We start from the raw sequence: 60,948 nt of genomic DNA on the forward strand, positions 1-60,948 counted from the left end.
GCTCTAAGTGCTTTACATGTGTTGACTCATATGATCCCCGCAACCCTGCAACATAGTACCATTCTTTACCATTTTACAGGTAAAGAAACAGAGACACAGAGAGGGTAGATCACCTGCCCAAGGTCCACAGTTAGTTCTGATGCCGATCAACTAACCGATGAATACGGTTAGTTCAGACCCAGGCTATGTTGACCTGAGAGCCCATGACCTAACTCACTACTCTGCCCCGTACAAACAGAGGAAGCCCAGAACTGAGTAGAAATCATGGAGATGCTGAGATGGACCACAGCTGGGAATGTATGTCAGGAAAAAAATGTTGGATGAATATAATGAGATCAATTTATGAAGGGTCTTTGAAGACAGGCAGAAGAATATGAACTTGTGATCAAAGCTAAAAAAAGTAACGCCCTTCCGTTCTACCTCACTGTACTGTAACATGCAGGGGTTCTTAATGTAGAATCCATGGGTGGATCTTGGAGAATCTTGACCCCCCCTGAAATTTTAGTGTATTTGTATCAATGTACACATTTCTGGGAAGAGGGTCTAGAGCTTTCATTGGATTCTTAAAGAGGTCCATATCTTCCAAAGATTCTTAGCAAAAGTTCTTAACCTTTAGAGGGTGAATGCCAAGGGTTATACCAAGTCCCTGTTCAGCCCTAGAGTTGGTGTAACCTTGGGTAGAACTCAGTGTCTATGTTTCTTCATCTGTAAAATAGGGAAAATAATATCTACCTCTCTAGGTTAGCTGTGCAAATTAAATGATTTATTATCATTATAAATCATAATATATACAAGTCTTACTATATGAAACTCATAACATTAAATGTATAAAAAACTCTAAAATGTCATAAAACAAATAAATGTGAGTTATGATGAAACATTTCATTTTAACATTTTTTCCCAACAATACAGTGAATTGGGTACCCGAGTAACCCTCGTGATGAAAAAAATTTAAATATTGCATAGAGGGGCTTTTTAAAAATTACTTTTTAAGATGTTGCTGAGCTGCTGTGAAAGTAAGGAATATGCCAAGCCCCCAAATGAAGTGAAACCAGGAACTGTGGAGAGGGGAAAGTAAATGCCCAAATTGTCCTTAACCCTCACAGGATGCCTGTCAAGGCCTGGAGACCGTAATGTCCTCCTTTCGTGTCTGCAAAGGATATATGGGAGACAGGAGATAAATCCCAGGGCCCCTCCCAGATAGAACTCTAATAGGATATCCCAAAGGATTATAAGTACAATGCAAGAGCCAATGTCAAGTAAACCCTCACACTCAGAAAGGAGGAGATATGAAAATTTCCTATATCAACTCTGGCCCTGGGAAGAGGGGAAAATAAAATTCTCCTTTAAGAATTCATAATTTACAAGTCAGTTCCCTCATAAAATCTGAAGTCAAATCACATTACTTATATAATCCTAAAATCCTCAAACAGAGAATTTAAAGTGGTGTGGGCTGATGGCACCACCATTATTGACAGCAACAAATGCACATTGTCTCGGAAGGAACTCAATTTTAACACAGGCCTCTCACAAATTTCTAGGAAATATGAGCAGCTCATGGTAAAAAAAAAAAAAAAGTCACCAAACACACAAGGTAACAAGGCACCATAAGGGAGAACAAGTAGAACTGAAAGATGGTGAAACAGACCTTCAAAGATATTGGAATTACCAGACACACAATATAAAATAAATTTGTCTAATGTAGTTAAAGAAATAAAAGAGAAACTTGATACTATGTAGGAACTAGTACATTTGGAAAAAGAACTAAATACAATTTCTGAAAATGCAAAAATATGTTAATTGAAATAGAAAACTCAGCAGATATTAGGTTAGAATTGCTGAGGTAACCATTACAAGAGCCTACAACCTCCAAATAAACAGAGGTGAGGAGTGGGGAGATCAATCCAAAAAAAAATGTTTAAAAAAAAGAGAGAGGGGGAAAGTACAACAAATATAATGCACATTAAAGATGAGAGAAATAAATAAAAATATATCAGTCTCATTGGATGAGCTAAATTCTCCAATTCAGAGATAAAGGATATCAGACCAAATAAAACAAAATCCAGCAATGTTCTGTTTACAAAAGACAGATCTAAAACATAAGAACACAGAATGACAAAGTTTGGACAAAGAAATACTAGGCAAAAAATAAATAAAAATAAAGAGGACAAAATAACTATAGTAAGGCAAAAAGCATCACTAGAGATAAAGAGGGTCACTACATGATGATAAAGTTCAATTCACCACAGAGAGAAGGCACATTTCTAAGATGCCTAATGCACTAATACCTTAGCCTCGAAATACTACAGAGAGAAATGGACAAATCCACCATCCCAGTGGAAAATTTTAACACAAATTGTTAAATTGGTAACAGTAATTGATAGGTCAAGTAAACAAAAATTCAGTAAGGACATGGGAGATTTAAACTGTACAGTTAATAAGCTCTATATGTTCCAGTCACCTCTTTGTCTATCCCTACCTCACTGTCTTAATTACTGTAGAATTAAATAAATCAACCTTTAACCTCATCCTTGTCACACAGCAAGTGCTCACTAGATGTTAGCGCAGCAGCAGCAGTAACTTACTATGTGACTTTGGTCGAGCCACTCAACCTGTGAGCCTCAGTTACCGCTTCTAAAAGTGGCCATAATAATAAATTATTTTTCCAAGTTGCTTTGCAAGCCAGAAGAGTATGTTTGTGAAGATATTTCATAAACTATGGGGAAAAACATAAATGAAGGATCATTGCTTTTACCAGTTAACTGGTATTACAAAGCACCAAGGGTCAAGGTAAATAACCGTCAGAGTGGTCACCTGGTGGAGCAGCAACACTAAGGGTGTCCAGGGAGGGCACATTATGCCAGCCGTGGTGTGGACCCTTGGGCTATGGGGAGCTGGGAAGAGAGCCCGCAGGTGAAGGCAGATCAGGAAAGCTAGAGGGGTGAAGGCTGCCCTCTGGTGGATGAGCCTGGAATACCTTGCTCAAACACAGACTTGCACTTTCTGGGAGTCCTTAGGTAAAGCACTCCCTAGTCGGCACCTCTACATCCCCTCATTTCCACAGACTTGCTTCCTATATACGATGTACTGTAGGGTGGGGTAATTTGGAAACAAAATTTTCATTGTGGCCTGTGCCTTACAGTGGCAAGAGCTCACCTCATCTCAGAGCCTTGCTAGGGGCAGTCTCTAAAGGGTAAGTGATTGACCGTAGATCCCACAGTACATCAGTAAAGAAGACGGCCTGGGCTCCCACCTCCTGATGACCAATCTCTCTTAGACCAGAGGATGGCAAGGGCAGCCTCTCTGACTATGGTTGGAACCTCAGGAAGCCAAAGGGGAGCAGATGACTCAGGATCTAGGGCCTTTATGGCACAAAGACTTATTCTCAGTTCTCACCTGAAGGCGCTGAAACATTATCAAGGCTCTGGAACTAGTGGGTGCTTAACATTTGTTTGTAGAACAAACGTTGAAGGGAGGAAGTGGGAAAGGGTGTCCGAATTTCTAATAAAGTAGAAAGAGATGTTTGGGGGGAGCTGCTCAGAAGTCCCCTTCAGATGGCCTGGGGATCTCTGAAGGGAAGCTGGAGAGAGGCTGAACTATTCCTGGAGGCTGGAACAAGAGTATGTCCCAAGGGTAATACACTGCTGGTGTCATGGCTGGATTTTCTGAAAACAGACACTGAGATAGAATTTGGGGTGCAAGGTGTTTATTGCAGAAAAACACCTATGAAGAAAAGGAGCAGGAATGAGGCTTAGGCAGAGAAAGAAGTTAAATTACAATGCAGATTTGCAGATGACATGATATTATACATTGAGAATCCTAAAGACTCTACCAGAAAACTACTAGAGCTAACCAATGAATTTGGTAAAGTAGTACAGAATTAATGCACAGAAATCTCTTGCATTCCTATACACTAGTGAAAAATCTGAAAGAGAAATTAAGGAAACACTCCCATTTACCACTGCAACAAAAAGAATAAAATACCTAGGAATAAACCTACCTAAGGAGAAAAAAGACCCATATGCAGAAAACTGTAAGACTCTGATGAAAGAAATTAGACATGATACAAACAGATGGAGAGATATACCATGTTCTCGGACTGGAAGAATCAACATTGTGAAAATGACTATACTACCCAAAGCAATCTACAGATTCAGTGCAATCCCTATCAAACTACCAATGACATTTTTCACAGAACTAGAACACAAAATTGCACGATTTGTATGGAAATACAAACGACCCCGAATAGCCAAAGCAATATTGAGAAAGAAAAACGGACTGGAGGAATGAGACTTCCTGACTTCAGACTATACTACAAAGCTACAGTAATCAAGACAGTATGGTACTGGCACAAAAACAGAAATATAGATCAACTGAACAGGATAGAAAGCCCAGAGATAAACCCACGCACATATGGTCACCTTATTTTTGATAAAGGAGGCAAGAATATACAATGGAGAAAAGACAGCCTCTTCAATAAGTGGTGCTGTGAAAACTGGACAGCTACATGTAAAATAATGAAATTAGAACACTCCCTAACACCATACACAAAAATAAACTCCAAATGGATTAAAGACCTAAATGTAAGGCCAGACACTATAAACCTCTTAGAGGAAAACATAGGCAGAACACTATATGACATAAATCACAGCAAGATCCTTTTTGACCCACCTCCTAGAGAAATGGAAATAAAAACAAAAATAAACAAATGAGACCTAATGAAACTTAAAAGCTTTTGCACAGCAAAGGAAACCATAAACAAGACAAAAAGACAACCCTCAGAATGGGAGAAAATATTTACAAATGAAGCAACTGACAAAGGATTAATCTCCAAAATTTACAAGCAGCTCGTGCAGCTCAATATCAAAAGAACAAACAACCCAGTCCAAAAATGGCCAGAAGACCTAAATAGACATTTCTCCGAAGAAGATATAGAGTGCCAACAAACACATGAAAGAATGCTCAACATCACTAATCATTAGAGAAATGCAAATCAAAATTACAATGAGGTGTCACCTCACACGAGTCAGAATAGCCATCATCAAAAAATCTACAAACAATAAATGCTGGAGAGGGTGTGGAGAAAAGGGAACCCTCTTGCACTATTGGTAGGAATGTAAACTGATACAGCCACTATGGAGAACAGTATGGAGGTTCCTTAACAAACTAAAAATAGAACTACCATATGACCCAGCAATCCCTCTACTGGGCATATACGCTGAGAAAACCATAATTCAAAAAGAGTCATGTACCACAATGTTCATTGCAGCTCTATTTACAATAGCCAGGTCATGGAAGCAACCTAAGTGTCCATCGACAGATGAATGGTTAAAGAAGATGTGGCACATATATACAATGGAATATTACTCAGCCATAAAAAGAAACAAAATTGAGTTATTTGTAGTGAGGTGGATGGACCTAGAGACTGTCATACAGAGTGAAGTAAGTCAGAAAGAGAAAAACAAATACCGTATGCTAACACATATATATGGAATCTAAAAAAAAAAAAACGGTTATGGAGAGCCTAGGGGCAGGACAGGAATAAAGACACAGATGTAGAGAATGGACTTGAGGACACGGGTGGGGGAGGGGTAAGCTGGGACGAAGTGAGAGAGTGGCGTGGACATATATACACTACCAAATGTGAAATAGCTAGTGGGAAGCAGCCACATAGCACAGGGAGATCAGCTCGGTGCTTTGTGACCACCTAGAGGGGTGGGAGAGGGAGGGTTGGAGGGAGACAGAAGACAGAGGGGATATGGGGATATATGTATACCTATAGCTGATTCACTTTGTTATAAAGCAGAAACTAACACAACATTGTAAAGCAATTATACTCCAATAAAGATGTTTTAAAAAAAGAAATTTACAATGCAGTCCTGTCAAAGCCTTGCTCCATCAACTTGGCATGGAGCCCCTGCATCAGGCTGGAAGGGTCAGACCTCTATACCCCACCTCCTCCCATCGCTAGATACATTCTGCCCTGGGAAGGGTGCGACCTCGGGTGAGGGGCTCAGCTGCAAGTCGTGCGCTGACTGCACTCACCACAGGTGGGCACCAAGTCCTTCCTTGAAAGTTGGTGTCTACCACAAACCACCTGGAGCACTCAAATCCACTTCCCCGTACACATTCAAGGAGCAGCTCCTTCAGGTGTCCACTGGCCCTTTTCCCGAGGGAACTTGGGAAGGAATGTTACTGGGATGAGCCACAGCCTCCACCACTGCAGCTGGTCTGGTCATCTCCCTCCTCCTCTACCCATTCCACGTTCCCCTCACCCTCAGCTATCACTCAGTGGCTCACTTGGTGGCATGATCCAGACCCTCATCCTCAGGGTGCCAGAGCCCCTGGTCACCATGCCTTTCTCAAGCCAGGGTTACCTTACCTGGCCATTTACAGTTACACCTGGGCTGGGGAGCACCAAGAAGCAGCCAGGTAGAACACCTGGGATCCACACGTATTCCTCGGTGTCCCCATTGTGGAACAGCAGCCTGTTTACAATCAGGTTAAACACTCTTGCCATGTCAGTGACGTCACTTCTTGACTGCTGGTCCCTGGATACAAGGAGCTCAAAGCACCCAGGAGGCAGACTCGGCTTATAATTCAATGTAAATTTCTGGGCAAAAGTGTGCCCTCTTTGCCTCAGAGTGGCCGGGCCAGGAAGTACGAGGTCTCCAAGGGCTTATCAGAGTAAGGGTAAGTGGGGTCACTCCTGCTTCTCCCCTTGGTTACTGTATTCCTACATTCTTCCTTATGGAGACATAGCACCATAAAGTTCTTCGATTCAACCAATGCTCTGTAGCAAGTACTGCCCATCAGTGTCCCATTTGGGCCAGAACTTTATACTCTCACCTCCTTCAATCACTAGATGTGGGCCGCCTCAAAGAGGATGTGACCTTGGGGAAAGGGACTCTCAGCAGCTGAGGCAGAGGTGACAGCCACAGGCAGTTAGTAGCTAACTGTACTGCCCACAGAGGGGGGCAGCGAGCCCTTCCCTGAGGGTGCATTCTGAGTGAAAGGACCCAGATTAACCTCGTGCCCCTCCTTCCCCCTCCCCCACCAACCCACACACCTTTTTCCTTAAACTTGCTGTCCTCATGGTCCCAAGATGATAACATGGTTCTAAGAATCACATCTAGAGAAAGAAAGGGGCTATTTCCTCCAGTGTCCCCTTGAGAGCAAGGAACCCTTTCCTAGGACACTGCAGCAGACTTCCTCTCTTGTTTCACTGGCCAGAAAGGGAAACTGCATGGTTTTGGAAGGCCTTCTGGGGCCCCAAATTTTTATCACCTGGTCCCAAGACCCACCCTCTCAAGAGACTCCCTCTGGGCCCGTCCACAGTCCCTCCAGGATCTCTTCAAAATTCATTCATGAATACAGCGGAATATTACTCAGCCATAAAAGGGAATGAAATTGGGTCATTTGTAGAGACGTGGATGAATCTAGAGACTGTCATATAGAGTGAAGTAAGTCAGAAAGAGAAAAACAAATATATATTAACGCGTATATGTGGAACCTAGAAAAATGGTACAGATGAACCAGTTTGCAGGGCAGAAATTGAGACACAGATGCAGAGAACAAACGTATGGTCACCAAGGCGGGAGAGCGGTGGGGGGTGTGGTGTGCTGAATTGGGCAATTGGGATTGACATGTGTATACTGATGTGTATAAAATTGATGACTAATAAGGACCCGCTGTATAAAAAGATTAATTAAATTTTTTAAAAAATTCATTCATGAAACAAATGTATTGAGCATCCACTGGGCCCCAGGCACTGTTCCAGGCACTTGGGGTATATCAGTGAACCAAACAGAGATCCTTGCCTTCATTGAACTTACATTCTAGTTGGGGGCGGGGAGATATTTATGAGCACAAACAAGTAAATTAGTATGTTACAATGTGATAAGTTGAAACAAATAAAGAAGAAGCAAAGAAAAAGTAGAACAGAGTAAAAAGGATTGGGAATGCTGCAGAAAGGGACTGGCTGACTTAATAAACAAGGTCAGGGTAGGTCCCACTGGGTGAGATAGTAACAAAGTCCTAAGGAAGTAAAAGAGGTATCAAAGCGGAGAACTAGAGGAAAGGCATTCCAGATGGAGGGTCAAAGACCGTAAGGCGGACATAGTCGGCGTGTTCAAGGAACAGGCCAGGAGGCGAAAGGTACCTGGAGTAAAGTGGGTGAGAGGGAGGATAGTAGGAGATCGGGTCAGAGAGCTAGCAGGGCCGGGTCATGTAAAGCCTTGCAAGCCAGTGAAGACTTTAGCTTTCCCTCAAGCGAAACGAGGAGGCTTTTCTGGGATTTGAGCAGAGAATTGACATGATTGACTTTTTTTTTTTTTTTTTTTTGCGGTACGCGCGCCTCTCACTGCTGCGGCCTGTCCCGTTGCAGAGCACAGGCTCCGGACGCGCAGGCTCAGCGGCCATGGCTCACGGGCCCAGCCGCTCCGTGACAAGTGGGATCCTCCCGGACCGGGGCACGAACCCGCGTTCCCTGCATCGGCAGGCGGACTCTCAACCACTGCGCCACCAGGGAAGCCCTGACTTATATTTTTAAAGGATTGATCGAGCTGTTATGCTGAGAGTAGACTATTAGGGATGAGGTTAGAAGAAGGGAGACTTAGAGACTATTGCAGTAATCCAGGCAAGAGATGGTGATGGCTTGGACCAGGGTGGTAGGAGTGGAGGAGGATAGAAGTGATTAAATCTGGATGTCTTCTGGAGATGGAGCCAACAGATGCTGCTGATGGATGAGACATGGAACGTGAGAGAGATGTGTCCAAGACTCCTCCAATTGGAAGGATGCTGAGATAGAGAGGGATCAACTGAGATGGGGAAGGCAGGAGTGGGAGAGATTTGGGGGAACAGGAGATAGATCAGTAGTTGAGCTTTGGACACATTGATTCTTGGGTTCCCAGCGATTAGCATCAACTCAAAGCTAATGTCTAGTATTTCCTAAAAGGTCTGAATTTCCCCTTCCCCCTTACAGATTTACAGCATATGCTTGTGGCATTGCTACAAGGTCCTCCCTGAAGGGACCTGGCCTCCTATTCAATCAGGACTTCAGGTCTGTGAACTGGCTTCGATGTGGAAAGGTTGAGATGAAAGGTTGAGATGCTCCCTTGTGACAACAATTTAAGTTAGGCTTCTGCCATAAGACATGGAGGTTTTTCTGTTACATAACTCAATCATATTTAGTAAGTTGCTCATCTGTTTCATTCCTAGAGACACTGATCAAAGATCCCTGCAAGCCAAGGGAATTTCCTGGCAGTCCAGTGGTTAGGAATCCACGCTTCCACTGCTGGGGGCCCGGGTTCGATCCCTGGTCAGAGAACAAACATCCTGCAAGCTCTGCGGTGCTGCCAAAAAAAAAAAAAAAAAAAATTCCCTGCAAGCCGACACATCCTGATTCTTACTTCATCCTGCCTCATGTTACAGTAAAGGCCCCCGCCTTGCCTCAGGCAGTTCAGCTGCTTGGCCTCTTCTCCTCTAGGACCCCATCATCCCCAGTGAAGTCAGGGAGCCCATCTCAACAGTGCCTCCTTCAATATCCAAACCACAGAGGACACCCACCATAAAATTTTTCAAGGATACTGATGCTGCTGTCACTAATGCTTATCTCAACACCTAGGTGAAGAATTATTCTCTGAGCCCTCTTGGGAATGTACTTGTTGGGAATAGGGAGTATATGCAATTTCATGTGCTAAATCTTCTCCAACATTCCTATCTTTTTAGACATCAGATACATTCACCAGGAGAATGCTGGTATCTCCACCTCACAGAATACAGGTCACGTTGAGTACTAGGTTCAGTCAATCGAACAAGCCAACTATGAGAGCTACTTTCAGCTGCAAAAGATAACATATTAAATCTAGACTCTCTTGTAAGGGCGCTCGTAACAATAAAATCAGTCTGATCCAGTGTTGTAGTCTTTCCTCCTTGACTCCACCCCAGCTCTACTCAATTAGATTCTCCAAGGAGGGAGGCCTGGCATCTGTCTTGTTAACAAGCATCCCAGGGAATTCCCTGATGGTCCAATGGTTAGGACTCAGAGCTTTCACTGCCAGGGAACTAAGGTTCCGCAAGTCGCCCAGCACAGCCAGAAAAAAAACATCCCAGGTAAACTTCATGTAGCCAACTGGAATCCACCCAAGGACCAGCTTTGGGGAACCACTGGTCTGATCCACTTTCCTCCTCTTAACAGATCAGAATCTGAGGGTGGAGAGAGAAAGTGACTTGCTCCAGACCAAAAGTGAGTTCATGTCCAAGTCAGGACCATAACTTTGGTCTCTTGACTCCTTATGGGAACTTCTGCTGCTCTTCCAGGCCAGCTTTACCACAAACCTGGAAATATCTGGTCAGCATACCTGAGAAATTAGTGTGGAGATGGGTTGGACTGGTGGGCAAACCAAGGCTGCACATGTTCAATGCTACAGGCACTGGGATGAAGGTGACCTAGTTTGGGAGAGAATGATGTGTTTCCTTCTGGTTGATCTTGGTTGTAAGGGACTAAAAAAATCAACCCAACAGGGTTAAGCCAAAAAGAAATGTACTGGCTTACCCGGTGTCAAGACCACGTGTAGGTTTTCTTCACACGTGATGAGATATGGAGGCTCCACTCATCCAGGTTGGTTTTCACTGTCTGTTCTCTGCTGACTCTGTCCTCGGGCAGGCTGTCCTCTCAGGGCTCTGTCTTCCCAGTTTCTTGCATAGCAGAGAACAGAGGGAAGCTTTGTCTCAGTCGTCACAGCAAAAGTCTCATCGGCTGTAATCAAGTTACATGTCCAGCTTTAAATGACGTACTGTAGCCAAAGAAATGTGATAGGCTTTTTGACCCACACTTAGGTCAAGTGCCCCACTGAGTCATGTTACCCCACTCTGGGAGCACAGGGACTGAGAGTGGGAGAAAAGTGGCCAAGATCAGGGTAAGAGTGCCAGGAGAAAGATGAGTAATTGCTGAAAGGTCAAAACTGCAGATGTTCCCAGTCCTAGGAACGATGGGGAACCTGACAACGGCCCTAGAGAAGGTGGCGGTTACAATCCGGTGGTGATGTTAAGGTGTTGGTTATAATGCTATGGTGGTGTGAGAGACGGTGGTTATAATGCCCACCTCTTGGGGTGTCCGCCTAGTCCTCAACCTCCACTTTCTCTGGGAATTGCCCTATTCACATATAAAAGGGTAGGTCCTCACCTTCGGGTATGTTCAGTGTGACACAACACCTCCGTGGCCATAGCTCAGTGCTACATTTACAAGTGACCAGAGAGGCTCCCACCCACAAAGGGCCCTTGATATAAAAAGTACCCCAAAAGTCATTTATTAAGGACCACATGGGCACCTGCCACTCAGGACACAGTGCTCAGCGCTGCACAGTATAAACTCAAACCCTCAGCATCTACTCAGCCCTGACACCATTCGGCCCCAGGGAAACAGACGCTTCTCCACACCTCTCGCCTCATCCTCCAAACAAAAGACGATTGCATCGCTCTGCCGGAAGGTTTCCACTGCTGCTGAAATTGCAGACAGCCACTGTTTGGAGTGTGGGGGAGACTGGGGAAAGCCCTTAGGTAAGAGAAAATGCAGATTAATTAACTGGTCAAATCTTTCCTCTCAGAGAGCATGAATGTGTAGATTCCTTCATAAGGGAGTATTGTTTCCCAGAAAATGCTAGCATCCATTTTCTTGCTTCACTTCGTGTTCCAGTGGGTAGCGTGGTATTTGCAATAGTAGCGTATGATGGCTGAGGAAGGTTCTGCAACATTAAACAATGCATTTTACACTTAAATTTGTAAATGAAGGTGAAGCATAATATGGAAGAAGTCTTCTTGCCAATCCTTTACTGTTATGAATCTAGACATTGCTTAATGAGATGGTAAAAGTCGTGATATAAGATATAGGGATTTATATGATGTCATTAAGATACATTGTAATATGTTCTGTGCCGATGATAATTTATCATATACACACCATTTAAATATTTGAACATGTTATGTAACACTTATAATTCATCTCTAAATTTAAGTATTGAAAATTTATTTTCAATTCTAACTGCTACTACCTCAGCAGAACAAAGTTTCCTCAAATTGAAATTTTAAAAACCTGAAAGAAAAATAACCAGACTAAGGAAAGGTGGTCTAATTAGACATTGCTATCAGCAGAATACAAATTATGTGAAAATTTAATTATAGCAACACAATTGGTAATTTTGCTGAAATCAAAGCAAGAAAACTAGGTTTTATGGAATGAAGATATAATAATTTATTAATTATTCACATCTTTGTTTTTTCACTCATCTACCATTGCTGACCCTCGTCTAACAAAACACCCCTGTATGCTCAATGATAATTAAATTCAATCATCTTTGGTACTTTGATGACTTTCTCTGTATAAAAAAACCAAAACATATTTTTCAGTGTGTCCTTATGAAAGTGTATTTGTCAAGGTAGGAGGATAGATTTCTTGCCATTGCTTTCTGTGAGAAGCCCCTGATTCCCTTCCACGTGTTCCTCTACGTTCCTTAGTGTAGACTGGATGCTTTTTGTTCCTTGTGCTCTATCTAAAGGCCACTCGGTGAAGACAGTGGTGGAAGGTGGAATGCTGGAGATGTTGTTGATAAAGATGGGATGATGCAAGTGTACGTGATAAGGCCTGGAGCACAATGCAGTTGGGGCTGACCTCCTTCCCATCCTTGCTTGGGTCCAGAAGACTTGAAGTCCTGCCCAGCCAACAGAAAAGCAAGGCAGGAGGGCCAGCGGGCAGGGAGAGCAGACTTGCTTGAGCCCCGCCTGAGGGGTAGAATCGAGGCAGGCTGTGCTGCTCAGTGGGTAAGAGCCGGCTCTGGAGTCCCAGCTCTACCATCTGCAAGCTGTGTGACCCTAGGTGAGTTACTTTGCCTCTCTCTGCCTCTGTTTACTCACCACGTCACGTGGGGTTTTGTGAGGAGTAAGAGAGGTACTGAGAGTCAAGCACTTAGCAGAGCGCCTAGCACAGAGTAAACCCTCAGTAAATGCAGTTGGTTTTGTTCTAACTCTAGGTTGTAAGCCCCTGAGAGCAGAAATCCTATCTGTTTTATTTCCGTTGTTCGTTAGCATCTAGTAGGTGTTCCGGGGGAAAAATGTTTAAGGACACCCTCCTCCCCTCTTCGGCCGCCCCCGCGGCGAGTAGCGGGCAGCAGGCGGCGCCGGCTCTGCCCAGAAGCCACACCCCTCGGAGGGAGAGGGCGCGGGAGCCAGGCTATTGTTGTGGTCGAGATTCCTTCCGAAACGGAAAGCCCGGAATTAGGGGATAGCGGCTCTAATCTGTGCGGGGCTCACCCACGGCCGGCGCAGGGGGGGCTCCTCCTGTGGTGCCGGGCGTTACAGACTCCACCCTGAGCCCCTCCCTCTCTCTGAACTCTCCACCTCCCACTGAACCCCAGTCCCCTGCCCTGAGGCCCCACCTCTCCTCTAAGCCCCCTTCTCTCACTGAGCCTGCCTTTGCTCCGTGTCCCCGTCGCCTCCCTGCACCCATCTCCTCACAGAAACCCCTCTCTTCCCTGCACCCCCTCTTCTCTCTCAGCCCTCTTGAGCACCGGCCCCCCTTCCCTCTCAGCAGCCGCCTTCCCTAGCCTCTTGCCCTCACTGAGACCCGGGCTCCTGCCGTCCCCTTAGCCTATTGCTCTCACCATCCCTTCCTCAACGACCCCCCACCCCCGGACCCTGCCCTCTACAGCCTCCCCTCCCTCCCATCCCACCCCCATCAGAAATCCCCCCCAGACCCAGATCTGATACCCCCTTCTCTTTGAAAGCTTCCCACCCCAGCCCAGGCAGAACAGATGCCCCCCATGTGCCCTGCTTTGTTCAGCTTTGTAACAGCAGCGCTGCTCACACTTGAGCTGTGATCAGTCCTTCACACTTCTGTTTCCCCCACCCCTGCAGCAGGGTGAGCTCCCTGAGAGCAAAAGCCAGGTCTGACCCATCTGCTTGCACAGGGCAGTGTTCAAAACGACTTGGTGATGTGGCTGAGAGTGAGACTGTGGGATTAGAAAAAAAGACTTAGGCCGTCAGTGTCGGGGAAGGCGCTGGAAGGCGGGACCTGAGAAGCCAAGACTCCTGAAATTTACAAGCACCTGAGGCACCAGGTGCTTTCTCAGGCACCGCTTCTTTGTGCCACACAAAAGCTGGTCTTACTCTCATTTTACACAGAAGGAAACTCAGAGAGGTTAAGTTCTTGCCTGAGGCCACAGAGCCAGTGACTGACTGACCAGGATTAGAATCAGAGGCACCAAGGTGTGGTTGCCTGTGGTGAGGGGGCAGTAGCTGGCTGGTGAGGGAAGTGACACATTTCTCCTCTGCGACAGTGTGGATCTGGCGCCTGAGGCTGGAGCTGAAGGGTCTCCTGACCTGTCCTCATCACTCCTGACACTGACCAGAGATGTGTCCCCATCCTCCCACCACCCTCTCCTGGAAGGAGCCAGTTCTGACTCAGCCATTCCCATCTACCCTCATCTTCAAGGTGATCCGGGAATGAGCTCGGAAATAGGAAGGAAACATCCCTCGGATTTGGCCTCCCCCCTCAACAAAGGTCCTGGCTCTAGGGCCAGAAGGAGTCACTTTAAGGCTCTCCCTGGGGACCCATGACCAGAAAGACAGATGATCCGATTCAAGTCAAGTGTGACCAAGAGACAGGCAGGGCAGGCAGCTGGATCTCTCATGATCTCCTCCACCTCCCACCTCTTTCAGGGCTGACTCCTTCAGGGCTCTCTCAGCCGAAAGCCAATCCATTCAAACCTCGCCCCCACGACTCTGCTCTCCAGGATGGTAGTATGTGTCTATTGACATCTTGGGATAGGGTACCGTCACCCCTCAGACTGGGAGCTCCTGAAAGCAGGGCTCTTTGACCAGTCCCCACCCCCAGACTCCTGAGGGCATGGCTGTGTCTGGCCCTTCTGACTGGGGACTCCCAGGGCTGGGGCTGTGTCTCCCTACTCTGAGCACTCCTGAGGGGAGGTGGGCTCACTTTTAGTCACCCTCATCGGACTGGGGGCTACCCCAGGGCAGCACCTGCATTGTACTCTGGATCCCCCTCTTTCTGTAGCCCAGTATCTGTCCGGAGCTGAGAAGGAGGCCCCTGCCTGCCCTGCCACCCAACCCGGATGCTCCTTTAAGACCAAAGGGATGGGGGTTGTATAAGAGTCAGACACAACAGCCCCATCCTCCCCCTCCTTCACAGGCCAGGTTTCCTGCCATTGACAGCATCCCAGCTGGGCCCTGCCCGGCCTCATGCTTAACCCCTTCATGACCAGATCTCAGGGCTACTGGCCTGCACCTGCAACCTTCATTTATAAAATTAGGAAAATAATTGGGTTGTTTTGAGGATTAAATGTGTTAATCATTGTGTGAAGTACTCAGAACAGTGCCCTAGGATATATTAGTCTCTCAATAAAAATTAGTTCTTCCTAACTGTGTGAGCTTGGGTGAGTCATTTCACATATCTGAGCCTCAGTCTCTTTAGCAGTCAAATGGAGGAAATAACAAACCTACTTCCGAAACATAGTCCTGGGGATGAATTGTGATAATGTATATGGGAGCATTTTGTAGAGTGCTGTAACAACACAATATGGAACTATCTATCGTGAACAACAAAAAAAATACTCCCTCTAACTAGGTAATAAAAATCTCTTACCAGGAGATGGGCCTTCTGGTTTTCAGACTTACTACCTTACTTGACAGGCAGAGGGTGCATTGGAAAGAGTGGATTTGGGGTTGGAATTAAGTACCCCCCTTTAATCCTGTTTCCTTACCCATAAAGTGGGGTGGTCACTCCTGCTGGGTCCTCTGTTTAGGGTCCTTGGGAGGGACAAAGGAGATCAGAGAGCACAGGTGTGAATGTGCTTTGCAAACATTAAAAAGTGCTAGAAGGGAGGGAAAGGGATTTGTGAAAAGTGGCCATGGGGTGGTGGTGCAGGAACCCCTTGGCCAGGACATTGGTCTTTGAGCTCTGGGTACTGCAAAGTTTACCCACTGGGGAGAGAAGAGGGGCTCTCTTGGAACCAGCATTGTGGAGCCAGGGCTCCCCCTGAAGACATGAGGTGTCAAATAAGAAGCTGTGCTAGCTCTAGAATTTCCCAATGGGGGCAGAGAAGGAAGGAGGTCCTTTACCCAGCCTTGGCCCCAGAATCATCCCTTCTTCATCCTCTTCCCAGACAATCCCATTTGCCATCAGAGGACCTTGAGCAGAGGCAGCTCCAATGGGCTCCCTTGTGACCTTCATGACAAGACTTGCTGGGAGGGGCTCACCCGGCACATCTGCAGCACCACTGCCCCCCGCCTTTAGGTTGCAGATTCCTGGCCTCACCCCTCGGGAGAGCAAGCTTGACACCATCCACACACCTGGACCAGGACAGGTCTAAAGCTGCTACAGAGGGAAAAAGCTGGTTAACTAGAACCCTGCGCCTTCTCATCTGATTGAGGATGATCTGCCAAGGCCCAGCAGAGGGGGCTGACCCCACGTGAATCGCATGTCCCCACCCCAGGCCTCTGGAGGAAGCTTGGGAATCAGGAGACCTTGTTTGGGGTGCTGGTTGTGCCCCAAGCTCACTGTGCCTCTGTGCAAATCACTTAACCTGTCAGGGACCGTATGACCATCCCTAAAGTAAAGGAGCTGGACGTGGTCCAAAGGTCCTCTCCAGCACTGAGACTGTGACCAGGAAGGAGTTAACAGAGGCCAGGCTCCAGGTCAGGAAGGCAAGGGTTAACCTGGGGGGGTGGAGGCTCTCTTGGCTTTTCCTGTGTAGAGTGAGGTTTGGCTGCCACCAAAGTTACTTCCAGTCCCTGCTGTCCCTCCTGCCTTCAGTCTGGACCTGCCTGGGGACGCTGGCATTCAGCCCCACCATGCAGAGGTGAGTCCATCCTGAGCCCAGGGCTGGGGTGGGAGGGCACCCAGGGACCCAAGGGCAAGGAGGCTGGCACCAAGCCAGTGAGCACAGTCCCCTAGCCTGCATCGCTATCCAAAGCCAAATGCTTGGGCAAAGTTCGGACCCACCGACCCCAGTACCGTGAGAGGGTGGGCAAAGGGGTGGCGGGCGCAAAGATGTCTGCCAGGCTTCTAGGGTGGAACATCTGTGGTTGGGCACCAAGGCAGCGCGGAAGGCAGGGAAGAGGCAGTGGACAGCAAACTATTTTGGTCCCTGTGTTTAGGAACTTTTTATAGCCGCCTGCTCAGGGCTCGGAAGAGTAGGAGGGGACGGGAGGGTACCCTTGAGGTCAGACAAGCACAGTGCCCTCCTGGGACCTTGGAATCTGACCTATCGCCAAGTTTAGTCCTTGGGAGGCAGGAAGGAGGGCACTGCCAGGCTTTCCTTGTTGCCTGGTTTCCCAGTCACCAACTACCTACGGACTGACTTGCTAGACCCTAGATGGGTGTGTGTGTGTGTGTGTGTGTGTATACACACAGGCTGCCCTGGGGTGGGTAGGGTTGGCAGTCTCTGCCCCAAGGCCCCTTACCAAGGCTCCCCTTCCCCCATCCCTGGCAAGTTCTGTTCCTTTGTTGCCTGCAGACCTGAGGTCTCCTCAGCCCCCAGAACTGATGTGTCCCTCTCAGCTGAATGGAGGATGGGGGGAGCAGGGAAACAGGGATGGGGTAGAGTGTACTGAGCCGTGTGGGTGGCCCATTCTGTTACTGCCAGGGGAACTGTCAACTCTTGATTTACAACCCCTCCGGCCCCCCTTCCCCAGCAGAAGGGAGCTGGATGAGAAGGGTCACGGGATTTTAGGACGAGGGACCCTGAGGGCAGGTTTCTGGGAGCGCAGGTTATTGGGAAGAATTAGTGGAAGGAAATTTTTAGTGAGATAAGGGGCCAATCTCTAGCAGAAAGTGCTTGGTTTTATAGCAGCAGGAATGGAAGCAAAACATAGAGGAAAGTTTTGATAGGCAAGTGAGATACTCATTTGGAACTAGTTCTGGACTGTAAAGCAAAGAGATCTGGGTTCCAGTTCTGGGCCCAAACTCTCAGTAAGACCTGAACAAGCCTCCTCCTCTCTGGGCCAGTTTTCTCTTCTATGAAATGGAAATGCAGAGGTAAACAAGGTGATGTATGCAGTTGGGCATTGTGGAATTCCCTTCGCAGGGGCACAGAGCAGGTGGCAGGTAGCTGGCTGAAGTGACCTGGTGACCACCTCCCTCTCTTTCCCTGATGGCCCTGCTGGGCCTGGGCAGGGCAGTTGGCTGCAATTACTGGAGGCTCCTACCCTGTGGTTATATCCCTGACCTCTGTGTTTGGGGGCGGGATGGGTGGGTCCTGCTGGAGCCAGCATGTGGCTGGGAAGCCTCCTTGTCTTGGACTCAGAGTTGCTAGGTTGGGAAGAGGTATTTTTTCCGGTTGAGGCTACTGTCGGGAATTGGGCAGGGACCAGCCCCATTTCCTTTTCCAAGTGTCCTGCTTGCCGATGCCTGCTTGGCATGGCCCTGTGGCCAGAATGGGGCACCCTCAAAGGGGCATATGTTTCTGGGTGGCCAGGGAGCCCCTGCCCATTGTCTCTGAGGGATGGGCGTGGGAGGGATACCTGAGCCTCTGCCCCCTGGGCATGGCACCTGGCTGACTTGGATGGGGGAGGGGTGGCTGGCTGAGCCTATTCCCAGGAATGCCTGCAGGAGAGGGGCAGGGACATTTCCTATTCTCCCCCGACCATTCCTCTTTCTCCGCAGGTCCCAGGAGGCCCCAGCCAATTGCTCTCAGCTCCTCAACTATCTGCCTACCTCCAGTGGCTTATGGGGCACTGTCCTGCCCAGTTCTGCTAAGATGCTCCTGGCCTCTCCCTCCACCCCATCCAGGGGACGGACCCCCAGCGCTGTGGAGAGGCTGGAGGCCGACAAAGCCAAGTATGTCAAGACGCACCAGGTGATAGCGCGACGCCAGGAGCCAGCTCTGCGTGGGGGTCCCGGGCCGCTCACCCCGCACCCCTGCAACGAGCTGGGGCCCCCTCCATCGCCCAGGACGCCCAGACCTGCCCGCCGGGGCAGTGGCAGGCGGCTGCCAAGGCCTGATTCCCTCATATTCTACCGCCAGAAGCGCGAATGCAAGGCTTCAGTGAACAAAGAGAACGCCAAGGGCCAGGGGCTCGTGCGTCGCCTCTTCCTGGGCGCCCCCCGAGACGTCGCTTCAAGCAGCCCAGGCTCAACGGAGCGACCCGCGGCTCCTGGGGGTTGGGCCGCGCCCCAAGATGCCCCAGACGCAGCGGGAAAGCGGGCATTGTGCCCCACGTGCTCGCTGCCCCTGTCGGAGAAGGAGCGCTTCTTCAACTACTGCGGTCTGGAGCGCGCGCTGGTGGAGGTGCTGGGCGCCGAGCGCTTCTCTCCGCAGAGCTGGGGCGCCGACGCCAGCCCCCAGCCCGGAACGTCGCCGCCGCCCGGCTCTGGGGACGCCAGCGACTGGACGTCCAGCGACGGCGGCGCAGAACGCCGGGACCGTGCTGAGTGCGGCGGCTCGGAAGCGGCGGGCTCGGCGCGGGACGGGCGCCCCCAGGTGTCGGTGGTGGAGCGCAACGCGCGCGTCATCCAGTGGCTGTACGGCTGCCAGCGCGCCCGCGGCCCGCCGCGCGAGTCCGAGGTGTGACCGCCGCCGCTCGTGAGCAGGCTCTGGTGGAGTCCGGGGTCCGGGGAAGGGCAAGGGGTGAGCGCGGGGTTGGACCCAGGCACGGGCGGGGACACCCTGCCTCTCACGCGCCGGGTGCTTTTGGGCAAACCCTTCCCTTTGGATCTCGGTTTCCCCTCGTGAACCTTGGGAGGATGGGACAAAAAGATCCCGAAGGCCCTTCCCAGCGCAGGCGGCGGACGGGGAGGGGGCGGCCTCGTGGCCCCTGTGGAGGCCGGGAGGCTAGTGAAGACTGGACGAGTGAAGACTGGGGTGGGAGATCAGAGAACCTGCTGAATAAAGTCAAAAAGTTATTTAAAGGAGGTCGAGAGGCTGGATTAGAGAGCAGACGCGCGAGGGTTTTGGAGTGTGGGTTCCAGGCAGAATGTGCCTCTCGGGACCGCAGACACACCCCTCGGTGATCAAAGTATATTTGAAATGGTCACAAAGCGCTTGGCAAAGTTCCCGGCATATAGGAAGTGCTCAATAAACGAAGCCGCTATGACCACCACCGAATTAGCACTAACACTATTATGATCGTCTCCGCCACCGACCCCCCCCCCCCCAGGAGGGTCCAAATTAGAGCTGGGAGCCAGGAATCGCGCGTTTGGGGAGTTTTGTGGAGGGGTCTGCTCCAGAAATCTGGGGTTCACCAGCCCCTGAAGGCTCCCATTCCTGGAGCTTTGCTACTCATTTTGTTTACTAGATATGAAGGGCTGAGATGTGGAGGTTCCAGAATCGAGGACAATAAAGGACTCTTCAAACCAGGACTTTGCCAACCCGCAGCCTCACATCTTGTCACCGTCTTCCTTTCCCTCAAAGACAAACAAGGTCACCTGTTTCCTCACACGTTCACACCTGTAAGTCTTTGTTCACGCCCTTCTCCCTTTGCCTGGGTTACCTTCCCCTTTCTCTCCACTCATTCTTCTAAGATTACATATACGCATTCTCTCTCAGGAACTCCTGAATTTCCCAGCCGGGGTCATCTCCCCTGAGCTCCCAACTACAGCCTTATTTTTGTGCCTCAACTTATCACCTTGTGCGGGACCCGCTGGTAGTCTGGTTTCTCTTGTTAGTCACTGACCTTCCCCTAGTACAGGGACAGCCCACGTAGCAAGGCCACAAGAAACGTTTGTCGAACTAAAAGGGGCTGGACAGGGCGGCGGCACTTGTCCTTTAGGGTACCCCAGATTCCTGGAAAGTTGTACCCTAAATCGAACACAATCTACCCTGATACCTAAGAGGTCTCTGGTCATTTTATCCTTGTACGTTTGTGGGGGGAGAAGGCGAGGACCACTCCAGCTGGACCCTGCCCTGAGGTTGCCCACCCAAAAGCAGCCTTCCCCGCCGTATGGACAAAAGCACGCGGTCACACGGAGTGTCGGGCCAGGGTTTTTTTTTATCGTGGGAGGGGAGGAGCGGTCGCCCAGTTAGGCCGGCAGACTAGTCGCCCTTGGGCGCAGCTTTCATCCTCATCTCGGCCAGTTTGTGGGTGAGAAAGCCCCACTTGAAGCCGGCTGCGGGATCGGCTTCCCGCGGCTCGGGGCGCTCGGCGGCCTCGTCCCCGGCTTCAGGGTCCCGATCCGGAGTGGGTTCCGCGCCGCTAAGCATGGACGCTGCCGCCGCCTGCTGCTGCTGCTGCTGCTGCTGCTGCTGCTGCTGCTGCTGCTGCTGCTGCTGCTGCTGCTGCTGCTGCTGCTGCTGCTGCTGCTGCTGCTGCTGCTGCTGCTGCCATCTGCTGGCGAACGCGTCCCAGAACCCGGTCCCGCGCGTCTCCGCCGCCGCCGCCTGAGAGGAGGGCTGCGCCGCCAGCGGGCTGCAGGAGAGAGGCGGGGTCAGGGGCTGGCCGAGAGGCCCCGGAGAGGACAAAGGACCGGAGGCGGGGTCAAGGGACCAGTAGTGGGGCCCATGGGGCCCGGGTGAGGTCAAGGGCTGGAGGGGCCCGGGAGACTGGCTGCAGGGCCTGGAGGCAAGGGGAGGGCTCAGAGGCACTGGGAGAGGGGGCTGGGGTGGGACAGGGTCAGGGGATTAGGTGAGGGGTCTGGGAAGAGGTGACCAGGATCAGGATCCCTGGGGAGAGAGCTGGGGTCAGGGGTTTAGGGTAGAGGAGAGGGGCGAGGCCAGAGGAGGGGAGCCAGAGGCGCAGGGTCTGGGAAGGTGGAGGAGGAGGAGCCCTGAGAGAGGGGCGGGCGGAAGGATGCGAAGAGACTGTGGGACCCGAATGGGAACTTTAGATCCGGGGAGGGGGCGGGGTCAGACTCTGGGGGCGGTCGTTCCGGAACCCGAGGGCAGAGCCCTGGGGAAGGAGACGGGGCGGGGACAGGGTTCTGGGGCGGGGACAGGGTTCTGGCTCTGGGATGGAGGAAAAGAGGGTCCAGAAAAATGAGGGTCGCTGGGTAGAAGGATGGGTGGAGCGACCCCGAGGGAAGGAGAAAGGCCTAGATCAAAGGCTTACGGGAGAGGGGAACTAGGGAGGTAGCAAGTAGATGTGGGGGGAAGGGCAATCAAGGAGCAGCGATGAGGCTTGAGGTAGGGAGAGGGGGTGAGCGGGAGGGAGAAAAGGAACCCTGGGGCAGGAGAGATGGGTGGGTCAGGGGGAACCTAGGGAAGAAAGGAATAGGGGAATGCCAAAAGGGAAGTGTGACTGGGCTGGAGGAAAGGGCAGAGATGGAGTGTGTGCCAGAATAGAGCTAGGAGGAAGACAAGGCCCTGGGTCTGACCCTCTACGCCCCCAGCATCAAAGACCTGCTAAGACAGTGGTTCCTAAACTATTGTCCTCAAGTCTTCAGGGAGCTCGCTGAAAATATAGATACCAGGCCTCAGCCAACACCGGCTGAATCAAAATCTTTGAGGGAGGGTCTGGGAATTTGTGTTTGTCTCAAGTTCCCTGGGAGGATGAGGGTTTAGACCAATACTTGGGAACCACTGATCTGAACCACTCTCTGTTCCAAACACCTAAAACTTCTCTCCTGGGTTCCCTTCTTCTAGGGAGATGACCCCTCCCCCATGGATGGGGAGAGAGAGCCCATAATACCTTTTAGCATCTCAATCCCAACAGCTGGTAAATTCCTCCTGAGATCTAACCTAATCTCCCAGATATGCTGATTGGGCCTCTTTCCTGCTGAGAGAAACAGAAACAGCCAGGGGCTGGCCCTCCCCAGTCTTCCGTAGTCAGAAAGAGGAAAGGACACGGGAGAAGGGGATCCCCGGGCCCATCCCAGACCCCCTCAACACACACACGTACTGGTCAGCACAGGGCTCTGGTGGCAGCAGCTTGTCCTCGTCTTCTTTGTTAAACAGAGACGACATTGTCAGCCAGCCTCTCACCCCAACCCCCTGAACCTGGGAGAGAGGGGCTGGGAGTCAAGGAGGGCCCCCAGCACTACCTCCCAGGACTCCACAGCAGCTTCTGCCAGGCTCCCCAGGGTTGGGGTGGAAGAAGGGAGAACTCACCCGGCGGGCCAGCTGTGACATGGGATTGAAGGCCTCTTCAGCTGGTTCTGCTGCCTCAGACTCCACTAACGCTGGGTTCTCCTTCTGGGACACAAGACCCCTACCCAGCATGAGAGAGGCCCCAGAGGAATATGACCTCCCTCCCCCACTGCTAGCCTGGTACACATAGACCTGGCACCTCCAAACCCCATGGAACAAGACGCACACCTAGGCCCCTGACACCCTCCAAAAATACACGCAGCTGTACCTCTACGCAAATCTACCTGTCACACATTTCCTGTACACTCAATCCCCGCAGACACCTTTGAGCTCACATACTGCCCACCCACAGACACATGCAAAACATGTGGACAAGGGCTTGCACGCCAGTGTAGACACACACCTGTACAGGAGCGTGCCTCCGCATGGCTACAACTCTTGCCCTGTACGTACACAGATATATGTGCTGTGAGGTACCTACACAAGGACACTTACACAGTTATACCATTCACACCTGTGCACTTCCACAACTGAAGACAGCTGCATGGAGGCCCACTCACAGCACACAAAACCTCTCCACTCATCCACAGACACCAAGACACAGATGTTCACACACACCCAAACACACATGCCATACAAACATAGTACCTGAGAATGCCTGCATGCCTCTATAGACTTCTGCCCCCAAAAAACACACCTGAAAACACCTGTAACCAGTTCACACCTGCACACACACCTTAAATGGGGATTCCACATGGATGCCAATCCCAATACTGACCCACAGATACTTCTACACAGGGCCAGCCCTAGACACCAACCTGTGTAGACAGACACGTGTTCACACTGACATACACACACCCCAGCACTAGTTCCTGCCTCTGCCATATCTGTTTGTGCAATTGCCATTTATCGCAGCCTCCAGAGGTAAGGCTGCTTTGGAGCCTTTTCAGTTTTTCTTTTTAAATGTCAGAATAAACATGGTCCAAGTATGGCTCTGTCCTGTTGCTGCTACAGTAACCCTCAGTGTACAAGTGCCACTTCCCCTACTTCCCGGGGGCTTGCTTCCTCTCAAGGTGAGTCATCCTGCTTTTGAATCAGCTCTGTCCATTAGAAAGTTGTGTCAAGCTGAGTGTATCTGTATGGGTACTGCGCATTGGTCCTAAAAGGATCCCTTCCGTGTGGCAGCCCTTGAGATCTTTGGAGACAGTGACCACTCTTCCAGTGCCCCCCAAGTCTTTTCTTCCTTGGTTTTCTGGAACGTCCTGACTTCCTGACACTGCACCGTGCCATTGGTCATCCATGAATTACCAGTTGCTTCTGCACAAATCTCTCTTTCTCTCTCTCTCATAGCCAGTCCCTTGCCCTTCTTAGTATCTTTCACTCCTGCTGCCCCTCTGCCCATGCCCCATCCAGCAAGCAGGATATTACCCACCTCCTCTGCCAGGTCCTCCTCAGATTCCCCACTCAGGGTCTGTAGCACTTTGGACTTGTAGGTTTTCCAGAAGGTTTGGTTCATGGCTGCAGGGGAAATGGGCCTGGCACCCAGGCACGGGAAGCACCCAGTGTGTCTGGCTCCAGGAACTTGGTGAGGCTGAGCGCCTGTCCCAGGGATCAGGTGACCTCATTAAAGATGCACCAGCCTCCCCAGATGGCACAGTGCCCAGCAGGTGAACCCGATCCAAAGGAGTCTGTGGTGAGAGCCAGCTTCTGCCACTTCAGCCCCTCGTCTTGACCCATATTCGCCAAGAATAATGAAGACTCCCTCCACAGAAGCCTCCTTCCTGGGCCTAGGAGTTCTTGAATTTGATCATTTGGAATGGCTCCAGAAATATTCTCTTCCATTCACGAATTCCATTTACAAAGTCCTTGGGCTCAGGACCCACAGTGGTTCCCCCTGTGACTGTAGCCATACCAGCTGTGCCCTCAACAGGGCTCTGCCCTATGTCTGCACTCAGCCTCTGTGAACTGGAGTGGGAAGGTCCCAAGGCTCCCAGTCGGTGCCCTGGGCTTACATTTCACCGCTTTGTCTGGGCTGGAAACTGATTCCTCTCCCCAGGGATGCACGTGCTGGTCTCCTTGTTTCCTGGCAACAGGTTCCAAAGAACCAGAGCCCCTGAATTATTGCTGAGTTCCTCTGGTCAGCCTGGAAGGCACCAGGCTCTGGTGCATGGGAAAAGGCTCTCTGGCCCTCTCCCCACTCTGAGCACACAGCACCTGGGCTGTATCTCTCCCTTTGATGCCAGCCCACGCCTGGGAGTCCAGGGCTCAGAGAAGGGGCTCAAAGATGGAAGGTCCTTCTGTGAGCATCTCCTTTTCTTGTGAGAGGAGCCGACTCCTCTTGAGTCTGACAGTACGCCTAAGCACTGTGATCTCTGGGGAGGAATAACTGGGGAGGGGTGAGAAGTGGCGAGGGCTTTCTCAGGGACTAGAGGTATTTCTGTGGGGGCCGGGATCCCAAACTTATTCACTCTCGTTCATTTATTAATTTATTAACATCACAGACATTTTTCAGTGCCTCCCAAAGATGCAGCATCCCCCCCGACACGCGCAACGTGGAGTCTAAGATCTGGGAACCAGGAAGGGGTGATAAGGCCAGAGGACGGTGCTGTGGGCCAGGCGGGGCGGGCAGGGCAGCGGACGGGCCGGCATCCCCCCCAGGGCACGCACCACCCAGCCCTTCCAGCGACGGAGGAGGACGCTTCTTGGGGCCCGGCCCCGAGCTCCGTCACTGACATCGACGGCCGCCTGGGGGCGCTCGAGGCGCGGCCCGCGCGAGTGACGTCATCAGAGGCGGTCTGGCAGAGCCTGATCATTCCCAGGGCGTCACAAGGCGTCATTGAGCAGTCCGGAAGCGCCCACGCGTGTTCTCCCAGCTCGGCTCTGGGACCCCTAGGCCTGCTGTCACACGCCATGGGTCGCTCCCGCCGGACGGGCGCGCACCGAGCGCACTCCCTGGCCCGCCAGATGAAGACGAAGCGGCGGCGGCCGGACCTGGATGAGATTCACCGCGATTTGCGGCTCCAGGTTGCCGCACGGCCCCGGCCAGACCCAAGCGCGGAACCCGATCCCGACCTGCCAGGGGGCGGCCTGCATCGCTGTCTGGCCTGCGCGTGAGTTACGGCCGGGCCCAGCCTGAGGAGGAGAAGGGTCCGCGGGACGGGACGGGGGTGTGAGATCCGGGTCCCGGGACGCGCAGGGTCTCTTCTCCTGGGACCAGTGGGTCTGCCGGCCTCCCATCCCTTCAAGCCCGGAGCCTAGCATCAGGGAATGAGCTAGGGTCAGGGAAATAGGCGTACCTGAGAGGCATCACCTTCTAACTATCCTCCTTACCCCCCCCCCACCCCTACAGGAGGTACTTCATCGATTCTGCCAACCTGAAGACCCACTTCCGATCCAAAGACCACAAGAAAAGGTATGAAGTAGTAAGGAGAGGATTGATGGATGTGTCCCGGGCAGACAGGGCTTGCATCTGGTCAGCTCTCAACTCCTATTCTTTTTCCCAGGCTGAAGCAGCTGAGTGTGGAGCCCTACAGTCAGGAAGAAGCAGAGAGGGCAGCGGGTATGGGTTCCTATGTTCCTCCCCAAAGGCTGGCAGTGCCCACAGAAGTATCCACCGCGGTCCCTGAGATGGACACGTCTACCTGACATGGCCTGAGGATGCAAGGCAGAGGAGCTGCCCATGGACAGTGATGCAAGGGCCAGGCTGGGAGAGACTATGCCAGTCTCTTTTGGTTTGGGAAGTAGATGGCCTCTGCCGGGTGCCCTCCCTCCCAATAAAAGAACTGGATAAAGAGAGCTTGCCTCTGACTCACTAACCTCCAGGCCACTCCTCCAAATTCAAGCCCTGTAAGGGTTTCTCTCTACTCCTGTGTACAGGGCCCAGGGTGTTTGCTCCCTACTTGATTCAGCTTCAGAACCTGCATCCTTTCCTTCCCTCAGGGGTCCTAGCATCTGAGCTGAAGCCCCCCATTGCAGCCCAGGTGTGTGTGGGGGATGGGTAGGATCAGGTTTATACTACCTTGCTTCCAATGAGGGCAGGGAGTGACCCCCCCCTCAGAAAAGAAGTAGGCTTCTGAGATTGTAGCCCCCGTGAGTCACCTACCCCCCAGGGCCCAGGTTAGAGGCTGCCTACTTCATCATGGAGCCTGTGGCGGCCGCCGCTGCCCCACCATCTTCCAGACAGCATAGCAGGAGCCGCCCAGCCCGAGGATAGCCAGCAGTGCAGCCACGATCCCCACCAGCGGACTCCGGGGCTCTGCCCTCAGGTCCCCGGCTATCTGCATCTGGAGGTGCACAGAGGGTCCACCTGAGGGGTCAGCTGAGACTTCTGGGAAGGTGGGGGGTGGAAAGGGGCTGAGAAGCTACAGCTGCGGCAAGGGAAAGGGGCTGAGAAGCTACAGCTGCGGCAAGGAGATATGGATACCATTGCTGCCCCAGGGAGATTCCACCCCAATCTCTCTCGCTTCACTGCCTATGTGGGCTATGTGGGCCCTGGCTGCTCAGGCGGCAGGGAACGTGACAGCCTGGCTGCTGGGTATCATCCCAGCCATGGTAGGGGGAGGAAGGGGTCGGTCCCAGAAGCCGCCATTTGGGGTGCTTACCTGTAGCACTCGGAAGTAGCCAGGTGTCAGGCGTCGAAATCGCATGGTGGGTGCCGCTAGTCTTCCTGATGTCCTGTGGGATGGAAGCGGGAATGAGGACCAGTGGCGTTCATGGTACCAAGAAGCAGAAATCAGGACAGAGAGGATGCTCACCAGCGTCTGCCTTCCCAGATCTGGCCGGGGGCGGGGCAGCTAGACCTTTAAATCTGTCCCTTCCCCCTCCTGCCTGCCCTGCCAGCCTTAGGAGCAGCTGTCAGGAGAGATCAGCATCAGGCCTGAGCAGCACCTCCCCCACCCACCAGGGAGTCCAGGCCGGGTAGGCAGGAGAGGCCTTGCCTGGCAGTGTTGAGAAGTCTCAGGCCTGGACCAGGTATGGGAGGGCCTCCCAGCCCTGGTCGTGGCCCTAACCCTACCTCAGATGATTGGATGTCACCAGTCAGCTCTCAGCAAAGGAGGGGTTGGGTGCCTTATTAGCACCCCCTCCAAACAGGAATAGGCCTTTTTCACTTGGTTTCTGTTGGATCAACCACACCTACCTTGGGGGAAGGCACATTCCACCCCTTTCCCCAAGATGGAGTTCCTGTAGGGACTTCCTTACCTCAGCTTGGGGACAATAATAAAAGATCTGCATCTTAAGAAAGCTGTCTGAGGGCTTCCCTGGTGGTGCAGTGGTTAAGAATCCGCCTGCCAATGCAGGAGACACGTGTTTGAGCCCTGGTCCGGGAAGATCCCACACGCCTCAGAGCAACTAAGCCTGTGCACCACGTCTACTGAGCCTGCGCTCTAGAGCCCGCGAGCCACAACTACTGAGCCCATGTGACACAACTACTGAAGCCCGCATGCCTAGAACCTGTGCTCCGCAACAAGAGAAGCCACCACAATGAGAAGCCTGCGAACCGCAACGAAGAGTAGCCCCCGATCGCCGCAACTAGAGAAAGCCTGTGCACAGCAGCAAAGACCCAATGCAGCCAAAAATAAATAAATAAAAATAAATAATAATAACATTAAAAAAAAAGAAAGCTGTCTGAGGTGTGCTAAAAAATAGTAGCTGACTGGGAGTTCCCTGGTGGCCTAGTGGTTAGGATTCCAGGCTTTCACTGCCATGGCTTGGGTTCAATACCTGGATCCTGCAAGCCACGTGGTGTGGCCAAAAAAAAAATAGTAGTTGACTGTGCTGGGCATTATTCGTATGATTTCATTTGGTATTGATTAACTCATAAAAATGGGGGGATAAGCATATTTCCAAAATAGCATGTAGAGTATCTGCATATAGAGAGAATGGAGAACACCCAGAAAACTTAACAGTGGCCCAACCTGGGCAACAGGATGGGGACATGCTGGGGAAAGGGCACGTCCTCCTTCCACTTAATGACCTACTGTTATCGCTGAAATTTTTACAGCAAATAGATCCAAAGACCTTTCATAAACTCACAAAACTACCTTCAAAATAGAAGCTGCCATTTACTGTGCCCCTAACTGCCTAGCCCTGCCACGTGTTGGGGACCCAGAGTAAAGGCACTGGTGTGGTTGTTAGGACCCCAGTCCTTTACAGGGAGTATCTGAGTACACGTGGTGAGTTCTTGTTGGTTTCTCCCCTACAGGATTGTGAGTTCAGGGAGGGCAGAGGCTGGCTGGCTTCTCCCCTCTATCTTGTGCCGGCTCAGGGTAGGTGTTTGATGAAATCAGGATGGTGGAGATAGGTCTGTGTTTATTGGATTTCCCCAGAGTGCCACAGGGAGGCCAGTGTAAGAAGAGGCAAAATCATTAAAGGGAAAAGCACCGAGGAGTGTTAAAGGGACACACACAGTGCAGCATATGAGGACATGAGGCCAAGGACAAAGCCAGAGAGTTGAGGGCCAAATTGCAGATTGGGAGCCTACTGGTTCACAAATGAGGGAGCATGTCCTATGCAGACCTGGTGAACTGCAGTCCCCTTGAAAGGAAGCAGCCGACGACGTGCACTCATGTTTGATGCCACGTGTGATGGTGGGATGGGGTGAACAGAGCTGGCCAAGTTTCAGAGAACTCAATTTGTATGTGAAATTGTTAAATGATGACAAAACACACACACCACATGGACGTCTGTGGGCCACATTCAGACTTCAGGTCTCTGGGTGACAATCAAGATCATGACAGGCTTTTGAGGCCAGGTATTGGGGCACTGGTAGAGATTCCAAGTTAGGTGACACAAAGGGGGCAGGCCTCCCAGGCCCCTCCCCACGGAATTAAAGCAATAATAACTCATATCTACCTCATATTACAGATTTCAAAATATTTAAAAGACATCCTCACAGAGCTAAGGTCTAGTCACACCCGCCCCCCAGCCCCTGGGTTTTAGAGAGGAAGAAACAGATTCAGAGAGATGTAAGGGGTGGGCTCAGTCACATAGCAAGTGGAACTGATTTTTTTTTTTTTTTTTTTGGCTGCCCTGCGTCGTAGTTGAGGCACGCGGGATCTTTTTTAGTTGCAGCATGCGGACTCTTAGTTGCGGCGTGTGGAATCTAGTTCCCGGACCAGGGATCCAACCCAGGCCCCCTGAACTGGGAGCATGGAGTCTTACCCACTGGACCACCAGAAAAGTCCCGGAACTGATTTTTTTTTTAAATTGAGATGTAGTTAATTTACAAATGTTAGTTTCAGGTGTACAGCAAAGTGATTCAGTGACATATATATATATATATATATATATATATATATATATATATAAATACATATTATATATTTTTTATTTTTTTATTTTTTATTTTTTTGGCTGCACCACACGGCATGCAAAACTTCCCTGACCAGGGATCAAACCCGTGCCCCCTGCAGTGTAAGCGCAGCGTCTTAACCACTGGACCACCAGGGAAGTCCAAGAATATATATATATTCTCGCATATATATTCAAATTCTTTTTCCTTATAGATTAGCACAAAATATTGAGCATAGTTCCCTGTGCTATATAGTAGGTCCTCGCTGGTTATCTATTTTATACATAACAGTGTGTATGTTCATCTCAAACAAGTGGAACTGATTCTGCCTGATTCCAAAGTCCTGGGAGTCCCCTGGCCTGGGATGATGATGATGGTAACTGCAGTTACGTAGTCTGTGTCAGACATTGCTCTAGAGGAAACTCTTAACCTGGGCTTCCCAACTCAGGGGGCCTATAAACTTGCATGGCAAAAAAAATTGTGTATTTATTTTCACTAACCTCTAACTAAAATTTACCATTTCCTTCTTTATGGATTGAAATATTAGCAGTATCTGTGGCTTTGTCACCAGTAGAAATCACAGATACTTTCATATCAAATTGTAGTTCTCACAAGTATCCCAAAGTATCACTTACGCTCATAACGATCTCAAAATGGTGACAGTTATTAACCCACTGCTAAATCACACTGTTCCAGACATACCTGCAGCATAGCTGCCATTGATGGTGCCCAGTAGAGGGTCAGTGACCAAATGGTGAATCCATCTGCTCTCACATTGGTCACCCAGCTTATTTGTTACTCTCTTGCATCCCCTATCTGTAGGTGTTTGCTGATCAATAAGTGCAAGGCGGTGCGTCAGAGACCACCTCCACAGTTCGGTGTTATTCACGCTGAGTAACACCATGCCGATCATTAGAAAGGGAATTTAATTTGCCAGTCTTGTTATTTAATGCTGATAAATGCATGTTACTATATCATAAATTTGTGGTTCTTAATATATTTTGATAATAACTGTCCTCCTTGTAATCTTCAGCATTTTGCTTTATGCTTTCAAAAGCCTCATTCTAAGGGCTTCCCTGGTGGCGCAGTGGTTGAGAGTCCGCCTGCCGATGCAGAGGACATGGGTTCGTGCCCCGGTCGGGGAAGATCCCACATGCCGCAGAGTGGCTGGGCCCGTGAGCCATGGCCGCTGAGCCTGCGCGTCCGGAGCCTGTGCTCCGCAACGGGAGAGGCCACAACAGTGAGAGGCCCGCGTACCGCAAAAAAAAAAAAAAAAAAAAAGTAGATTCAAAAGCCTCATTCTAAGAAACTGTCCAGGGTTTCCACCAGATTGCCAAAAGGGTCCACGGTGCAAAAAAAGAGGGGGCTAAAAACCACTTCTAAAGGTTGTAGAGCTGTTAACACAGGTACTCTGCATAGCAGCCCTCTGAAGTAGGAACTATTATATCCATTTTACAGACAGGGAAAGTGATGCCTGGTGGGTAAGCTTAGCCCTTGGTCACACAGCTAACAAGCTGCCAAGTCAAGATTTGCACCCAGGCTCTGGCTTCCTAACCTCTGCGCTTTGCTGCCATGCTCACTGCTCACTTTTTGGCCCCTTTTTGAGGAGCCTTGAAGGTCAGGGTCGCACCCTGCCATTTGAGGCCAGTTTTGGGCGGAGATCCCAGGCCAGCTCTGAGGTCCCCTGGGTCACACATCAGTGGCACCACCCCCAGGTCTGGCAGCCCAGCTGCCCTAGGATGCCTGAAGGGCAGGGCAGGAGGTGGACAGGCAGTAGGCCAATGGCTGTCACAACACCTCACCTAGCCAGCTTTGTGGGCCCAGGTATGCTAGTGGCTCCGCCCCCAGCCCAGCCCAGCCTCTCCCCAGGTCAGAGCTCTGGGAGCGGAAATTCCTGCGCGGGCGAGACGGAGCACGGAGCGGGTGCGGATCCGAGAAGCCGAACTTGGCCATGGAGCCAGTAGCGACCTGGACCCCCGGGAAGGTGGCGGCTTGGCTGAGAGGTGGGTGGGGCTGGAGCAGTGTCGGGCTTGAGAGGTACTGGGACGGGGAGAGGAAAAGGACAAAGGACCTGCCGAGTTTGTCAGTTGGTTAGTCAGTCAACAAGTATTTACAGAGTGTCTGCCGTGAACCTGGCAGAAGGATTATGGACGTGACCCCGGGGGGGGCCCCCCCGAGGACCCAGAGGGGGTCTCCCATCCCCCCAGAAGCCCAAGAAGCCTCCAGGGTGGCAATGGGGAGGCAGTGGTTGTGTAAGGAACACAGACGGTGTCTCCCCAGCTGCCCACCCCCACTGTATCTCCTTCATCTTCCCTCTGCCCCAGGGCGCAGTGGGCTCTTATTAAACGTATTTTTCAGAAGCCGAAAACTACACACTGAGCCAGGAAGTGATTTGCTGAGGCTTTGGAATAGGGCCGGTGGGGTGTCTTTTCCCTTCCCCCCACCCCGAAGCTCGCAGTGAGAGCAGAAGCCCCGGCCTGACTGGAGGGGTCGGCACAGCCCCTCCCTAGGCCTCCAGTGGGGATGAGCCCAGTTGGGTGGGAAAGGTCCCAGACTGTCAGCCGACTCAGAGAAGTGAAGACCTTCTGACCTGCAGCTGGGAGCCGGGAGGTGAGTCAGGACACTCCTCCTACAGGGAGGAGCCAGAGTGGAGGGGGCTGCCGGAGTCCACTGAGGGCAGGCTCAGGGTGACCAGCCCCGGTGAAAGCAGGGATGCAGGGCTGGCATCAGACTCCTAGACTGAGTTCCAGGCCCAGCCCCTCCGCTCACCGGTTCTGTGACCACAAGTCTCAGTTTCCCTATCCATAAAATGGGAAAGGCAACTCTGATCTCATGAAGTGAACCAAATAAGACAATCAGGTTGAGGGCCTGGCACATGCAGTTCCACATCAGGGTCTGTTGGGAGGGAGGCAGCACAGCACATTTGCTGTGTGCACAGGAAGGGAGGTGCTCGAGGCCCCAGAGCCACGGAGCCACAGGTTCACGAACTCCTAGTCAAGTGCTCTTAATGTCACACAGGGAATGAGGGAGAGCTATTGATTACAAAAGACCCTGGCATGGAATGGCAGGGGTTCCTTCAAAGAGTGAGAAAGCTAACTGTTAACCTCTATTTGTATGTTTTCCCACCTGTAAAATGAGGGTAACAGTATCTCTGCTTTCTAGATTCGGTGAGGATTAAATGTGTTAATATGTATAAAGCCCTTAAATTTTTCCTAACACATAGTAAGCATTCACTAGATATTTTTCTTACTTGTGAGTGTCTACCTTGTAAGAGGCCTGGGCTGGAATTACAGATGAACACTTGTTTAAGGTCCAGTCCTTGAAGAGCTCGTGATCAAGTAGGAGAGGTTAGTGCTTTGATGCAGGGGTTTGTGGAGGTGCAAGGGGCAGTGAGAGCAGCAGAGGCCCCCAACCCAGCCTGGGGAGTTGTGGAAGGCTTTCTGGAAGGAGTAAGATGATGAAAAAGGACGTGAAGGAGCTGGAAGAGCACTCCAGGCAGAAGGAAGAGCACATCTGAGGACCCTGAGGCAAGACAGCATTCCAAGAGATTCAGGGAGTTAGTGCTCTGGATCTGAAGTGTTGAGTTTGAGGGGCTGTGCGCCAAGAGATGACTGTAGAGGCAGGTGGTGGCCGGATCATACGGGGCCTTGGGGATCACGGTAAAGAGTCTGGCGATAATAATACGGAGGCTGTTACTGTCTACCATGAACCAAGGCAGCTGGCCAAGTGCTTGACATGTGTCATGTCATTTACTACACATGATTAGAAGGTAGGCGTTTTTATTTTCCCCATTTTATAGGTGAGGAAACTGAGGCACGGAGTAATTAAGTAATTAAGCTCAGTCGCTGTCACTCAGGTCTCCCTGACTCCAAAGCCCCATCAAGCATGACTTCGGCAGCATGAGAACACCCGGAGGATTTGTTAGAATGCAAATTGCTGGGCCCTGCCCCTGAGTTCTGATTCAGCAGATGTGAGAATTCGTTTGTTTTTGTTTTTTTGGCCATGCCGTGTGGCTTGCGGGATCTTCGTTCCCGGACCAGGGATTGAGCCTTGAGCCGGGGCCATGGCAGTGAAAGCCCAGAATCCTAACCATAGTCACCATGCTGTACATTACATCCCCCAAACTGACTTATAAATAGAAGTTTGTACCTTTGGACCACCTTCACCCATTTCCCCTACCCCCTCCTACCCTGCCTCTGGCAATCATCAGTCTGTTCTCTGTGTCTATGAATTTGGGTGTTTGGGATTCCACATGTAAGTGAGATAATACAGTATTCGTCTTTCTCTGATTTATTTCTCTTAGCATAATGCCCTCAAGGTCCATCCATGTTGCTGCAAATGGCAAGATTTCCTTCTTTATGCCTGAATAATATTCCTGTGTGTGTGTGTGTGTGTGTGTGTGGCATTTTCTTTATCCATTCATCTGTCAGTGGGCACTTAGGTTGTTTCCATGTTTTGGCTATTTCTCTTTTTTTTTCTTTTTGGCCATGCCACACGGCTTGTGGGATCTTAGTTCCCCAACCAGGAATTGAACCCGGGCCACAGCTGTGAAAACACTGAGTCCTAACCACTGGACCACCAGGGATTTCCCAGAATTTGTATTTCTAACAAGTTTTCCAGTGAGGCTGCGGCTGCTGGTCTGGGGACCATCCTTTGAGAACCACTGCCCTATATGCCTACTTCTCAACTCAGTAGGCTTATTTGTGAAATGGGCAGGGCAGAACACTGCCTGGGTCTCAGGGTCATTAGGAGAAGGACTTTTGCACTGACCAGAAAGGCCTTGACACCCCCTGGCTCCCCCACGCTGACCCTCGTTCTTCCACCAGGCCTCGATGATTCCCTGGAGGACTATCACTTTGAGGACTGGGAGCTGCCTGGCAAGTACCTGCTCCAGCTCTGCCCCCGAAGCCTGGAAGCTCTAACTGTGTGGCCTCTGGGCCACCAGGAGCTCATCCTGGAAGGGGTGGAACAGCTCCGGGCCTTGGTGAGTGAATGGCGGCCACACTGGCTGCAGCTTCCGCCCACCTTGGGGTGCTGATGGGGGGCTGGCCGCTGCCAGGAATTAACCTGCCCTTCTGTGGTACAGAGCTCCGGGCTACAGTCAGAGAACCTGCAGAGCCTGACAGAGGGGCTGCTGGAGGGTATCCGGGCATTCCAGAGCTTAGTCCAAGGTCGCTTGGGGGGCTGTGCTGAGCCTCCTGCAGATGTCCTCAGCGCGGCCATGGAGCTGGTGCATGAGGCCCGTTCCCTCCTCTTCTGGCTCAACAGGTACTTCGGTCTCCTCCTAGGGTCTGAGTAACTGGTGAGGGGACCCTTCTCATCCTTGGCTTCCTCTGGGACCTGGGAGAGAAAAATAGAGCTTTGCTCTTGTTCAGATATAATGGAACTGGGCAAAGAGGTTAATTGGTCTGTGTAGGGGCACTGGGTTGCCTGGGTTCCCACCCCACCTCCTGCTTGTAATCATGACAGTCACATCAACAGCATTATATATAAAGAGCTCTCTACCCCCTTCACTGGCCGCTGCTTGTCCCATAGGTCCCAGCTCTAATGTCACCTCCTCAGGGAAGCCTTTCCTGTTACACACTCTCAGAGCTCCCTACACTTCACAGCAGTAGAAGTTAAATCATTATTGATGTAATTAGATGTTTAATGTTGTCTCCCCAGTGCCTAGAACAGGGCCTGGCATTTATTAGGCACTTGACTAAGGTCTTTAGATGTATCAGTCATCTCCTTTACCCCAAATCAAAACCCATCAGAGTCTCAGATGTGTAGCTGGCGCAGGGTGGTTCAGTGGCTTGACTGTTAAGCTCAGTTCCCTAACCACTGCTCCATCCTTCCCTCTGCCAGGTACCTCTTCTCCCACTTAAATGACTTCTCATCCTGCCAGGAGATTGGGGAATTGTGCGGGGAGCTGGGCCAGGCCTTGCAGGAGGTAGGAGAACCAGAGGCCAGGCTTGGCCCAGGCTGTAGAGACCAAGTCAGGCTAGAGCTTTTTATAACTTGTGAATCAGCACAGGATCAGGTGTGAGAGCCGGAAGAGGCAAGGGCAGAAAGAGAGGAGGCCCGGCCACTGGGTTGGGGGTGATGGGGGCGTGGGAGCTCCTAACTGGCGAGGGCAGCACAGGAAGTCTGATTCTCAGGAGGGGGTGGAGCGGGGGAGGGCATGTGTGGTGACTTCTGGGGGCCTGACATCAGGGGGATGAGACCTTGGGGCGAAAGCTCTAAGGCCATGTAGTTCTGGGCAGGGGGCCAGGGTACGGGACGCCGGGAGGGACTGCAGGGAATCCCCCTGCCCTCAGGCGAAGGCAGTGCGCCCTGCTCAGAGCAGGCCCCTGCTCTCTCACTCTGCTTCCAGGACTGTCCAGCGGCTGAGAAGGAGAGCAAAGTCCTGAGGATTGTGAGTCTGGGGAGTGAGTGGGGTGTGGGGATGGGGTGGGACGGGGCTCAGGCTAGCCGTCCTGCTCTCCATCCGCCAGAGCAGCCACGTGGCCGGGATCTGCCACAACATCCTGAGCTGCAGCCCAGAGGAGCTGCTGGAGCAGAAGGCCGTGCTACAGCACGTCCCGCTGGACGATCCTTCGGTGAGCCCTCACCTCTCAACTCTCACCCCTGACCCCTCAGCAGCCTTGTCTGGGCCCTGAAATCTGGTTCTAGGATCCCACAGAATCCTGTACTGTCACAGCTGGAAGGCCCCATTTTTTTCTTTTTTTGGCCAAACCGCGTGGCATGTGGGATCTTAGTTCCCCCACCAGGGATCAAACTTGCGCCCCCTGCAGTGCAAGCGTGGAATCTTAACCACTGGACTTCCAGGGAATTTTTGTACAGATGTTAAAGGCCCAGGGGACTTCCCTGGGGTCTCACCGTCGTTCAGCCCCTTCTCCGGTCCTGAGGGGCTGCAGCTGGTGTGGTCTCAGGTGACACATCCCAGCCCTGGGACACGGACCTAGGGGAGAGGGAAGAGGACATGAACTTTTTTGCTTTAATCTTTGACCAGTTGGGAAAACCAGAGGCCCCAGCCCTGCCCTGTCCCGCTCCTGTCCCTGAGGTATGAGATTCTTCAGGAAAGTTGCTGAGAATCTCATACCTCAGAAGTCTGCAACCTGCTCCCCTCAGCCCTTAGGGGAGGAGGAGGCAGAGCCCAGAGAGGTGCAGCGGTGAGCCCAAAGTCACATGGCAAGTCGAGCGGTGCCAAGCTGAGGCCAGCTCTCTCCCCCATTCCACTCACCTGTGAGTCCTGGTGCCTAGCAAGCGTCCTGGTCCAGCGGTCCCCACACCCTTAGTGACTGCAGCCTCTGCCCTGCAGGGCCTGGAGATCTACACCACCAGCAACTGCCTGCACTTTGTGTCTCGAGTGGGCACCCAGGTGAGGCTCCTACACCCTTCTCAGCCGCCCACCCCCGTGGCCCTCCAACCTGCCAGCCAGGCCCGCTTCCGGCCCCATGAGGGTGCACCCTCTGAATCCCACCGCCCACCAGGTCCCCACTGATTCCCGGCTGCAGATCCTGCCTGGAGACGAGATTGTCCAGATCAATGAGCAAGTGGTGGTGAGTGGGGGGAGGAGCGCGGTGGGAGGAAGGGGGTCCTGAGTAGAACTCAGGTCGGTGGGTGGGGAGGTTCCCCTAGGGAGACCAGGGCTGTGGGAGCTGCCTTCTGTGAGGCCAGCCAGCTCACACCGGTCAGAGAGGCTCGTGGAGGCTTCCTGGAGGAGGACGAGGTGAGGCTGAGCGGGAGGCTGAGGGAGTGCTCTGAGACCAAGGGCTGTCGGGTTGCCTCAGAGCCTCCTGCCCAGTTCAGTCCCGCCCAGCATCCCTGCCCTGCCCTCTGCCCTGTCCCCCAGGTGGGCTGGCCCCATAAAAACGTGGTGAGGGAGCTGCTCCGGGAGCCAGACGGGGTCAGCTTAGTGCTGAAGAAGGTCCCAGTGCCGGAGACACCCTCACAGGTACCTGCCGCCCACCCCTGCCCCCAGTCTGCTTTCAGACCCCTGTCTGTTGCCAGCTCCATCACCTGTTTCTAATTATTCCTCAGACCCCTCCTCAGGCCCCAGGCCCCCCACGCCCAGTGAGCCCATCGCTGGCTTCGGCCCTGCCGTCTCCCAGGTGACAGGCTCGGGCCCGGGTAGGTCTTGGCCCCGGGTAGGTCTTGGCAGGTGGGCCATGGCTCACCTCATCTCTCCCTGATCTCTCCAGGGCCCCATCGGAAGATGTCTTCGCCTCCGACCTGACTTCAAACCCAAGTCCGGGACCCAGCCCTGCTGCCTGGACAGGTAATTTCAAAGCCCCACCAGTCGGCAGATACCCTGGACAAGGCATGTGGGCTGCCTGACCCTGGACTCTTACACCCCCACCCTACCACTGGGCCCGGGTCTGAGCTCAGGGACCCTCCCTCTCTCTCCTCTCTCCCTGACAGCCTCGACCTCCCTTGACCCGGAGCCCCTGCCCAGTCCCCATGCACCCTCAGCCACACTCCTTGCTGGGGTAGCAGACGCTCCAGAGCCCCCAGAACACCCTGACAAGGTAAGCTCTGGGGCTTAGCAAGGAGGGGTGTGTGGCTTTGTACCCATATGCTTCTCTAACCTTCTGTGGTCCTTTCAGAGTCCTGTCCCTGGTCGCAAGAAATCAAAAGGTATGAAATGCACCTGACGGGGGAGGGGGGTGATGCCCTGATATGAGGAGCTCTTAGAAGTCTTTACAGTGCTGGGCCAGACGCCCCCCACCCCTACCAACACACACTTCACACACAGCCTCTCCTGGAAACAGCTCTGTTTCTGGGGTCAGACAGACCTATGCTCCCAGCCTGGGCCTCTCGCCAGCTCTGTGACTTCGGACAAACAGCTCGTCCTCTGATCTTCAGATTCCCTGTCTCTGAAATGGGAAGAGTCATCCCCACGTCAGAAGTGACACGTATCACATTCTGAGCCCAGAGCACGGGTTCAGAAATACCAGCTGGGGGTGCTCGTGGGGGGCAAGGGAGCAGGTTGGGGCTCCGGGACGCCCCGCCAGCCCCTCACTGACCAGCCGCGCTGTGCTGCTGCAGGCGTGGCGACACAGCTGAGCCGCCGGCGGGTGTCCTGCCGGGAGCTGGGCCAGCCTGACTGTGACGGCTGGCTCCTGCTACGCAAGGTGCCCGGGGGCTTCATGGGCCCGCGCTGGCGCCGCTGCTGGTTTGTGCTCAAGGGACACACGCTCTACTGGTACCGCCAGCCCCAGGTGAGACCCCATACACACACAGGTAAGCAAGTGAGTCACCTCAGGGCCTCGGCTCTTGTCCCTCCTCCACGGTCCACTCCCACCTGTGGTCGCAGGTGTGCCCCAGTGTTCCTATGTGTAAAACGGGGACAGTCTTCAGAGAGAACTGAGCAGATGTGTGTATAAAAGCGGTCTGGAAAATGTATCATAGGCCGGGTAGAATCTCTTTGATTCCACCCGCCTTTCCTTCCTCTTCTGTTAATCTGTTCATCCTAGTTATGGGCCGTTCGGGCAATTGTTTATTCATTCAACTAACATTCAAGGTGCCTGCTGTACACCCAGCTCTGGCCTGGGCCCTGGGACACAGGGAAGAATTGGGCCGTTTCCGTTACTCAGGCCGGTGGGGAGAGGGATGAATACACACTCAGGGACAATATGGGAACACATACTATGATGGCAGAAGAGCCAGGGGTGGGTGGGAACCCAGCAAAGGTGGCCAGTCCACCTGAAGAGTGGTGAAGGCTTCCTGAAAAATCAATGCCTGAGGGTTAGTCAGATGGGAAGGAGAAAGAAAACCAGGCAAGGAAAGGAGCAAAGCAGCTTTGTCTGTGTCTGTGATGGAGCAAATGCAGGAGGGGGCTCCTCTTCCTTGGCTGTTTCTCTGGATATCTTTGGCTCCCCTTGCCAGGTTCAGAGGCACCCCTTGGTCACACCTCCTGACCCCACCCCAGCTTCCTGCCCTGAGCTCTGGGCACTGAGAGATGAGCGGTTAGAGAGCCCAGGAAATGCCCTCTCCCCTCCCCCACCCTCAGGAGCCTGACTGGGCCTTGAGGTTATTGGGGCTTCAAGCTGACCCTCACACTATGATCTCCCCAGGATGAGAAGGCTGAGGGCCTCATCAATGTCTCCAACTACAGTCTGGAAAGTGGACAAGATCAGAAGAAAAAATAGTTAAGTCCTGAGGTGTGACAGGCTGGGGGTGGGGAGAGAAAGGGAGAGGTAGGTGACAGGAGGGGTGGGTGGGGGCGGCAGGTAGCTGGGATGCCCCGTCCAGCCTCTCTGTGTTCTGGATGGGCACCCCCAGGTGAGTGAGGCCCCTCTGCTCCCTGGCAGTGTGTTCCAGCTCACCCATAACGTGTACAAACCCTTCATCTTCGCTGCTGACACCCTGACGGACCTAAGCATGTGAGTGCCACCCCCTTCACCTCCACAGCTTGCATGGGCGTGCCCGGGGGCCTGGGCTCAGGAGCCTGGATTCAGAGCCCAGCTCTCTGATAGGGCTCATCAAGACACTCACTCCTCTAAGCCTCAGTTTCATCTTCTCTAAAACGGACTAGTAGGAATTCCTATCTCTCAGAGTTGCTCTGAGGATTAAATTAGAAGATGATATAGGCGAAAGCCTCTGGCATACAGTACGTGGAAACTCCCTGAGACCCATTTGCCCCTCCACAGGTGGGTGCGCCATCTCATTACCTGCATTTCCAAGTACCGGTCTCCAGGCCGTGCCCCCTTGCCCCGAGAGGAAGGTGGGTGCCTCACAGGGCTGGGTCTCTCCCTGAGCCTCTGCCTTCCCTGGGATGGGGGCTGGGAGCTCAATTCCCCTGAGCCCACCTCCTGGCCTGCCCAAACCCTGTGAAGCTGAGTGGGTTCCCCGGCCACTCTTGTCCACCCCAGACTGCTACAGTGAGACGGAAGCGGAAGATCCCGACGATGAGGCTGGATCCTGCTCAGCCTCGGTGAGTGGGAGCTGACGCGGGGTGAAGAGCAGGGCATGGAACTCAGACTGATACCCTCCTCTCCTTCCACCCTGCCCCCAGCCCAGCCCGGCCCAAGCTGGGAGTTCCCTCCACGGAGACACATCACCTGTGGCCGCCCTCACGCAGGGCAGCCCACGGACCTCCTTCGGCTCTCCGACAGGTGCCAAGCCAAGCCGGGGGCGCGGGGGTGCTGGGAGCCGAGATGGAGGGCCGGGGCCGGGGGCAGGCACACGCTCACCCTGCTTCCCCTCCCACAGACAGCAGCGAAGGGGCCCTGGAAGGAATGGTACGGGGGCTGAGGCTGGGTGGCGTGTCCTTCCTGGGCAGGCCGCAGCTCCTCACTCAAGAGCAATGGCGGAGCTCTTTCATGCGGCGCAACCGAGACCCCCAGCTGAATGAGCGAGTGCACCGCGTGCGGGCGCTGCAGAGCACGCTCAAGGTCGGCGGGCGCAGGACACCATTAAGGGCTGGGCTCGGGGCTTTCGGCTCGGTTCCTGGCCCTCAGCCCTGGGCTCTGCTGTGGACTGGGCCGAGTTCTAGGTTCCTGGAACCAGGCTCTCGATTTGAGGATGGGGGCGGGGCCGGACCGGGCCAGGTGCTGGGTTCTAGGCCACTGGACTCCAGAGCTAGCTCTGGACCCAGGCTCTGCTCGCTCCCCGGGTGATCATGGCCCTAACCCCTACACCTATTCCAGGCAAAGCTGCAGGAGCTGCAGGCCCTGGAGGAGGTGCTAGGCGACCCCGAGCTCACTGGGGAGAAATTCCGCAGGTGGAAGGAGCAGAACCAGGAGCTCTACTCAGAGGGCCTGGGGGCCTGCGGAGTGGAGCGGGCCGAGGGCAGCTCCCAAGTCCCGAACTCTGACTCCAGGGAACCGTCTTCCCACCCCCCACTCTCTCAGCCTGGGGAGCCCTCCTGCCCCTGCCCCCTGACCCCAGAGAGTGACCTCTGACCTCCTGACTTCTAACTGGCCAGTACCCTAGTTCCTGACCTCTGGCCTTGAGGACCACCTCTGACACATCTAGGACAGAGCATCCCTGCATTCTGTTCCAGTTTGGAAGTAGTGCTTGTCCATGGTTCTGTCCCAAGCTGACTGCCTCTGCCTGAGCTGCTGCCATTTCTGCTCCTCCCTCCCCTGGAGTGGGGTGAAGTGAAGTGAGCTTTGTGCCAAGGAAGGAGCAAGAGGCGGGGCCGAAAGAACTCTCTCCTACCCTGTGCTCTGTGGGGTCACAGACCTGCCCCCTCGGCCCCGCGGCACTTCTGTTCGCCAAGCCAGTCTGTATGGGCGTTCTTCACTTTACCCAGGAGATGCTTTTCAACTAAATAAAGTCAATTTCTTTAACAGAAATCTCCATGTGCCTTTGACTTCTGTATTAGGATCTGGAATCTGTTTCCCGGAGGGGACTGGGATGAAAAGCTGTCAGAGGTGGGGTGAGCGCTTTTGGTAACTAACCCACTGTGTGGCCCACCAGCCTGGGCTCTGTACCTGAAGCCCCATGCCTTCCAGGGTGGTGGGGACTTCTACCCATGCCCGTCTCTCCCCAGCCCTTCAGAGACCGGAGTGCTCTCCTGCCCCATCTCCAGGGGCGAAAGGTGAAAAATAAGAGACCAGCCTTTCACTCTACAGCTGGGGAAACGTACCTTCCCTGGAAAGGCGGCCAGGGGGGCAGCCCTGGAGACTGGAGTGGCGGGATGGGGTAGCTGGTGGGCAGGGTTGCAGGCTGAGGTCTGCTAGGAGGAGGACCACAGAACGAAACACCTTTCTCCTCTTCTCTCCTTAGCCCAGTCCCACCTCCAGCTCCTAGATACAGAGCAGGGACTCTCCCCTGTGTCTCCATCCAGGCTGCACAGGAGACCTGACCTGCTCTTATCAGCCTCTGACCTCTGACCCTCAGAGTTGGTGAGGGTGTCCGTGCCTCCTCGGTGTCCGTGGCCTCTTGGTGTCCGTGGCCTCCTCTGTGGCATACTGAGGGGAGTCAGTGGGAAGAGCTTCTCTTGGTGTGAGAATTCCTTGGTGGAATGCGGACAGGTGGAGGTCACAGAGGCCTCTATGATATCACCACGAAGGGGGGCAGGACAGCTTGGAATGAAGTTTCTTTGAGGAGTGGGAGGGACACTGAACAACTATGGCGCATACCCAGAGGACCTGGTGGCAGCACTGGACCGACACCACCTATATCAAGCCTTTGAACCGCATGGTAGGTGGTACCTGCCTGACTGCACTGCCCAAGCTGGGCATCCTGGGGCGAGACGGGGCACTGAAGGACCATACTGAGTCCGGAGGGGCAGTGGCTGCACTGATGGGCCCTCTCCTCACCCTTGCCGAAGGCCGCTCACGAGCCCTACCTCCGGCCAGAGGAGCAAGTGCTCATCAACCGCCGAGATATCACTAGCAGTAAGGTAAGGCCGAGGCCGGGCCTGCAGCCTGCTGGGGGGCCTGCAGCAATCCTCACCCCCACAGTGACCCTTGTGCAGCTGTGTCTATGGGGCAACCGGCCCTCAGGATACCTCTGCCCCTTCTGCCTTCTAAATGTCCCAGCTGTGATACCTGCAGTGACCACCCCCGCCATGGTATGTTAGTAACCACCCGGCTGTGCCCCTACAGGAGCCCCTATATAATGACAGCCACTCCCCAGCAGAGACCCCAAAAGAGTCTCCCTTACAATGACCCCTACAAAGACCACCCAGCAGTGACCCGCTTTTAGTGGCCATTTCGGTAGTGACCTCTACATTGAGGCCCCCGTTCCATGATCCCTTCTCAGGCAACTTCTTTCCCAAGAGTGGCCCCCAAGGGTCCCTATTCACTGAGAGCAAACTTCCAGGCAGAGGCCTCCTACGGTGACACCTGCCTGAAGGAAGGTCCCCCGCCCTCTCCCAGGATGCCTGGGACATGCAGGAGTTCATCACTCGCATGTATGTCAAGAAGCTGCTCCGACACCCGGCCTTCCAGCTGCTGCTGGCCATGCTGCTGGTGGTCAACGCCATCACCATTGCTCTCCGCACCAACTCCGTTCTTGGCCAGGTGGGACTCCAGCCTGACCTCTGACCCCACTGATCTAACAGGGGCCTGGGCAAGTCACTTCCCTCTCGGGGCCTCAGGCTCCTCATCTGTTCATGATGGTTGGATTGGATGCTCTTCAAGGGCCTGTCAGTGCTGACTTTCTTAAAGATCAAGGAAGACTTCCTGGTGGGGGGGACCCAGCTTTGAGAAAGGCATTGGATTTGCAGAGGAAGGACAAGAGAAAAATGGTGTGAGCAGAGGCAGGCAAATGGGTGCCTTGTGGGGAAGGGTATCCCATTTTAATCAATAGCCACTAAGTGAGAATCACTCTGTACCAGATACTGCACTCAGTGCCAGGTATGGACACAACAGACCCAGTTCTGTCTCGGATGGACAGACATATCATTCCAAATGCCTGGGTGTCACAGAGTATGTGGAAGCTCAAAGGAGGCATTGACCCTAATCTGGGGGCCAGGGAAGGCTTCCTGGAGAAAAGGACATTTAAGCAGGGAGCAAAGAATGAATAGGAGTTGGCCAGGCAGAGAGAGGTGGAGAAGAGTGTCTTGGGCAGAACAAACAGCATGGAAGTGAGTTCTGTGTGTCCAACTTGAAGTTTGCTATGGCTTGGGTCTTACCCTTGACGTTTTCATTTCTTACAAGGAGTCTACCACATACATGAATTGTGCTATTGAAAATCAGTATTTTTAAAATGTCCAGTGTGGTGACTGATGAGTTCAGAGGGGTGGTCAGCAGCCAGATCACACAGGGTCTTGTTAAAGAGGATGGGTTTTATCCTATGTCATTGGAAAGCCAATGTTTATTTTACTTTACTTTTATTTTTTTAATTGAAGTATAGTTGATTAACAACGTTGAGTTAATTTCTGCTGTACAGCAAAGTGATTCAGTTATACATATATATATACATTCTTTTTTTTTGTTTGCGGTACGCGGGCGTCTCACTGCTGTGGCCTCTCCCGCTGCGGAGCACAGGCTTCGGACGCGCAGGCCCAGCGGCCATGGCTCACGGACCCAGCCGCTCCGCGGCATGTGGGATCTTCCCGGACCGGGGCACGAACCCGCATCCCCTGCATCGGCAGGCGGACTCCCAACCACTGCGCCACCAGGGAAGCCCTATACATTCTTTTTTAATATTCTTTTCCATTGTGGTTTATCATAGGATATTGACTGTGGTTTATCATAGGATATTGTATAGTTCCCTGTGCTATACAGTAGGACTTGTTGTTTATCCAGGAAAGCCAGGTTTTAAAGTATGGCAACATGAGAGACTGGCATCTAGGTGGATGGTTGCCGAAGCTCAAGGAATGGATGAGGTTGCCTGGAGAGAGTGCTGAGTGAGAAGAGGACCAAGACAGAGCTCTCAGGAGAGCCTCCAAGTAGAGGGCAGAAAATAGAGGAGGAGATGCCAAAGGATGCTGAGGAGGAGTGGCCAGAGGAGTGGGAGAAACCCCAGGAGAGCGCATTACCAAGGGAGCAGGCACAGGGTTAGATGTGGCTGGGAGACAAGGCAAGGAAAGGACTCTGAAGCATCCCTTGTTTAGCTCTTGTGACCTTGACACAAGCTGCCTGTGATGTGGTGGAGGCAGAAACCCAATTGCCAAGGTTTGCAGAATGCATAGACTACAGGGCAGATCAAAACCCATCAATGGCTCATGAAATGAGTTCAGAGTGTAGATAGCAGCATTTTGAAGTAGAATGAAATAAAATTAAAAAGAATGAAGTAGAAATTGTAGTGGGGGAGAGGGAGGGAGGGGAGGAGGGAGAGGGAGAGAAAGCATTATGGTGTAAAATGTAAAATATATTTCTTTGAGTCCCAGTCAAAAATGCTAAAATCCCTGATATAGGATATGTGCCCATGAAGGTCAAATCCTAGAGACTTGTGAATGCCAGACTGGTTTTGAACCTCACCCTGCAGGCCATAGGGGGCCATGGAAGCTTTGTGGGTGGAGAAGGCAACTCTGATTTAGCCACAGATGTGCATGACTTGGAGAAGGCAGGGGGACTGTTTAGGAAGCTCTTTGAATAAATAGTAAGGAGAGCCTATTGCCACCAGTGGCCAGCGGGGTAGAGCTGAAGGGAAAGATGAAGGGAAAGAAAGCCCTTCCTTTTTGTAGGCAGATGTCCCTGGCCCATGATGCCCTTTGGGAATTTGGAACAGGCTGGAAGCCCATAAACTTTAGCTCCCATCTGAGTTTCAGAAGCTCTGCCCAGAGAATTCCCTGGTGGTCCAGTGGTTAGGACTCCACGCTTCCACTGCAGGGGGCCTGGGTTCGATCCCTGGTCAGGGAACTAAGATCCCGCATGCTGCGTGGTGTGGCCAAAAAAAAAAAAAAAGAAGAAACTCTGCCCAGCCTCGCATTGGCTGGTGGATGGAGTTGGTGGCAAGGTGTGGGGAGCAAGAGGCTTGAAGCACTGAGTCTGTGGGTCATGGAGGTGAGGAAAGGGAAGAGTCCAGGTGACTTTGGTAACTGCCAGGGTGGAGTTGGGGGCTGGGAGCTGTTCATGTCCCAAACTATAGCAGAGTCACAGCTTAACAGGAGATTGCGTGAACATGAGTTGGGTTTTAAACAGAACTCAAAGTCATGGATCCATCCATCAATCCATCCACCCAGGAACATGTCTTGGACCCGTGAGTAGGGGGATACCCAGGAGTTTGGTCAGGCCTGGCTGGGGGGATTTGGGAGCTGGAGCAGCAGGAGTGGTTGGGACAATCAGAGAAGCAAGGATGGGGCTTGGTGTCCTCCATCTCAAGGGCCAGGTCTTTTCCTCCCAATCCTGGAGTCTGTTCTGCCTTTCTCCACCTCCCTTTTCCTACTCTAGAGGTTAAGAACAAGGGTTTGTAGTCAGACAACAGTCTTTATCATTAACTGTCTGACCTTGGGCACCTCTCTGAGGTTCCCATCAAGTGCAAGATGGAAATTAAACCTATTTCATAGGACGATGGTGATGGTAACATAAAATAATACATTTGTGGTCTTAGCAGGGTGCCTAGCACGTACATGGAAGGGGTGCTCTAAAGGGAGCTAAAAAGATGCTGAGGATGAAGAGCAGTAAGAATCTGGGCTTCCCCTCCCCTGAAGACATGCTCTCTCCCTGCTCTTGCCACCCCCTACTCACCTCTCTGCCCTTCCTTTTCTCTATCTTCCATGTAGAAACACTATGAGTTGTTCTGTACCATAGATGACATTGTGCTGACTATCCTTATCTGTGAACTTCTCCTCGGCTGGTTAAATGGCTTCTGGATTTTCTGGAAGGTGAGATCCTGGGCCCTCCCTGCCATCACATCTATTCCTCCTTAGGGACAGCACCCCACCCCATCCCCATCCCCATCCCCATCCCTGTGCACCTGGCCCTGCAAGGTGCACAGGGTGAGGGGTGTGTGTGCATGTGTGTGCATGTGTGCTCATGCAGAAGGAGAAACTAACTACTTCTGAGATGTCTGTGATGTGGCAGAAAGTAACTTGTACTAGAAGTGCAGCCTCCCGGGGTTCCAGTTCCTGACCCAGCCTTCCCTAGTTCTGCAATCTTGGGCAAACCTTGGTTTCCTTATCAGAGAAATACAGTTGAGAGTATCCACCTTAATTTACAGGATTCAAGAACAGGGGTCAGTAAAGATTTTCTGTAAAGGGTATTGACCTTAAAAATAAAAGTTATTTTACCAGCAAAAAAGGGTTTATCTGGGAATAGCAGAGGAATCGCAAATCAGGACTAGCAAACTACAGCAAAAGCCATAGACTAGTCCAACAAACAATGGAGAGGAACGTTATTTTACAGAGAAAAAGGAGGAAGTTGGGAAGGGTTGTTTTGAACCAAAATCTACTGGTGAAAAGTGAGAGTTCAGGGTGATGATGGTCTCTCATTGGCTGAGTTGCTGGAATAGTTGATTTCTTGCAGGAGATGCAATGTACATCTTTTCCTGTTGGGGCCTGTAATTGATGATTCTTTCTTCCCCTTTGGGATTTTTCTGTTCAAGTCTGTAATTGACAATTCTTCCTGTAATTGACATCTAGTCAATTACATCTCTGCGTGAGAGCTCCCCCTTTTGGCCTCCCAATTCTGTTGTAGTGAGGTTTCCCTTTATTAATTTTCACAAGGGCCAGATAAATATTTTAAGATTTGTGGACCATACAGTCTCTGTTGCAAACACTCACTTCTGCTGTGAGAGCACAAAAGCAGCCATAGACAGTACATAGACAAATGAGCATGGCTATGTTCCAAACCAGTTTTATTTGTGAATACGAAAATTTGAACTTTATGTAATTTTCACATGTCACAAAACATAAAACCAAAAAAAAAAATATATATATATATATATATATATATATAAACCATTCTAAACCTGAGGGTCTTTAAAAAGAGGGGCTGCTGGTCAATTTGGCCCTTGGGCTATAGTTTGCCTACCCCTCTTCTGGAGGGTATCAAAAAGCTGTCTGGGTGGGAACAGATCTTAACATTACTTAAAATGAGACAAAGACTCAATAATTTGTTTCAATAGGACTTATAGAGTTAAGGGATTTATGGAGTCAAGGGATTTATCTTGCCTTTGGGCATGTGCAAGAAGAGGCTTTAAAAAGAAACACCTATCAGATTTTTATACCTTTCATAAAAAGGAATCATCATTTAAATACCTTTACCAGGAAAACCAATTAGAATTACAAGCTTTCCAGGGGTTAGAGGTGTCACTTCATAGAACACAGAATGTAGAACCTAGAACAATATTTCTGAAGTCCAGATCTTTTTTCTTTTTTAATACATTTATTTATTTATTTATTGGCTGTGTTGGGTCTTCGTTGCTGCACACGGGCTTTCTCTAGTTGCTGCGAGCAGGGGCTACTCTTCGTTGCGGTGCACAGGCTTCTCATTGCGGTGGCTCCTCTTGTTGCAGAGCACGGGCTCTAGAGCACAGGCTCAGTAGTTGTGGTGAACAGGCTTCATTGCTCTGCGGCATGTGGGATCTTCCCGGACCAGGGCTCGAACCCGTGTCCCCTGCATTGGCAGGCGGATTCTTAACCACTGTGCCACCAGGGAAGCCCCAGATGTCTTAAAGAATGCTTTGTGAAAACAACAATTGGGAGGATGTTTATTAACAGAAAATAGAATAGGATGGTGCATATTTACATGTCTCCACACTGGAGAGGAGAATAGGTACCATGCTTTTTGTGAACATTTCAATGCACCACTTTTTCAGAACTAGCTCTAGGTTACAGGCAGACATCTGTTGCATGAGAGAGAACATTTCTTCCTTCCTGTAGATGTGAGATTTCTTTTGCTACTGGCCAGGGTTCTTGGCCTCCTTAATTAATAGAAACTGATCAGAGGCCAGACACAAAATTGAGGCAAGGCTTTATTGGGGCCCCTGCTGTAGCAGGTGGGAGAAAGAACAAGTAACAAGTTCCCTTGCCCACTCTCTTCAGAGGGGGGGATGAGCTTGTGGTTTGGGTGGTTTGCCCACCTCTTTGGTGATGTGTGCAAGGGGCATGCACAGTACCCTGCTTTTGATTCCAACCCCCTGCCTTTGCTCCCTGCTCTTCAGAAGTGGCATTTGGACCTTTTGTATCTTTTTGTCCATAATTTGCCCCAGCTGCTCATGCCTGCAGTTATTTTTAGTCCCTTATAGTTTCTTTGTATTTTGTTGCTCCAGGAGTCTTGTATCAGGTGCAGGCACTGCAGCCAAGGGTCCCAGGTCCCAGCCTGTCTCACTTTTAGCAGCAGTTAGGAAGGCCTGCACTTTCAAGGGGCCTGCACTTTCAAAGCTAAGCTCCGTTTCATTAGCACAAGAGAACTGGAGCAAGCCTGAGAATCTTCTGTTCTTCCAAGCCACTCTGCTTGTCCTCTCAAGGGCAAGATTTCTCAGCCTCGGCACAGTTGACATGTTGGCCTGGATAATTCTTTGTTGTCGGGGGACTGTCCTGTGCATTGTTTAGCAGCATTCCTGGCCTCTACCCATTAGATGCCATTAGCACCCTCCTACCTATGACAATTAAGGATGTCCCCAGACATTGCCAGATGTCCTCTGGAAGGCAAAACCACCCTCCAGAACTAATGGCTGAGAACTAATGTCCCAAACCCTAACCTTCATCTGGGGCTAGCCTCCCAGGGCCAAAAGCCAGGGCTTGTTAGAGGCCCTCTGCTGTCTCCTTCCCTACCCCCAGCCCCTCCCCTGGTCCCAGTGTACAAGGACTGCTCCCTGTTGAATGGGTAGATGGAAAGGGAGAATGCAGAGGAGGGAGGAAAGTCTGCAAGTTAATATCTCAAATATTACCCAGGCACGTGGGGATCCCCAGAGTTTTGACCCTAGTGCCCCCTTTTCTGTGGCCCTTGTGTGGCTCCTCCCTCTCCTTACCTCCATAGCCTATTAATTACTATTTCACCACCTAAATATTTCTCAGATTTCTTGCTGCCTCTGCACCTCTGCTATCCCTGTTCTAGCTCTTACCTTGTCTTCTCTCACCAGGATGTTGCTATGGCTTCCTGTGTACCCCACCTGCCATCAAAGTAATTTTCTGAAGGCCCAAGACAAAGTACCCTTAAACTACTCCAGTGGCTCCCTGTTGTTTATAGGATCAGGGCTAAATGCCTCACTGTGCTTAAGGCCTTCCGTGATGTGGCTCCTGCTTGCTTTTGCAGCCTCATCACTCCTGGCTTTACCCTTGGGTATTCCAGCTACATCAAGCTGCTTGTAGTGGCATTCCCCAACACACACTTTCAAGTGCATGCACACACACACACACACACACATACACACTGCTGTTTCTCACCTCATGCCCATGCTGACCCCTAGTCTATAAAATCTCTTTGCCACTTACTCACTTGCTTTCCTCCTACTTACAGCTCAAGACTCTTGCAGATGTTTTCTCTTCCAGGATGTCTTCCTGTCTCTCCCAGGCTAGGTTAGTTGTTGCTCTGTCTCCCTAATGCTTTGTACTCACCTCTCACCTGGAGTTAAAACTTACTGTTTGGGGCTTCCCTGGTGGCGCAGTGGTTGAGAGTCCACCTGCCGATGCAGGGGACAGGGGTTTGTGCCCCGGTCCGGGAAGATCCCACATGCCGCGGAGCGGCTGGGCCCGTGAGCCATGGCGGCTGGGCCTGCGTGTCCAGAGCCTGTGCTCCGCAACGGGAGGCGCCACAACAGTGAGAGGCCCGCGTACCGCAAAAAAAAAAATTACTGTCTATTCACCTCCCTCAAAATAGTCTGTGAGCCAAGCAGGGCGAAATCCTGTATCTTCAGGATATGATTTGAGGTGTGGCATATAGTAGGAGCTTAATACTGAATGGATAGAGGGATGGATCTGTAGACAGGCAGACTTGTGTCTCCTTGTGTATGTTTAGGCACCGACACTTTGAATGTGAAACACAAGGAGGGCTTGTGTTTATTGGACTACCTAATAAATTTAAGAACTTTTTCTCCATTAAAAATCATTTTCTTTTTGAATATTTAATGCAGCTACATAGGGCTTCCCTGGTGGCGCAGTGGTTGAGAGTCTGCCTGCCAATGCAGGGGACATGGGTTCGAGCCCTGGTCTGGGAAGATCCCACATGCCGCGGAGCAACTAGGCCCGTGAGCCACAACTACTGAGCCTGCGCGTCTGGAGCTTGTGCTCCACAACAAAAGAGGCCGCGATAGAGGCCCGCGCACCGCGATGAAGAGTGGCCCCCGCTTGCCACAACTAGAGAAAGCCCTCGCACAGAAACAAAGACCCAACACAGCCATAAATAAATAAATAAATAAAATTAAAAACAAAAAAAAGTTCTCTTAATGCAGCTACATATTGGTCAAAACTGTATTGAGAGACTGTCATATAGAATGAAGTAAGTCAGAAAGAAAAAAACAAATATCATATATTAACACATATATGTGGAATCTAGAAAAATGGTATAAATGAACTTATTTGCAAAGCAGAAATAGAGACACGGACGTAGAGAACGAATGGATACCAAGGGGGGAAGGGGGGTGGTGGGATGGATTGGGAGATTGGGATTGACATATATATATACTACTATGTATAAAACAGATAACTAATGAGAACAGACTGTATGGCACAGGGAACTCTACTCGGTGCTCTGTGGTGACCTAAATGTGAAGGAAATCCGAGGAAGAGGGGATATATGTGTACGTGTGGCTGATTCACTTTGCTGTACAGCAGAAACCAACACAATACTGTAAAGCTACTATACTACAATTAAAAAAAAAAAAAAAAGACTGTACTGAAAGGCACACACAGAATTCTTGTTCCCACTCCTGACCCTTCTTCCCTTTCCCTCACCCCCACCCTCTTCAGATAATCTTCGTTATTTATAATCTCTTGTTTATCCTCCTAGTGTTTATTTTGCAATCATAAGCAAATATGTACATATTTTTAGTCTTCCCTTTCCTAACAGTAGCATACTGTAAACACTGCTCTGCACTTTCCTTTTTGTCGCTTAGTGGATCTTTCTGTATCAGTACATGGAGACCTTTCTCATTATCCTATACTCCACTGAATGTGCAGTAGTTTATTCAACCAGTGTCCCAATTGCTGAACACTTTGGTTATTTTCAGCCTTCTACGAATGCCATTTTGTACTTGTACTAGAGTTTGTGTGGGTCGGATTTCGAGAAGTGGGATCACTGGTCAAAGGTAAATGCGGATTGTTTATTAGAGCAAATTCTCCTCTGTAGTGGTTGTGCTCAAATCTATCATACACACGAGCTTCCTTCCTCCATCCCCATTCTAAAAGAGTTTGTGCCATATTGGACAAAGGGCTTGCAAAATGTGCCTTTCTTCTGCAGTGAGAGTTAGTTCACCTCTGACCTGGCTATTGAAGCACTGTTCCTTAATGTTTTAATCAGTACTTATTTTCATTTTATTATTAATTGTAGTGTGTGTCATACAAAGCTGGAGCATCCAAACACTCTCAGGTCACCTAACTGCAGGGCAAGGCCATTGTCAGCAGCGCAGTAGCCAAGGTGGGCGCTCAGCTTAGGAACTGGCTGTGTATATATGAGAGACTCCACTGTGTGCTTCAGACACTGCACTTGGCTATTGACACATGTATGAGACAGCGAGTGCATGCATGTTTTGTGGCGTGTTTGGGGCGACAGCAGGATGAGTAACAGCAGTGGATGGCAGATGACTGGCCCTGCTTTGAGAGGACCACTGAGTCCCCCATCCTTGGGGTGTACGGAGGGCAGACCCAGGATGAACCCATGGGCTGGGCCTGACAGACCCTGCTGGGGCTGGCCCACCCCCCAGGACGGCTGGAACATCCTCAACTTCCTTATCGTCTTTATCTTGCTCCTGGGGTTCTTCGTTAATGAACTCAGTGCCATCTCTATCACCTACACCCTCAGGTAAGCTGGGAACTCTGAGAAAAGGAGGGACCTGTCTGGACCCTGGGAAAGAGAGGAAGGGGTTGTTACCAGGTGGGGATCAGCTCTGCCTTTCTGGGCTGGTGGGGGGATGGTGAGGAGGAGGGGTCTGGGAAGGGCCGAGGGGCACCCCTGAGAGGCTCTGCCACAGGGCACTTCGTCTGGTGCACCTGTGCATGGCAGTGGAGCCCCTGGCCCGGATCATCCGTGTCATCCTGCAGTCAGTGCCCGACATGGCCAACATCATGGCGCTCATCCTCTTCTTCATGCTGGTCAGTGCCCTCCCCTGCCCCCGGCTACTCCCCTTCCCTGAACAGGCCCCTAGGTCCCTGGGGATACAGGGTGTCTGGAGAAGAGGAGAGGCTATGGGCCTGAAGCCCTGTGACTCCCCTGGCAGCTCATCTGCATGGCCTGTCCCTAAGGCCCTCTGATGAAGTCCGGGCGGGTCTCTGGTCTCTCTGGCAGGTGTTCTCAGTATTCGGGGTCACTCTCTTCGGTGCATTTGTGCCCATGCATTTCCAGAACATGCAGGTTGCCCTGTATACCCTCTTCATCTGCATCACCCAGGATGGCTGGGTGGACATCTACAGTAACTTTCAGTGAGTGCCCATGGGGCTTCCAGGGGAGGTGGGTGGGGCCCAGTCCAGGCAAGCTAGGCAGGGAGGGGCTGGGCTCCCAGGGGCAAAAAACTGACTGGGGAGGGAGACAGGCTCTTGGGTGGGAGTGCGGCTCCAGGGCTTGGGATGAGGATGGCTCAGCAGGAGGGGGATGCCTGGGGCTTTAAACTGGAGAAAAGCAGACTCCCTGGAGCTGAGGGCTGTGGGTTTGTAGTCTACTTGAAGAGTCGTCCCAATGAAACTCCACCCATTCAGGGTCCCACTGCAGGCTATTCAGGGAGATTTCTCCCATTATGCTCAGCAGCTGGGCAGCTAGGCCTTGGGCAAGGGAGCAGGTCTGTGGTTGCATCTAGCGTTCCAAGGCAGCCTCCCAGCCCACACTGGAGCCCACCAAACTGCCTGGACTCCTGAGAACTTAGGGTCTCATTTATTCATTCTGACACCCACTGCCCAGGGTCATTATTGGCCACAGATGGCTGCCTGGGTTCTGTTCTTTACCTCTTTCCCATTACGCCTAAACTCTATTTGTTTCCAGTCCCCTCCAGGGAATGGGTCCCCCTGCCTGATTTTCTTTTTATCTCCTTTGTGTGAGAACAGAAGCCCAGTTGGTAAAGGGGCTTCTGCACTCATTACCCATTATGATGTAGGCAGTAGAAAAATCATGGAGTGTGCATTAAAGGTGGCCTGGGGTTCTGAGTCTGCTCCACCGCACTAGCCACGCAGCCGTCTGAGCCTCCGTTTCCTCATCTGTCAACTGGGGATTATAATACATTATCAACCATGTCATGGATTGCTGTGAGAATTAGTAGAGACTGGCACTGTGTGCACACACACGCATAGCAAGAGAGAGAAAACTATTATTTGGGAAAATATTTTATGGGAGATTTATAATAGGTATTAACAGTGGGTGGGATTTTTTTTCCTGTATATTTTCCTTCTGATCTTTCTATAATGAGCTTGAATGACTTTTTATAATAAGAACGACACGACTAGAGAATATAACCAATAGATTAAACTCGATAATGCTGACGTACAAATCCCCACCTTACAGGGCTGGCTTGGGGACCGCCCACTGTCTGGCAGTACAGCTGGCGCTCAGTAAAGAGCAGCTGCGGGAACAATTAGGAGTAAGGCATTAGAGCTCCACAGCAGCAGTGAGGCAGCGGAAGTCCCAGTGGGCCTTGAGATAATTTCCCCATCTCATAGATGAGGAAACTGAGGCCCAAAGGGCCAGGGAGGTGATAGGGCCCCTGACTGCCATCTCCAGGATGGAGACAAGGGAGTACGCAGTGGAGATTGGGGGCGCCATCTACTTTGCCATCTTCATCACCGTCAGTGCCTTCATTGGCATCAACCTGTTGGTCGTCGTGGTCACCACCAATCTGGAGCAAATGATAAAGGCAGGCGAACAGGGGCAACAGCATCAAATAGCCTTCAGTGAGGTGAGTGAGATGGGGAGGGCAGAGGGGGGTGAGGCAGAGTGTACATGAGTGCCGAATTGAGCATGTGTGTTTGTGCGCGCGCACACTCGAGGGCCTGAAGAAAGCCAAGCCTGAGGTGCGGAGGCAGCATTGCCCACGGCCAACTCACCAACGGGGGCTTCTGAGGAGTGTGGAGTTCCTAGGTGTCTTGTTCTATGGCAACTAAAACCTAAGCAGCTGAGGACCTTAGGGCGTTTAACCAATCTAAGCCTCAATTTCTTCTCCTGTAAAATGAAAATAATTATAGTACTTCATAGGGCTATTATGATAATTTCATGGGTAAACGAACAATACTTGGCACATACTAAGAACTCAATAAATATTAGCTATAGTGTTATTCATTCAGGGGTAGAGCTTCCGAAAGGCTGGAGAGTGTAGGGTGGAGTATTGCTTAAAGTGTTGAGGGGCTGTGGGCTGTGTGACTTGAGAGTAGATAGGGTTTCAGAAGTTTGCTGGGTAGGATTTATCAGGAGTGAAATGGTGGGGGAAGCACTAGGTTTTGAAAAGGGGTGAGAATTTCCAAAAAGGTGAGGGATGGGCTCGCGCATTTCAAGTTAAGCTCCCACAGCAAAGGAGAGAGCCTAAGATTGGTTAGAGCTGAAACAAGGGGCATTAGAACTCTGGTGTCCTGAGACTCATCCTCCCTGAAGCCAAGCAGGAAGGGGCAAGGGGAGGGGGTGCCGGCTGAGCTGTCCTTCCCTCTCCATTTCCCCCTCCCCAGACAGGCAGCGAGGAGGGAAATGGGAATAACGAGCTGCCGCTGGTGCACTGTGTGGTCGCCCGTTTGGAGACATCTGGCGTCCCCCAGGAGCCGTTTATGGGGGGCCTCCCGACGAACCTCTCAGAAAACACATTCGACAACTTCTGCTTGGTGCTCGAGGCAATACAGGAGAACCTGATGCAGTACAAGGAGATCCGAGATGAGCTCAACACGTAGGGCGGGTACTGGGGGTACCCTCGAGTCTCGTGAGTCAGGGCTGAGTGGAGCCTCAGATTCTTCTGGCCTCACGCCCTCACCATTTTTTTCCTTTGCGGTACGCGGGCCTCTCACTGTTGCGGCCTCCCGTTGCGGAGCACAGGCTCCGAACGCGCAGGTTCAGCGGCATGGCTCATGGGCCCAGCCGCTCCGCGGCATGTGGGATCTTCCCGGACCGGGGCACGAACCCGCGTCCCCTGCATCGGCAGGCGGACTCTCAACCACTGCGCCACCAGGGAAGCCCACGCCCTCACCATTTTATCATGCGGACCCTGGGGCCCAGAGAGGTTAAGTGAATTGTCCAGGTTTCCCCAGCCTGTCGGTGAGGGAACTGGAATCCAGACCTCCCGGTTCCTCGCATCTCACAAGAGCCTTAAGCCTCGGCCTGGGTCTCTCTCAGAGTAAAGGGAGAGGGCGAAGGGGGCTGGACACCAGGGAAAAGATGGGAGGGCAGCCTTCCAACCCTCTCCCTCGGAACGCACTCACCTCTCCGCCCTCAGGATAGTGGACGAAGTACGCTCCATCCGCTTCAACCAGGAACAGGAGGAGGAGCTGATGCACAGGCACTTGTCGTGGAGCCCGTCGAGGGCGAGCGGGTTCTCCATAGCCACCCGTGAGATGACTTGCCAGCAAGACTTGATCACTGCGCTCGTCAACAGGGAAAAGGTGCAGCTTCCCTCTCCCACCCAATGGGTACTCAGCTCGCCACGCCACCCAGCTCAGCCTCAACCCCATTAGTCAAGGTCTCTGTCTATTCCAAGATCTGGTCCGCCCCCAAGACTCCCAAGCACCCCAGCAGTCACCGCCAATCTGGTTAGGTTCCAACTTTTCCTTCTTCGGGAGGCCCCGCCCCTCCCCTAGGGCTCCAACCACTGAGCCATCTTGGTCTTCAGCACCGTCAAACCTACCCTTTCTTAGTAAGACTTGAGCGGTTCAGTTCCTGCTTAATGGCAGATACTCAGGCCCACTGGGGGCATAGGACCCCCAGGTCCTGTCTAGGGTGCATAAGAGGAGCAGCCTCTTGAGGGAGGAAGATTCTATGGAGAAAAAGTCACACTTCCACATTATTTAGTTTCTTTCTGCTTCCCACACTATCAGACTGGGAACCTTGTGAAGGTCCACGGCCTGAGCTCCCACAGTCGGAGAGCAGACTCGGCAGGCTAGAGTTAGACGTGAAGGACTTCCTGCCAGGCCTGGATGAACAGCTCTTGAGCTGAAGGAGGGGAGTAAGGGGGCATCTGCCATGTCAGGGTGGGGGCATTGACAAGAAGACCTCTTGGTTTGCAGGTTCAGGAATCCAACACAAATGTACTCCTTAACAAACACAAGTCCAGCCGCTGAGAGGGCAGGACGGGAGCCAATGGGCATGAGCACATACACCCAGCCACTGCATCTTTGGCATCACTAGCATGACTTGGCACGTCCTGGCCTGAACCCATCCTCTCCCTTACCCCTCGGACAGATGCCTGGGGATGGAAGGGGGCAGCATCTCTAGGGCTTGTGCCTGTGAGCCCCAGGTCCAGAGGAGCCGGGATGGAGAAGGATGCTGGATGAGAGTGGGAGCCCTACCACAAGGATGAGCACAGAAGGGGGTGCTGGTCAAGGCAGCCAGGATTTGCCCTAAGGATGGGCATCCCTGGTATCCTGCTAGACCAGAACTAGATGGAGTCTAAGTGGGCCCAAGCACCAAGAGAAGAAAGGTGAGGCCAGTGGGGCCAGGTATCTGTATCAGCAATAAACTTTTGTGTTGGGACCAATGTGTCTGACTGGTGGATCTCCAAACCCTTGAGGCAGCCTTGCCCCTCAAAAGCCTGTTTGTCCAATGGGAGAGTCACTGACTGTCCTCCAGAGCTTCCAGTCTAATGGGAGAGAAAATCCACACCCTGAAAAATTTTGACTTAATGGTAGAGATATAATCCCTGCCCTTAGGGTCCTAAATTCTGGGGGTGAAAATCTGGTCCTCACAGTTCCTCACAGTTGGGAGTGCCTCTCTTATGAAGGAGACTCCCTACCCTCTCTCTGTGTCTGAAGGTGTAGGAGACTGGTCCTCATTCTGGGGAGTTCTAGTCTGATGGGGTCACCATCGACCAAGTCATGCAGGTACAGGAAGCTCTATCCTGGATCAATGGAGAATGGCTGGGCAAAGTGTGGGTCCTGGCAGGCTCTCTGGGGAAGAAGAGCACTGAAGCTTCCTGGAAGGCATCAGGAGGAATTTGAGGGTCAGGCGAATGAAGTCCGGTGGAGAACTTGGGACCTGTGAGACCTCTTTGGGAGCTTCATACCAAAGACCATCGAGAGCCACAGCAGGTCCTGAGCTAGGCAATGCAGAGTCTGAGAAAGCTGTGGCAGTCGTGGGCACTATGAAGAGCTGCCTCGGGGGATTCTCATCCTTGGGCAAATCACTGGGCCTCATCTTCCCCATCTGTGCAATCGGGAGAGGATAAGATTGAGCACCAGCTCTAAAATCAAACGGCCAGCACTCAGCCCCAGAGCTGGGAGGCTGATGAGATCAGCTGTACGGCTGAGACTCAGGTTCCCTGATGTTGTGTGAAGGGAAGGCTGGAAGAGATGCTGTGTGAGAGTTCTGCCCAGCTGTTCAGCAAAGACTGACAACTAGGGGCCTTGGGGATATTCACCAGTTGGAATGGGAATCCCCAGAGGCCCACTGATTGCAGGTGATGGGAAACTCTACCCTTCATCCCCTCCCACTGGCATTGCTTCCAGCCCTGAAAAGCCCCCTGGGGCCTGCTGGGAAGGAGTCTGGACAACTGGGGCAGGGGTGGTGCGCTCAGCAGGCAGGTGAGAGGTGGCACCCCAGCAGTGCTTCACTGTCTTGGAGTGCTATCTGCTCCCCTGTTTGGGCCAAGACTCCAGGACCATCAACCAGCAGAACGATAGGCAGCCAGTGGCTTTTGCTGCTTCTGCTGCAATTTATTGGGAATGGAGCCCTCAATCTGCCTGGTGAGTAGCCGCATACACCCTTTCCATCCATCCTTCTCTGGGGGCTCTCACAGCCTTCTTCTGGCTCACCAGGGAGGGGAAGAAGGTGGTGGAAGATCAAGTAGTATCCCCAGGAAGATCTCATGTGAGCACAGCCATTCCCCAACCCACCCCTAAATTGTCTGAAAGGCTTGGGGCACCAATGAGCTCGGGGGAAGGAACATGATGGGATGACCAAAGAGCTTCTGGCTTTGCCCATCCATCCTCATCCAAGATGCTATATTTGTCTGTCTATTCCCTCCATTCTGTCTGTCATCTCAGCTGTCTCCCCTTTTCTGTCTGTCCTTTCCATCTGGGCTGGGCCAATAGCTTGGGGTTTCAGTAGGCTAGTTCCCTCTCAATCTGGCCCAGAACTGAGGGCCCAGGGGCTTGGACCCCTGCTGCCCTCCCCTGCCCTACTCCATCAAAGATCAGCCGCCACCCCCAATGCCTCACTGAGCCCGATGGAGGAGTGCAGCCCTGGATCCTGAGCTCCTAGGACGATATAGGGGAAGATATTGGGAGGTGGCAGGAAATTGCATGTCTTAGCAATCCCATGAGTCATGACTTTTTCCAAGGCCAGGAGTATCCTTGGCAAAACACCCAGGAAGCAGATAGCAGTTTTGGTGAGAGGCACAGAAGGGGATAATTATTATCAATAGCAGTTTCTACTTATTGAGCACCTACTGTATGCTAGGCACTGTGCTAAGTGCTTCACATGCATTATCTCATTTAATCCTCATGACCACCAGTGAGGTAGGTATTGTTTTCACTCCTGTCTTACAGTTAAGGAAACCTAGACTCAGAGACATAAAGTGATTTGTCCCCTCATCAGAGCTGGGAGTCTGTCCCAGGTCTGAATTTAGAGTTCAGGCCACATTCCATTGCTTCTCAAAGGAGCTGCTGTCGGCAGGAAACTTCAATATCATATAAATGTCAATTCTTACCAAATCTTTAATTGTGACACACTTCCAATCAAAATCCTAACAGGGTTTTTTGTAGAAGTTGATACGCGGATTCTAATACACATAAGGGAGAACAAAAGGCCAGCAATAGCCAAGATAACTTTGAAGAGCAAGATGGGAGACTCACTCTACCAGATACTAAGACTTACATTAAAGTAAGATCATGTGGTGGTGTTGCAACAATAGACAAGCAAACCAATGGAATAAAAGAGCAGGGAAATCAGTCTGGATGCATAATAACAGGTAGCATGACAAATTGATCAGTGGGAAAAGGATGGATTTTTCCATAAGGGGGCAGGG

At 51.8% G+C, this 60,948-nt stretch overlaps 5 protein-coding genes across 6 annotated transcripts; 4 read left to right on the top strand and 1 right to left on the bottom strand.

Moving 5' to 3' along the window:
- The first annotated feature begins 16,774 nt into the window (after positions 1 to 16,774).
- On the top strand, positions 16,775 to 20,371 carry FAM110D (family with sequence similarity 110 member D). 2 transcript variants are annotated; one of them, XM_032644102.1, is made up of 2 exons: positions 16,775 to 16,871; positions 18,677 to 20,371. In XM_032644102.1, exons 1-2 carry the CDS (start codon positions 16,864 to 16,866, stop codon positions 19,581 to 19,583), a joined length of 915 nt encoding a protein of 304 aa, XP_032499993.1. In that variant the 5' UTR covers positions 16,775 to 16,863; the 3' UTR covers positions 19,584 to 20,371. The 2 variants fall into 2 exon arrangements, with proteins under 2 accessions (XP_032499993.1, XP_032499994.1); XM_032644103.1 differs by having other exon boundaries at positions 16,852 to 16,871; positions 18,803 to 19,921.
- A 651-nt stretch (positions 20,372 to 21,022) lies between these two features.
- C1H1orf232 (chromosome 1 C1orf232 homolog) lies at positions 21,023 to 24,549 on the bottom strand. The gene is made up of 5 exons (XM_032606066.1): positions 24,466 to 24,549; positions 23,055 to 23,138; positions 22,846 to 22,943; positions 21,334 to 21,417; positions 21,023 to 21,240 (listed from the first exon to the last, which is right to left on the bottom strand). The coding sequence occupies exons 1-5, from the start codon at positions 24,547 to 24,549 to the stop codon at positions 21,045 to 21,047; spliced, it is 546 nt and encodes a 181-aa protein (XP_032461957.1). The 3' UTR covers positions 21,023 to 21,044.
- Positions 24,550 to 25,757: 1,208 nt separating this feature from the next.
- On the top strand, positions 25,758 to 26,828 carry ZNF593 (zinc finger protein 593). Its single transcript, XM_032646768.1, has 3 exons — positions 25,758 to 26,143; positions 26,383 to 26,445; positions 26,537 to 26,828. Exons 1-3 carry the CDS (start codon positions 25,944 to 25,946, stop codon positions 26,676 to 26,678), a joined length of 405 nt encoding a protein of 134 aa, XP_032502659.1. The 5' UTR covers positions 25,758 to 25,943; the 3' UTR covers positions 26,679 to 26,828.
- A 5,401-nt stretch (positions 26,829 to 32,229) lies between these two features.
- Positions 32,230 to 42,596, top strand: CNKSR1 (connector enhancer of kinase suppressor of Ras 1). The gene is made up of 21 exons (XM_032623184.1): positions 32,230 to 32,327; positions 35,151 to 35,308; positions 35,411 to 35,592; positions 36,172 to 36,256; positions 36,680 to 36,721; positions 36,801 to 36,905; positions 37,628 to 37,687; positions 37,800 to 37,868; positions 38,162 to 38,263; positions 38,350 to 38,420; positions 38,511 to 38,587; positions 38,731 to 38,837; positions 38,916 to 38,946; positions 39,358 to 39,530; positions 40,386 to 40,459; positions 40,623 to 40,694; positions 40,962 to 41,035; positions 41,184 to 41,245; positions 41,327 to 41,426; positions 41,524 to 41,705; positions 41,961 to 42,596. The coding sequence occupies exons 1-21, from the start codon at positions 32,276 to 32,278 to the stop codon at positions 42,213 to 42,215; spliced, it is 2,133 nt and encodes a 710-aa protein (XP_032479075.1). The 5' UTR covers positions 32,230 to 32,275; the 3' UTR covers positions 42,216 to 42,596.
- A 793-nt stretch (positions 42,597 to 43,389) lies between these two features.
- On the top strand, positions 43,390 to 58,045 carry CATSPER4 (cation channel sperm associated 4). Its single transcript, XM_032614685.1, has 11 exons — positions 43,390 to 43,482; positions 43,592 to 43,663; positions 44,142 to 44,285; positions 47,435 to 47,536; positions 53,515 to 53,612; positions 53,782 to 53,902; positions 54,096 to 54,229; positions 55,515 to 55,689; positions 56,450 to 56,661; positions 57,205 to 57,370; positions 57,992 to 58,045. The coding sequence occupies exons 1-11, from the start codon at positions 43,390 to 43,392 to the stop codon at positions 58,043 to 58,045; spliced, it is 1,371 nt and encodes a 456-aa protein (XP_032470576.1).
- The last annotated feature ends 2,903 nt before the right edge of the window (positions 58,046 to 60,948 follow it).

This window comes from Phocoena sinus, chromosome 1 (assembly GCF_008692025.1).
Source record: "Phocoena sinus isolate mPhoSin1 chromosome 1, mPhoSin1.pri, whole genome shotgun sequence".
In the NCBI taxonomy this organism is placed as follows: domain Eukaryota; kingdom Metazoa; phylum Chordata; class Mammalia; order Artiodactyla; family Phocoenidae; genus Phocoena; species Phocoena sinus.

What these genes read in the sequence shown, in the direction of transcription:
- C1H1orf232 (XM_032606066.1), bottom strand. Translation starts at nt 24,549, where the DNA reads ATGAACCAAACCTTCTGGAAAACCTACAAGTCCAAAGTGCTACAGACC. An exon ending in TGTCACAGCTGGCCCGCCGG is followed by an intron (nt 22,944 to 23,054) that starts GTGAGTTCTCCC and finishes CCTCTCTCCCAG; the next exon opens with GTTCAGGGGGTTGGGGTGAG. An exon ending in GACGCGTTCGCCAGCAGATG is followed by an intron (nt 21,241 to 21,333) that starts GCAGCAGCAGCA and finishes GCAGCAGCAGCA; the next exon opens with GCAGCAGCAGCAGGCGGCGG.
- CNKSR1 (XM_032623184.1), top strand. Translation starts at nt 32,276, where the DNA reads ATGGAGCCAGTAGCGACCTGGACCCCCGGGAAGGTGGCGGCTTGGCTG. An exon ending in CAAGATCAGAAGAAAAAATA is followed by an intron (nt 40,460 to 40,622) that starts GTTAAGTCCTGA and finishes GCTCCCTGGCAG; the next exon opens with TGTGTTCCAGCTCACCCATA. An exon ending in CGCTGCAGAGCACGCTCAAG is followed by an intron (nt 41,706 to 41,960) that starts GTCGGCGGGCGC and finishes CACCTATTCCAG; the next exon opens with GCAAAGCTGCAGGAGCTGCA.
- ZNF593 (XM_032646768.1), top strand. Translation starts at nt 25,944, where the DNA reads ATGGGTCGCTCCCGCCGGACGGGCGCGCACCGAGCGCACTCCCTGGCC. An exon ending in CATCGCTGTCTGGCCTGCGC is followed by an intron (nt 26,144 to 26,382) that starts GTGAGTTACGGC and finishes CCACCCCTACAG; the next exon opens with GAGGTACTTCATCGATTCTG. An exon ending in TCCAAAGACCACAAGAAAAG is followed by an intron (nt 26,446 to 26,536) that starts GTATGAAGTAGT and finishes TCTTTTTCCCAG; the next exon opens with GCTGAAGCAGCTGAGTGTGG.
- CATSPER4 (XM_032614685.1), top strand. Translation starts at nt 43,390, where the DNA reads ATGGCGCATACCCAGAGGACCTGGTGGCAGCACTGGACCGACACCACC. An exon ending in GACATCTACAGTAACTTTCA is followed by an intron (nt 54,230 to 55,514) that starts GTGAGTGCCCAT and finishes TGCCATCTCCAG; the next exon opens with GATGGAGACAAGGGAGTACG. An exon ending in ATCCGAGATGAGCTCAACAC is followed by an intron (nt 56,662 to 57,204) that starts GTAGGGCGGGTA and finishes CTCCGCCCTCAG; the next exon opens with GATAGTGGACGAAGTACGCT.